The 70,098-nt window shown below is 41.6% G+C and overlaps 2 protein-coding genes and 1 non-coding gene across 6 annotated transcripts; all 3 read left to right on the top strand.

Moving 5' to 3' along the window:
• Positions 1-24,598: 24,598 nt before the first annotated feature.
• LOC131226210 (WAT1-related protein At1g44800-like) lies at positions 24,599-35,804 on the top strand. Of its 4 annotated transcripts, none has more exons than XM_058221981.1 (7): positions 24,605-24,858; positions 26,462-26,524; positions 28,312-28,428; positions 29,647-29,875; positions 30,671-30,829; positions 32,281-32,432; positions 35,216-35,803. In XM_058221981.1, the coding sequence occupies exons 1-7, from the start codon at positions 24,656-24,658 to the stop codon at positions 35,316-35,318; spliced, it is 1,026 nt and encodes a 341-aa protein (XP_058077964.1). In that variant the 5' UTR covers positions 24,605-24,655; the 3' UTR covers positions 35,319-35,803. The 4 variants fall into 4 exon arrangements, with proteins under 4 accessions (XP_058077966.1, XP_058077964.1, XP_058077965.1 ...); XM_058221980.1 differs by having other exon boundaries at positions 24,606-24,858; positions 35,208-35,800; XM_058221983.1 differs by lacking the exon at positions 30,671-30,829 and having other exon boundaries at positions 24,599-24,858; positions 35,208-35,804.
• A 9,742-nt stretch (positions 35,805-45,546) lies between these two features.
• Positions 45,547-45,653, top strand: LOC131226573 (small nucleolar RNA R71). Its single transcript, XR_009161946.1, has one exon. It is a non-coding gene; the product is annotated as a small nucleolar RNA R71 (small nucleolar RNA).
• An 8,566-nt stretch (positions 45,654-54,219) lies between these two features.
• LOC131225017 (uncharacterized) lies at positions 54,220-56,139 on the top strand. Its single transcript, XM_058220446.1, has 2 exons — positions 54,220-54,338; positions 55,080-56,139. Exons 1-2 carry the CDS (start codon positions 54,220-54,222, stop codon positions 56,137-56,139), a joined length of 1,179 nt encoding a protein of 392 aa, XP_058076429.1.
• The last annotated feature ends 13,959 nt before the right edge of the window (positions 56,140-70,098 follow it).

Below are 70,098 nucleotides of genomic sequence, written 5' to 3'. Positions count from 1 at the left end.
TGATGGCAATGGATGTCCCTCTCAAGGAACCAGCTATCCATCTTAAAATAACAACGGCCAGGATTCCAGGAGACAAAAGGGGCGGTGACTTCAATGGAGCTTGAGAGAGCTTGGTATTCGTCGCAGTATTGTTGTGTATGGCTCTTCGCCAATCCTACATGCTTGTTTTGCACAGCCCCATGCAAGCCCCACATGTGCCAAAACTGCACACGTGGGAAAAATCTGGAGCAGTTGATCAGGTGGGCCCGCTGCCTAGATGCCCTCATCTGAAAATTCGGAATTGGTTTACCAAACAAAATGAATACTGGGAGTAAGTTTGTAGGCCTGACAGGCTGAGTAGTCTACTCGCTACTGAAGTGACGTCACCAAGCTATGTAGGCCTCACTATGATGTATGTATTATATCCACACCGTCCATCCATTTGGAGACATCATTTTAGGTCATTATACAAAGAAGGAGAAAGATCCAAATATGTAGTGGACCCCACCACAGAAAACAGTGGGGAGAGTGATGGCCACCGTTGAAACCTTCCTAAGGCATACCATGATGTTTATTTGAAATCCAAACTGTTCACAAGTTAATAAAGACATTAAAGAAGGGGGAAAATAAATATCGTCTTGATCGAAAACTTTTGTGGCCTTTAGAAGTTTTTAATGGTGGCCGTCACCCTCCTACTGTTTTCTTTGGTGGGATCCACTGGAGCTTTATATTTGACTCATTCTTTGGATTTTGCCCTAAAATGATATCTCCAAATGGATGGACGGCGTGGATACAAAACATATATCATTATGTGGGACCACGGAACTTGGTGACGTCACTTCAGTAGGGAGTCTCGCTACTCAACCTGTCAGTAGCTAATCCGCGTCCGCTGAGATGTGCCTGCGCATTGGTATTTACGGAACTTAGAATAATGGCAAGCGAGGAAAAAAAAAAAAAAAAAAGGCGTTTTCTGTGGAAAACTCTTGGGTATGTCGCGTAGGTACCAAACTGGGGTAACCTACTCCAACGTTGGGATACCATTTAACCTGCATGAAATCCACACCGTCTATCAGGTACAACAGAACTTTTTTTTTATCCTTAATATAAAATATCAGGTGAGTCATCATTCCTCTAGTTTAAAATTACATTAAAAAAATAAATAAAACCTTTAAATCATATTGTTTGGACGAGATGAGTTTTAGAATACTGCGACTTTTGAGTAATCCTTTCATCCTGACAGACACATCAGATGAATGGATTGGATGTTATATAAACACCACGGTAGGCCCAACACAATGCTAATGGTGGACGCCCCACCCAAACATTTTCCTAGTGTGTCGCCTATCCGAGTTTTGAATGGTCTTGATCTGTTGGTTCCAAGGTGAACATGAGACAGTGTATCTGATGGACGGGCTGGATTTCAAGAAAGTTTCACCACGTGGCTATACCTGCTCGAGTTACTAGGGCGGCTCTTTTCTATACGTCCATTGCAAATGGATAACAAAACTAAAAAACAAAAAACAAAAATAAATAAATAATGAAGAAACCAATCCAATTCTACACTGTATATTCTAGTCGTACGTTTGCACAAGTGCGACCCATGGATCAGTGATCCCAACCATTGGATCGTTGGGCACCACCGCAGATAGATATCCCTGAAAAATCTACCAGTTTAATTGGAGGATCTTAGCCACCAATTTCCAACTGTACTCCGGGCTGTTGGTGTGAATAACAGATTCATGTCGCATTCATCTTTTAACCGTATAATTGCAAGCCACAGACTGGATGGTTATGATCGTTTGTTTCTTCGACAGACAATGGAAGTAGAGTCCCATTGGTCTGGGCTGTATATTATGCACGTTTTCTAGTAGAGGATCCTATTTTGACTTTTTAAAATAAGTTAAAATATATAAGCATTTTTCACAAACATATATATATATATATATATATATATATATATATTCGGCTTTTTGTCGTGCATGTACACAAGGAACGTTTGTCGAAGAGCTCGGTTCTTGTTGTCGTTGATTGTGCGTTTTTTTGTGTAGGGTGCATTGAATGTGTGCACATGATAATGGTCCGGTTCTTGTCTTTCACCGTGGAATGGTGAAGTATTTTTTTCATCATTTCATAGCATGGTTTTAGGACTCGTTTTAGTCATCACACTCCAAATTCAGATTCACAGCTTCTGTATATGGTTTCTTGAATCCGGCACTTGGTAACCTTATACTAAATTCAGCACACCACGGTAAAGATTTTGAGCGATTTTTTTTTAATTAATATCTATGCATAGGGGTTTGCTATCACTATATCAAGCAAAGACGGTTTACACTATGTATAGAGTTTTTACAATATAAGACTTTCTGAAACATACATACAGCATATTCATCGCGCTACATCTCAAAAGAGACAAACGCATCCATAAAGGAAGATCACCGAGCTACTCTTATCCTAAAAAGAATATAGAAAAAGAATGGCATGTGTATAGAAAAAGAATGAGCGGCTTTGAGTATGTGCAGTGTACAAGCATGCAACAACTACGGAAACATCAGTGTACACAACTAAGGCATGATGAGCGATACAATACCACCAAAAGATGCAATGTAGGTGATGCGATGCAAGAAGATGCCAAGTGTATGCAAGCATGCAAATCATTCACTCTAAATCCACACCTCAGGACATTTCCCAACTGTAAATCATCCGATCATGATATCCAGAGCAAACTGGATCAAAACCCGTAAGATAGAGGCCTCACATACCCACATCATTGGTGGGGGCCTATAGCCATGCCAAAACCCACTTAGCACACCGGTAACAGGCCCATTCAGGGACTAGTCAAACCCAACCACATTCGCTTCACATCTTTAGTTAGGCTTGGTCGAACCTCTTCTCACATAATCAAGCCAACAGGAGTCAGGCCTACATTGTCTTCAACATCAGGTGACCCATGACATCCACCCAATCCTGACGATGAGGCTCGATAGTACCACTCAAGATTCATGAGATTTCACCCAAGAGTCTGAGGCCCGTGTAAAGAAACTTAAAGTTTCGATGTCCATAATACTAACCATGATGTTGTTGTACTGGTTAAATCAATAAACTGCCTTGTTTTTGTGGCATTCAATCAATCATACAATGATGCTATAAGAAATGTCATGATATCCATAAGCACTTTATGCAACATAATTGCACACAAAGCAATGCTATGCACCTAAGACATGTATTGACGCAGGGAAAGACGTGATCAGGTCGAGCACCGTCTTCCTCCAGAGGATAACTATTCCGAATCCACGGAACTTCTCTGAACTGCTCACAGAGACTTCTCGAGTCCACGAGGAAAGAAAGCAGGAAATAGAAATAAATTCTAATAAATTCGAATTTGATTAATGAATGAATAAAAACGAGTTCACAACCCTTTTAATAGGGGTACCAAGCAATGAGAAAGAAATCAGAATCAGACTACAACTAAAACTCCTAGAATTCGCGACTTACTATAAATAGTAAACTTACTATTTATAGACGGTCGTGATGTCTACTAGTGCGCAAGGTTTTCGGCCAAAAATAGTAAGTGTCCTATTGGCTTCACCAAACCGTTCTCCTAATTATTCTAAGCTCTTTTCACGTTGGGCGCAACTCCTAAAGCCCGACGGATGAAGATCGTTATAATCAAACTAAAACTTACTATTCATAGTAAAAACGAAATTAAAACAGGGAAACGGCCGACGATCCAGGAGTTTTTCGCAATTTCGGGCTGCGCAACCTGGCATAGTAGGGTTGGTTGACTAAAATAGCTCATTCTACCGCAAAATCATATATAACTCATTCCGGATTGCGAGATACGCCCGATCTAAGGTCCGACGGCCCGGATCACTTCTGTCATCGATTGGGCCTTTTCTGATCCATCTTGGCCATGAAACTGTCTACGACCCACTCTACATCATGTATCCATTCGAGGTAGCCCTAATGACAATTGGGCTCCTCTTATAACCACATCCAACCTCAATCCATGGTCAATTATCATGCACCAGATATATGACAACATCCATACAACATGCATCAAGCACCAATGTCAACGGTCTCTCGGACCAGATCAGATACACACATACTCCATCATAAGCATCACGCCCCAACATCCCACATACTCCATCACGAGCATCACACCCCCAACATCTTTCACCACATGCATATGATCTCCATATGATCACACTATGCACATTATACACTCATCATTCATGATGCATGTATACGAATGTGTGCGTGCAAGTACAACATGTGTGCAACATCCCAAGGTTAGGCAAAAGTAACTACGAACTAAGCAAGACGGTGGTCTGGTGCACACTCTCTACACATGGCCATATGGCTATGTGACACCCCCTCACATCACAAGGCATACTAACTACAAATAACACAACTAGCATCAATCCATCATTCAGCACTGGTCATAAGGCCAGAATCACATGCAGTCTCACCACGAAAAGCGTATATCAATCACGTGTAAGGGGGTACCAATATACTCATAACATGTATCAAACCCCACATGTAAATGGGCCTTAACTACTCAAGAGCTGGGCTGCAATACCAACATATTCAATTGTACATAAGGGTTAAATGGTCCATCTCATAAATCCATAATAAGTTTGTGTATAAGTGTCATGCCATCACACGGTGGTAGGTGCGCTTGCTATTATTCAAGGTAGCATATATGGTGGTCCAATTAATCACAACCCAACATGTGCACATAAGTAGCATTTCCATACAATCCGATTATCACATCCACTAGGACTGTTCACGAGTTGAGCTAGCTCGAAAAAATCGCTCGACTCGGCTCGAGTCAGCTCGGATTGACTCGGCTTGAAGGGCCAATTCAGGCTGATTCAAGGTAATTATTTGAAGCTCGAGTTGAGTTCAAGCCGAGTTCGACAAGGGGGCATTTCCACTCAACTCGACTCGAAGCTCAAACTCGAGCTCGACTCAGCTCGATTAATAAATATATTAAAGTTGTGGGGAATGCGGAGAAAGTTAAAGTGGGATCTCTTTGCTTTCACTCAAGCAGCGAAGAGTTTGATGTTGGTGTTGATGATCTCTTGAATCCAAAATGGTCTATTACATGGAGCACTCACATGAATAGACATATCCTTCCTAAATATGTTGTGAGCTACAAGTCCTCAGATCATCTGCAAGGTAACGAAAACTGCGATTTTATCTGAACAGCAACAATACGGTGGGTCCCACTTTTTGTGGTCTCAGGTCTGTTCAAAATCCTATCCAATAAAAAGTATGGCCTTGATGATGGGTAATTCAGAACATACAATTGAGGATGCTTTTGGCCCCATGGTTCTTCTATCATAGGGTCCGCACAAATGATTTTTCTGGACTGCTAGAAGATGAACTACAACCTATTTTGGTTGCCGGGTCAAACCAAAAATGAATTTTGCTTGGTGGAGCGTCATGTAAAATGCCTCTTTAAAAAAAAAAAATTTATTTAGCTTCTCTTCTAAATCAATAGAGGAGGATTAAGAACAGAATCCATTACTTTCTCATCCAACAAGCTCGAGCTCGACTCGAACCACTAGCTCGACTCGAACTCGACTCGACAACTTTGATAAACAAGCCAGGCTTCAATGTTGAGCTCGAGGCCGAGCTCGATCTCAAGCTCGAACTCGAACTCGAACTCGAGAACATCATGGACAAGTCAAGCTAAGCTTGGCCCACCTCGACTCGGCTCGGCTCGATGCCCACCCCTAACATCCACACATATATGTCATCGTCACCATGCATCACCACGCACATCCAATCACTTATGTCCTATCATCACATACATAGCATGAACATAATCCAACATATTCATCAAATTCATATACTATTCAAAGCAGAGTAAGGGCCTATTTGTTAACTCTGAAGTCTAAAGCCTAAATCTGAAATTTGAATCTAAAGTCCAAACCTGAAGTCAGAAAATTAAGTATTGAGTATAGAATAATCTGTTTGTTAACGAATGTCCGAAATGTCTGAAATTTGTTAATTTGACACATTTACCCCGGTCTCCACAGAAAACAATCGTGATTGAATCCCTACCATTAAAAACTTCATGAATTCCACCAAAATTTTATTTGTCATCCAACCTATTGATAAGGTCAAAGAGACCTAAATGAAGAGACCACACAAATATCATCTTAATCCAAAGCATTTGTGGCCCACAAGATATTTTTAATTGTCATTTATCATAGTTTCGTGTACTATGGCCCATCCGACATTTGGATCTGCTTCATTTTTTGGATCATGCCTAAGAATGAGCTTTCGATATGAATGGACAGCATGAATGTAGTCAAAAATATTAGGGTGAGCCCCACAGTCAGGCATCCCACTCACTTAAGTGGATCCCCATTGCGTACTGATGATGTTAGTAGCCCCTAGCCATTGGATGTTGTTGTGTGGCCCACATCATAATGTATGTGTTTTATTCACGCCGTCCATCCATTCATCCATATCGTTTTAGGGAATGATCCCAAAAATGAGAAAGGTCCAAATCTCATGTGGAGTGGTGATTGAACGCCCACCATTAAAAGCTTCTTAGAGACCTCAAAAGTTTTGGATGAAGTTCATATTTGAGTTTTCCCTTCATCCAGGTTTGTGTGACCTAATGAATACATTGGATGGTAAATAAACATTATAGTGAGCCCTAAAAAGTTTTTAATGATGGGTGTTCAATCACTATTATTTTCTTGTGGTGTGGTCCACTTTAGATTTGGGTATGTCTCAATTTTGGGCTCATGCCATAAAATGATTTGGAAAATTAAAAGGAAAGCGTGGATACAACACTTACATCATGGTGGGACCAATAGCCTGCCCCCGCAGCGTCAGTAGCCAATCCGCATGGGGAGCCAATGAGGTGACCTTTGGTGTGTGTTGACGTCAACAATTAAGTTTAGTGGGCCTCGCCATGATGTATGTGTTATATCCAAACTGTCCGTCCATTTGGTGAGAACATTTTAAGGCCAGAGCCCAAAAATGAGACGGATCCAAAGCTCAAGTGGACCACACCTAAGAAAGCAGTGGGGACTGAACATCTATCATTGAAACCTTCTTGGGGTCACAGGAGTTTTGGACCAATATGATATTTGGTTTTTCCCTTCACCCAGGCCTGTATGACCTTGTGAACAGTTTGGATGGAATATAAACATCATGATAGACCCTATGAATGTTTTAACGGTGGGAATCATTTTCCCCACTGTTTTTTGTGGCATGGTCCACATGAGCTTTTAATATGACTCATTGTTAGGCTCTAATCTCTCCAAATAGACAAACGGTGTGGATATAACACATACATCATGGTGAGCCTCACAAAACTTGGTGACATCAGCCCAAAATGGAAGTTGGCTTGTGGCACACCACACAATCTGACGCTAATATCCTGCCAAAAGCCTTTCACCTGAAGTTCCTGCGCTGGGAACCCAGGTGGGGCCCACTGTGATGTTTGTAAGAAATCTTCTCTGTCTGTCCATTTTGTGAGTTTATTTTGGGACATGAGGCCAAAAAATGAACCATATCAAATGCTCAAGTGAGCCGAAAATGTGATAGTGGAATGTCCACAGTTGAAATATTCATGGGGCCGCAAAAGTTTTGAATCATGCTAACATTTTTGTTTTCAGTTCATCCCAGTAGAAATGGCGTTATTAACGGCATGGATGGCATGTAAATATCACTGTAGAACCCAAGGAGGTTCCAATGGTAGTAATTTCTCTAACCACATTTTTCCTTTAGTACGGCCCACTTGAGTCTTGGATTCTGATCACGTCCGGTCTCATTTCCTTAAATTAGCTCACAAAATGGATGGGCAGAGTGAATTCCTGAAAAACATCACGGTGGGCCCCACCTAATTTCCAGCGCAAGAACTTCCTGCCAAAGGCTTTCGTCCCACACAATCCGGCCATGTGGGGTCTACCGTTATGTATATGTTTTATCCACACCATCCATCCATTTTTCCATATCTTTCTAGGGAATAATACCTAAAGACAGGAAAATCTAAAGCTCATGTAAGCAACATTATAGGAAAGAGTGGAAATTGGGTGCCTACCATTTAAGACTTCTTAGGGATATAGAAGGCTCTGATCAAGCTCATTTTTGTGTTTTCTCTCCATCCAGGTCTGTGTTACCTTATGAAGTGATTTTATAGATGGCAAATAACCTCATCGGTGGACCTTAGGAGGGTTTCAACAGTAGTGCGTTTCCCACTACTTTATGTGGTGTGGTTGACTTGAACTTTGGATGTGCATAATGTTTTTGATCATGCTTTTGAATGATACAAAAAAGGTGATGGATGGTGTGGATGTAACACATAAATCATAGTGGGCCCAGAAAAGTGTCATATGTTAAAAGTTGGGTTGTTCATTACGTACACAAGAAAATATTTATTTGCACGCGACAATATTGGATTAAAATAATATATTTGCTGCTTTCTGTATTCACCATTAAGTGAGACGAAATCGGATTGCGTACTGAGTTACTCACTATGCTCTTATCGTACTGAGTAAACTCAGTTGGGTCCACCTCGAATTCATGTGGTTTATCCACACCATCCATTCGTTTTTTCAGATTATTTTATGGGTTCAAACCAAAAATTGATGTATATACAAAACACAAGTGGACCATACCACTGGAAAAAGTGGGAGTATTGATTTCAACTGTTGAAAACTTTCTAAGGCCCCCAGTGATGTTTATTTGTCATCCAACCTGTTTATAATATCAGAAAGACATGGATGAAGGGAAAACACAAATATCAGCTTGATCTAGAACTTCTGTTGTCCCCAAGAATATTTCAACGGCAGATGTTCAATTCACACTGTTTCCGATGGTGTGGTTCATTTGAGGTTTGGATATACTCCATTTTTGTGCTAAAGCCCTAAAATTATGTGTTAAAATAGATGGACGGAATGGATATAATGCATGAGTGACACCGGGGCTCACTGAGTTTACTCAGTACGCTTACGGTACTGAGTTACTCAGTACGCAATCCGCTTCCGGGTAGCCAGCTTGATCACCACAATCTATCCATTCAAAGGCTCAATCACAATCAATCCATAGGCCCAAATATGGCCTGACACACACATCGCGTGGAGTCATAAACACTTGTCAAAGAGACCCATTCATTGGCCCAATAAGACTACCACTAATGGGCCCACAAGGCATCCCTTATAGGTGGGCTTCAAAACTAGTGGGCCCACCATACATCAATGGAGCCCACAAATTGGCCCAATATCAGTTTCAAGGTGGCCCTACATTGAGCCCAACACACATCTCAAGATGGGCTAAACATAGCCCAATGGGCCCGACCTTACAATGAGTCAATAGAGCGGAGAAATCAGGTAGAGGTACAAGAAAATAGATACATCGATATAAGGTGGGGTCCAGGGGTTTAAAAGGTGGGCGTTCAATTAACATTGTTTCATATGATGTGGTCCGCTTGAGATTTATATCTGATTCATTTGTGGGTTGAACCCAAGTAAGTGGGGCTCAGTGGCATGTGGGGGGTCCACCCCAGCAACAAATGGCTAGTGTGGACATGGAATATATATGTACATCTCAAGGTGAGCCAGGGAAGTTTTTAATGGTGAATGTTCAATCTGCACTGTCGCCTATAGTGCGGTTTATAAGAGATTTGGATCTGTTCCATTTTCGACTCTGACTAGTGGGTGGGTCCCACTGATGTGGTGGGGACCCACCCTCCTGATGAGCTGAATGGATGGACCACCCTCCATTGACTGTGATCAGTAGGGTCCCCCAGCTACTGTTGACCGAAAGCCCTCTTTTTCTATTTATTAATTTTTTTGCTGTAGGTTAGATGGCAAGTAAATATTACGGTGGGCCCTACAATTTCAGCAGTGGGCATCCACTCAACAGTCTTCTGCTGTGGCCCACCCACATCTTGGATCAACCTGATTTTTGGGCTCAATCCCTAAAATGATTTGGAAAATTGGTTAGATGGCTTGGATAAAATATATGCATAATGGTGGGGTCCACCTGTTAGATGGTAGCGTGGATGAAACCCCAAAAAACATCAAGGTGGGTCTCCAGCATGTCATGTGTTGGTGACCCCACCTCTTCCTTTTTTATTTTATTTTATATAATTTTTTTAAGAAAGCCAGGTGTGTGACTCCATCAACAGATTGTATGGAAATAAAAATAAGCCCTGGGATTTTCAACGGTAGACATTAGATCCCATTGTTTCAGGCCTGGATCGGGCTGATTTTCAAGGCCATGCCCTAATATGATCTAAACATCACGGTGGATCAATGGTGGATCCCACAAGTTCTAGACCAAGCTGATGTTTGTGGCCCTTCATCCATGTCTTTGTGACCTTACCAAGGGGTTGGATGGCTGTACACATCACAGTGGGTCCCACCAATCTTTTAGATCAAGCTAATATTTGTATTTTCTCTATCATCCACTGTTGAGGGTCAAATATTGCATATTAGACCCCAGTTATTGCTTGGATTTACGAACATGATACCGTTTAATGGCCCGCTTTAATCATGTTTGTGATGCAGAGTGTATTTACGAGCATGGACTGAAAAGGAAGCTTAAAGCATGGATTTAACGCTCTGATGGCACTAAAGGCAAGGGACGGACCCCAGGGGAGCAAGATCAACGGATTTACATGCCAGAGATCCGAGAAAATCGAGAAACTGAAGCTCAAGTGGCTCGAAATTGGTCCAGAATGCAAGATCACAGGGTTCCCACCATCCATTTAGCTCGAAACTTTATATCTGACCTGAGGAACCCAAATTAACCGTACACGTCGAATTTCAGTCATTGGATCCTTGTGAAAGTGGCCCAACGGACAGATCAGCCCATAAAACTCTGATTTAGGGCCCACCTGATATCTGGATATGCCTCAATCTTGGGCTCAACTCATTAAATGAGCTGACAAAACAAATGGATGGATCGGATCTTACATATACATCATAGTGGACCCCATCTGTTCTTTGCAAGTGCACGGTGCTGTGCACTCCCGCGCCGCACCAAAACATCAAGGCAGCTTTGACTGCCTTGACTCGATCCGTCTCATGCAAGGAGACGGCGTCTTCACCGCTGGACGATGATTGTGGGCCCCACCTATCATCCATTCGGATGATCTGGACCGTCTATTGGAGTTCCACGGGCCCTCTAACCAAATCCTAGTTCACGAAATTTTAAGAGACAACTCGTATCGAATTTCAGCCATCCAAACGGGGGATGGACGGTGGTAGAAGGCTCTGATCAAGCTCATTTTCATGTTTTCTCTCCATCCAGGTCTGTGTGACCTTATGAAGTGATTTTATAGATGGCAAATAACCTCATCGGTGGACCTTAGGAGGGTTTCAACAGTAGTGCGTTTCCCATTACCTTATGTAGTGTGGTTGACTTGAACTTTGGATGTGCATAGTTTTTTAGATCATGCTTTTGAATGATACAAAAAAAGTGGTGGATGGTGTGAATGTAACACATAAATCATGGTGGGCCCAAAAAAGTGTTATATGTTGAAAGTTGGGTTGTTTTATTACGTAAATAAGAAAATATTTATTTGCACGGGACAATATTGGATTAAAAAATATATATTTGCTGCTTTCTGTATTCACCATTAAGTGAGACGAAATCGGATTGCGTACTGAGTTACTCACTATGCTCTTATCGTACTGAGTAAACTCAGTTGGGCCCACCTCGAATTCATGTGATTTATCCATGCCGTCCATTCGTTTTTCCAGATTATTTTATGGGTTCAAACCAAAATTGATGCATATACAAACCACAAGTGGACCATACCACTGGAAAAAGTAGAAGTATTGATTTCAACCGTTGAAAACTTTCTAAGGCCCCCAGTGATGTTTATTTGTCATCCAACCTGTTTATAATATCAGAAAGACATGGATGAAGGGAAAACATAAATATCAGCTTGATCTAGAACTTCTGTTGTCCCCAAGAATATTTCAACGGCAGATATTTAATTCACACTCTTTCCGGTGGTGTGGTCCATTTGAGGTTTGGATATACTCCATTTTTGTGCTAAAGCCCTAAAATTATGTGTTAAAAGAGATGGACGGAGTGGATATAATGCATGAATGACACTGGGGCCCACGGAGTTTACTCAGTACGCTTACCGTACTGAGTAACTCAGTACGCAATCCGCTTCCGGGTAGGCCGCTTAATCACCACAATCTGTCCATTCAAAGGCTCAATCACACTCAATCCATAGGCCCAAATATGGCCTGACACACACATCGCGTGGAGTCATGAACACTTGTCAAAGAGGCCCATTTATTCGCCCCATGAGACTACCACTAATGGGCCCACAAGCATCCCCTGGAAGTGGGCTTTAAAACTAGTGGGCCCAGTACTCTAAAGCCATTATGAACACATCGAAGGAGCCCACAAGTTGGCCCAATAACATTGAGCCCAACACACATCTCAAGATGGGCTAAACATAGCCCAATTGGGCCCGACCTTACAATGATTCAATAGAGCGGAGAAATCAGGTAGAGGTACAAGAAAATACATACATCGATCTAAGGTGGGGACGTGGGGTCCAGGGGTTTAACAGGTGGGCGTTCAATTAACATTGTTTCATATGATGCAGTCCGCTTGAGATTTATATCTGATTCATTTGTGGGTTGAACCCAAGGAAGTGGGGCCCACTGGTGTGTGGGGGGTCCACTCCAGCAACAGATGGCCAGTGTGGACATAGAATATATATGTACATCTCAAGGTGAGCCAGGGAAGTTTTTAATGGTGAATGTTCAATCTGCACTGTCGTCTACAGTGCGGTTTATAAGAGATTTGGATCTGTTCCATTTTCAACTCTGACTAGTGGGTGGGTCCCACTGATGTGGTGGGGACCACCCTCCTGATGAGCTGAATGGATGGACCACCCTCCATTGACTGTGATCAGTAGCGTCCCCCAGCTACTGTTGACCGAAAGCCCTCTTTTTCTATTTATTAATTTTTTTGCTGTAGGTTAGATGGCAAGTAAATATTAAGGTGGGCCCTATAATTTCAGCAGTGGGCATCCACTCAACAGTCTTCTGCTGTGGCCCACCTACATCTTGGATCAACCTGATTTTTGGGCTCAATCCCTAAAATGATTTGGAAAATTGGTTAGATGGCTTGGATAAAATAGATGCATAATGGTGGGGTCCACCTGTTAGATGGTAGCGTGGATGAAACCCCAAAAAAACATCAAGGTGGGTCTCCGGCATGTCATGTGTTGGTGACCCCACCTCTTCCTTTTTTATTTTATTTTATATAATTTTTTTAAGAAAGCCAGGTGTGTGACTCCATCAACAGATTGTATGGAAATAAAAATAAGCCCTGGGATTTTCAACGGTAGTAGACATTAGATCCCATTGTTTCAGGCCTGGATCGGGCTGATTTTCAAGGCCATGCCCTAATATGATCTAAACATCACGGTGGATCAATGGTGGATCCCACAAGTTCTAGACCAAGCTGATGTTTGTGGCCCTTCATCCATGTCTTTGTGACCTTACCAAGGGGTTGGATGGCTGTACATATCACAGTGGGTCCCACCGATCTTTTGGATCAAGCTAATATTTGTATTTTCTCTATCATCCACACCATTAGATGGTCCGAACAGTCCCTGATCTCCATTTAGGTTCCACCATCAGTGGATCTCCGTCATGAGGAAGAGTGATCAAAATGAAACAAAGGAAGGAAGTAAGTGATGGGAGTGCACTCACTTTGATCAACGGTTGAGATTAAAGGGTGGCCCACCAAGATTACTCCAACAAGCTCTCTCTCTCTCCCCCTCTCTTCTCTCTTCTATAAATGGTACACGTCGAATTTCAGTCATTGGATCCTTGTGGAAGTGGCCCAACGGACAGATCAGCCCATAAAACTCTGATTTAGGGCCCACCTGATATCTGGATATGCCTCAATCTTGGGCTCAACTCATTAAATGAGCTGACAAAACAAATGGATGGATCGGATCTTACATATACATCATAGTGGACCCCATCTGTTCTTTGCAAGTGCACGGTGCTGTGCACTCTCGCGCCGCACCAAAACATCAAGGCAGCTTTGACTGCCTTGACTCGATCTGTCTCATGCAAGGAGACGGCGTCTTCACCGCTGGACGATGATTGTGGGCCCCACCTATCATCCATTCGGATGATCTGGACCGTCTATTGGAGTTCCACGGGCCCTCTAACCAAATCCTAGTTCACGAAATTTTAAGAGACAACTCGTATCGAATTTCAGCCATCCAAACGGGGGATGGACGGTGGTATGAAAAACTCTGTGGGCCACATTGAATCCGATCCAAAACGGACCACGTCCGACTGGTTTTTCGACGTGAATCAAATGGTCCGAGTGGATTTCCATGAAGACACCGACAATGGGTCCACCGAACACCTCAGCGCAGCCCCTGCGTAGGTTTTACGCACGTCCGTGAAATCCGGCCGTTGTGGGCCATTGTGCGTCCATAGTGGTGGTCGGATGCATGATCCAGACCGTCCAATATATTGAAAATGTAGCCCTAACCCTGTTTATGACGTCGTTTTTGAGATATTTGGAAGAATAGCCGAGCAAACTCGATCCAAACGCAAGTCCTATTTTGCGTTTTCTTTTGCTGCGCACGCTGCTGCACCGCCTGTTGCTGCGTAAGAAGCTTTCTAGGAGCTTCTGCACCGACTCCAACAGCCACAGCATTACCCCTAATGCTTATATAAAAGAGAAGGATCCAAGAGGAAAGGGAGGGAGAAATCGAAGCTTGGCTTGGGCTGGACGTGGAGCATAGAGACAGAAAGTAGAGTTGTTTTATTTATTTATTTTTCTTTTTGTTTTTGTTATTTTTGAAATTAGCCTAATCATATGGCTAGGCTAAACCTCTTAGCTAGGGCTAAGAGGTGAAGCTTGTAGCGAGATGGGAGACTCCATTTTATGCTGGTAATTTAATTTAAATTTATAAACTGACTTTGATTTTAGTTTGATAATTAAGGGAATGCTTTTAGTTTTTAATGATCTGTTGTGACTGAAATTACAATGGGTCTGCAATGGTTTTGAGTATTTCTTTTTCCTTTTGATGTTTATAACGTCAGGAAGCCCTGTTGTTCCCCAGCGTCTCATGGGCATGGTCGGATGACGGTACCCTTCCTAACCTTCATGCATTGTTGATTGGTTGGTAATTAGTTTAATTCTATTGTTTGCTTTGTTTCCTGGGCATGGTTTGGTAATGGAATCCATTCTAATTCATAAGCCCTGGGATTCATCTCATGAAAACGGTAGATCAAGTACAGTTAGATTCCCATTGTTTCATGGTTCTTGATCGGGCATAAGATCTCGATCTCTAAGTGGATCCATGAATCCCTAAGTTTCTTATCTTTGATTTCTCTTAAGTTTTACATCACGGTGGATTTCACCATGGTGGATCCTCACAAGTTCTAGATCAAGCTTAAATGTCCGTTGTAGTCTGTTCTAATTCTACCTAGTTTCAGACAACGTACAGGTTTCGGTCCCTTGGGATTCGACCTCGGTCTCATTGAGTTTATTACTACATCACAACCCTATACTTGGGGAGTGAACATCCACACCATTAGATGGTCTGAACAGTCCCTGATCTCCATTTGGGGTCCACCATCAGTGGATCTCCGTCATGAGGAAGAGTGATCAAAATGAGACAAAGGAAGGAAGGAAGTGATGGGAGTGGACTCACTTTGATCAACGATTGAGATTAAAGGGTGGCCCACCAAGATTACTCCAACAAGCTCTCTCTCTCTCTCTCTCCCCCCCTCTCTTCTCTCTTCTATAAATGGTGAAAATAAATTAAAAAAATGGCTAAGAGGGGATTTGTAAATAAATGATAATGGTTAGTTGTAGGAAGTTAACTATAGTTGGGTGGTTAGGGTTAAGTTAGTATTAGATAGCTAATTAGTTAGGGGACTTAAAGCATGATTAGAGGGTAGTATGCATGGGGTATAGGTTACGTAAGTCACGGATATGAGAAGGAGAGCGTGACGCATAGATAGGTGAGGGGGAGGTTGACTTTTATTGTCACACACATGAGAGGGGTGGTATGGGGTGGTGATATCATAAGGTATGGATATAGATTTCCCACACATGTGAGATTTGGTGCATGTGTGAGTGGTGTTTGTGGCATACATGTGTGGATACGGAATGCGCAAAGCCATGCACACATGAAAGACGTCGAATTTTTCACAATGTAGCAGGCCAACTAGGCATCATAAGGATATGCTGGTGTGTAACACCTTAGAATTTCAGATCTCGAGTGTTACGTAGAAACGAATGAACAGAGTAGATTTTACGTAACATTGTTGTGGGCCCTACATGCATGTGTAGTATGTACATTCACCTACGGCACATTGAATCATAGACTTTGGTCAAATCGGGTTTGGCCCGATAAAACTAAATGAAGAAGTAGAGGTGGGCACTAGATGACTCGATCCGGCTAACTCAATTTGTCCGACTCATTCTGATCCGTCTCAACTCAAACCGAATGGGTGAGTCGGTTTGAACCGAGTAGGCTTAGCCCGATCCGAACTCAAACCGAGTCGAGTTCAAGTTACCTAGTAACTCGACCCAAAACTTAATCCGGTTAGACCCGACTTGATCCGAAACTTAACTCTCTAACCCTACCCACCACACCTTATTCGGACCTGATCCCAAAATCTCTCTCTCCCTCCCTCATCCTCCTCATCATCCAAGTCTGGCCTCTCCCTCCCTCATTCATCTTCCTCATCTTCTAAGCCTGGCAACCACCCACCACCATCACCCTCCTCCTCTTCATCCTCCTCTCTCTCCTCTCCACTCTCTCGGCCTCTCCCTCCCTCATCTCTCAATCCGACTCGGTGCCAACTCGACCCGACTTAGTACTTCTGACCGGATCGAACTCAGTCCGGATTAGTCTAGGCCTGACCAGACTCGAATAGAGTCAGGCATGCTAGCCTTGGTATCGAGTCGGATCAAGTTCGAGTCAGGCCTATTTCAAAACCGGATCGAGTCGAGTCAGCCCTAACTCAGTCTGACTCGACTTGATGCCCAGCTCTATGAGGAACGTTTCTTCCTCCTTTCTCTGGCAAGCATCAGTTAAAACGGACATCGTCCTTCTGCAAGGACTGTTACCCACCATGAGCATCCAAAGGGAAATATTTTGGAGGGTGATCATTGCCTTGTACACTACTTACAATAATGTGTCCCACTTTAAACGTGGACGTGGCTTATTTTTACGCCAGGGGCCTAAAGTGGGGTCAGCCGGGTGGTACGGTGGTTTGGCATAAACACAATGGTAAATGGGGAGGACACTCTAGCCAGCAATCCTTTTACTTAAAGTAACTTTTCCCTTGTAAGACTTTAAAATTGAGCAGGCTGGGCCAAGCCAACCGGCTCTTGGACATCTTAGTCAAAGCTGAGCCAGATTTAGAAATGGGCGTTAGATTTAAGCCTAAGCCCACCCATGAGGCAGGTTAGGCCGAAAAGCCCGACGAGCCAACCCAACCCTTTGACACCCCTAATTTCGATGGTAAGCATTATTAGCGCCCTGCTTTCTGTGGTGTGGTCCACTTGAGTTTTAGATCCGTCTCATTGTTGGGCTCATAACCTAAAATGATATGACAAAATGGATGGACAGTGTAGATTAAATTCATGCATCATGGTCGCCCCTCAGAGCCACAACCTTTCCCAAGCTCCAGATAAATATAAAAAATCATAAGTGCTGCAGTATTTTTATTTTTTTTTTATTTTTTGAAGATAATTGAAGATTTTATTCATACGTATAAAGCATATAATATTCGGATGCACGTCAAAAAAAAAAAAAAAAAGGATAATGACTTCAGCAATGATTCCAGTTGCGTCGCAACAGGCGCTGTGGGGCCGCCCTGATGTATGTATTTTATATCCTGTCTCCATCTGTTTTGTGAGCTCATTTTAGGATATGAACTAAAAAAAGACACGGATCTGCAATTCAAGTGGACCACACCACAATATACGGCGGTGATTGAAGGCCCGCCAAAAAACTTCGATATTGCACGAGTCCACTATGCTAGTGGACTGACTTATATATGCATGCGTGTTGGTGCATCAAAGCTCTAATTAAGGTATTTATAGAACTTATAGTGTGATCCAACCAATGTTGCACCATTGGAGTTACGTGTGCCAAATGAACAATATCTTAGCGCCTACGTATCAACCATCATTCCAGAGTATCAAAAACTTTTTATGATCCTATGATTCTGTCTTTCCTTTTCCTTCCACATTCTCAATCAATGTCTACGTTGCAAAATGCTGTCCATTCTCTGAAGCATCTTTTATAAGTGGGTACATAGAATATCAGGGATTTGTTCCCCAGATGCCTACCACACAGCCTACAGGATTATTGATCACTAAATTTCTAATAGACACTCAAAAGGAAATTGAATGACCTTATCCTAAACTCCCGATATACTGTAAAAATGGAAATTGAAAACCTTGTGTATATCTTTAAACATTGATAGTTCCATCATGGGTGCCCTTACAATGTGCATGGTGCACTGCATGTACACTAATAGTCAATCTGTGTGCTTGGGACTGTCCATGGGTACCTGCACCCCCAGGTACCCGGTGAACCTGACCCTATTTTGACAGGACCCAGTTAAAAATTGAGTCTAGCTAGGTCTTAGTCATGTCCACCAACTTTGGACCCGATTAAAATTTGATTGGGTTCAATTAGTTTTAATAATACTAATCTTTGGCTTGAAATTTGGTCATGCATACGTGTGTATAATGTTGGGCATGCCAAAGCTTTTTACAGCTTAATTGGAACTAAAAGCCTTAACTCTGAGTGTTGAGATAGACTGAGCGATTGAGCATTTGCCTATGACCGAGAACTAAAGTAGTTTGGCTGTCTATTTAACCACCCGTATGCGCATTCAAGTGATTTGTGAATGGAAAGATTCGTCCTCCTAATAACTTCTTTGTACTTTTTGAATTGAGAGGTCTTTTTCTCGTAGTGATACCAGAGATGATGCAATATGTCTTTTTCTCGTAGTGATACCAGAGATGACGCAATATGTACAACACGTAAGTAAATAAATTCGATTATATTAATAACATAAAAAAGAACTTACAAAGATGATGTTTTTGCGATCCATTGTATACAAGCTAGATGGTGAGGCCCTAGATCCAAGTCTTCCTTGGTCCAGCGACTGAGGCAAAAATGAAGGAAATTACGCTATTGGGAAGAGAAAAAGTAAAAGGTATTCCTTGCGATTCAATGCTCAGCGTAGATGGAAGGGAATTACATTACTCCTAGTCCAAGTCAGTACAACATAGCAGCATAGACGGACAAAATTATGTTACTCCTAATCTAAGACCGGTCCAACGTAACAGCGTAGATGGATTGTCTGATGCTAAGATGGAACAAAAGATAAAATTGATATGCAATACTTTATTATAGATTTGAGTTGATGTGTTAGGTTGGCGACAGTCCGAAGCTCTTCGATCTTCCTCACACACACACACACACACACACACACACACACACACACACACACACACACGATTCGGTTCGATTCTGGGGTGAAATCGGAATCGAACCATTCCTTATGGTTCTAGGATTTTCAGAACCGGAACCAAACCATTAGCACCCTATAACCGAACCGGAACCGGACCATGAAAACCGGTTTAGTTCCGGTTCTGGGCTTTTTATAATTCAACCCAATTTCATGTTCTATTTTATAATTTAGCCCATGTCCATTGATGTTGTGATCCATTTGATGAATGGTTTAGATATTGTATATGGCGTGAAAAAATACATTTATGAAAACAATCAAAGGGTACATTGTAAACCATAAGTCATGAGTCAAATATACATCTAAAATATATTGTAAACCCACGGCTCCAAGTTCGGTTCTACGGTTTGGTTCCAAGTTCTGCTCCACGGTTCGGTTCAATTCTACATACTCCCAAACCGAAACTGAACCGAACTAAATGGTTCTTTAATTTTTGGAACCGGAACCGGTGCACTCTAGAACCGAACCGTTTGGTCAGTTCCAGTCCGATTCCACGATTCTACCGGTTCAATGTGCACCCCTAATATATATATATATATATATATATATATATATATATATCTTCGCAGCCACTTCTCATGTCTGCTAATGTGGAGACGACCGTCTGAACCCATAGATAGTTGTGGCCTATCAAACGATGATGTATATACTAGTTGTTTGTCATGAGTTAGCCATTAGTTGCGCGCATGTCGTACTCCCACCATATGGACAAGAGTCTTTCATGAATTGCCACATATGGTGATAACTATCTGCTTCTTGGCACGAATGTGAATTATGCATCATGATATTAGGCCATTTTAGCACAATCACTACTCCATGCCCTATATATCTTCAACTGTAGGAACCATGCAACCCACTTTGGTGGATCGGTCAAACCTATCATTGGTCATGACCATGTGTAGTAACCCAAAAATTCACATACATAAGTGCGTACAGGAGTGTATGTGTGTGTGTGTATACAGAGTAATGCTCCCACACAACTAGCTGGACATTGCATTTTTGTCCAACTAGCTATGCATTTAATAAGAAAATTTCCCCTTCTAAATAATACATATGCTTACATTAAGTGATTTTAGAATGCTTGTCATAGTTACGTAAAGTGACACACGTGTCAAAGATCTAGGCCATTCATCAGTTAAGACTCATTAAAGGGAAATTATGTGCCAAGAACTAAGAAACTACACTTGTAAGTACGAGTGAAAGTATGTATGCATGTTCAATATGGATAGTTGGACTGTTTTATTAACAGCCAACACTTTTGGTAAGTATTTGACATTATTGATCATATGATCATCAAATTCTTTTTTGCCTGTGGCATGTTGACGTGTAATCTATCTAATGCATGGATCTGTTCTTGAGTTGGATGGTCCAAATATATAATAGCATACAGCCATTCTATATTTACTCTCCCTTCACACGTCTCTTCTTCCCAAATATTGGTATAAAGTTTGCATGACCCTCCTAAGGGTAACAGGGCATTGCTTTCGCATACCTAGAAGGAAAGAATTCATGTGGAGTAGATCCATCCCGTTCATCATGTGGCCCACCTCATGTTTGGACAAGGCCTTAAAACTAAGGTAGATTCAACACTCGATTGGGCTACACCATGGTAAATAGTTAGGATAGAAATTCACACCATTAAAATCAACCAAATTGTGTTCACCCTACTAGCCTTTATATCGGGAACGCTCACCTCCGAACCAGTTCGTATGTACTACATACGAACTTTTTTGAGAACCCATCATACGTGATGTGGATCCAAAATCTGAACCGTTCATGTGAAGAAGCACCTCGTGAAACCCCCCGGGACCAAGTTTTACTTTGATCTAAAACTTTGATGGGCCATGAAAAATGAAAACAGTTTCCTCCCTTGATTTGCATTTCTCTTTTCTATGGCCCACCAGAATTTTAGAACAGGGTGAAAATTTGTCACAGGGGTTTTAATGGAATTCCTCATCACATGGACCGTTCAGATTAGACACCCATGATACGTGTGCAAAGGTGAGGAGACTCCTTTATCTATATATATATATATATATATATATATATATATATATATATATATATATATATATATATATATATATATATATACTATATTATCTATATAGTATATATATATATATATATGGAAAAGGTTCTATGTGGTCGAGCTCATGGGAACTTCTCATGAGGTTGAGTTGTGTGGGCCCCACTTTGATGTATGTCGAATATCAACACCGTGCATTTGATGGGTCCCCTTTAAATTATGGGATATCCCAAAAATCAGCCGTATACGGAACTCAAGTAGACCATACCATCTAAAATCATGTGAAGACATGCCTAAAACATATAAAAGCACTTGGTGGGCCCCACCAAAAATTTGGATGCATCTAAAACTCTTAGATCGACCCCTCATCAAAGTGGGACACATATAATGGATGGGCTGGATTACTGAAACACATCTCGATGGGCCCAATAAATGATTATGAATGTTTTAATGGAGGGTAGCCCCTCTCAACTTCTGTATGTGGTGTGGCCCACAAAAGTCACGTATTGACTTGATTTTTCATACCTAGGCCCAAAATAGAATGGTGCATCTGACTGATGGCGTAGATTTTTGACACGCATTACGGTGAGGCCCACAAAGCTCAACCTCATGGGAAGTTTCATGAACTCGACAGCATAAAACGGGGTAACAAAAAGTAATGCTTGTAATGGACCAACCTATTAGACGGGTTGGATGTCATATTTACAAAAAGGTTGGATGATACGTGCTGGTTAGACATTAAATGGTACTCCAACTTGGACTTTTTTTTGAAAAAAAGAAATTCATCAGACACTGTATCTTGATTTTTTATGGGACTCACCTTGATGTGTATGTGTGATCCACTCCAACCATTAGATGTGTAATCTTATATTGGGTATAGAACCTAAAAAATCATGCCCACCCGTGATTCAGGTGGACCACACCGAGGAAATAGTTGGAATAGAGACGTCCACCCTTGATTTTTTTACAGGGCCCGCCATAGAGATTATATCAAATCCACTCCAATCATTAGATGCACACTAAAACTTAGGCCTAAGGCCCAAAATTCAAGTCCATCTATCTTTCAAGTAGGCCACACAACTGTAAATAGTTTGGAGGGTGAGCTTTTCTTTATCAACTATTTCCAGCTACGTGGTCCACCTGAAACAAGGATGGACATGCTTTTTGAACCTTAGGTGTAAGGTGAGGTCACGCACCTGATGTTGTTCTGGGTAAATTTAAAATTAACACCATGGTGGGCTGACCCCAACGGACCACTCTTTTCTAAAGTTAGTTTAAATCACTACTCTACTAGCATTATGAGGACTAATTACCAAAATAACGCCACTTCTCTTCTCTGCCAAGCATTATGAGCATCAATTATCATCTTAAATTACGCCAAGCGGTAGTGTGTTGGGAACAGGTACCACACCGACTCCTACATCTGATTTTCTATGGGCCCACTCTGACATGTATGTGAGATCCACTCCGACCGTTGTATGTATGATCCAGTTAGGGCCCTTTTGGCTGGGCGGATTGAAAGGGATTAGAAGTTAAATCCCGAGATTGGCCGAGTGTACCAAACAAATTGGGTGATCTTATCCCGGGATATAGCAATCCCATGGATCTTAAGACAATTCACTGACAACACCATCATTACCTTTAAATCCCATCCAATCATTTGCCTAGGCCATGTTTGGTACGAGGGATTGAAAGGGATGGGAAGGTTTAATCCTGGGATTGGCCCGGCGTAACAGACTCGATATAGTAATCCCATGGATCTTAAGACAACCCACGGACAACACCATCATTACCTTGAAATTCATGCCATCCACCTTAATACCATTCAATCCCTTCCAATCCACCCGGCCAAACGGGCCCTTATAGACAAAGAGCTAACCCGTGATTCAAATGGGCCACACCAATGTAGGAGAGGGAGACATCCACCCTCGATTTTTACAGGACTTATCATGACGAAAACCGCGAAATCCATTCCATCCGTTAGATGTCACACCAAAACTAAAACTGGGTTACAAAAATCAGGTCCTACATGATTCATGCGAGCCACACCAAAGGAAATAGTTTAGTAGGTGAACCTTTTCACGTACCATGTTTCCAATCGTGTGGCTGACCTGAAATAAGGATGGGGATGATATTTGAGACCTTGTAGATCAAGGTCACCCTCGAATCCGTTTACAGTTCTGCCCTTTTTTTTCTAACTAAAAGTACTTTCACCTGCCTGTATTCAACTTGGATTGGACTCACGGGACACGTGGTAAAATCAAGTATCGTGTAAGACGTGGGTCCTTCATCAGGTAGGCAGACAGTGACCAGACCCTGCCGCAAGAATCTGACCTGACTATTCCTCAGGTAGACCACGCACTTGCAAGAATAAAATGGGTGGTCAATCTACGGTCCATATTCAACCAACACTTATGCCCTATCGGATGAATGAATTAGCCTAGCTTTTAGACCCTGCCATGAACGCAGGATGCCACACTTGACGAACGGCACGATCTTCTTCACGTGTGACATGTTGGCACACGTTTGCTTGTGAACCTTCTAATCCATCCAACACAAGAATAAACTTGAGAAACTTTATGATGCTCCAGCATACTTGCAGAAATTGATGACCCCAGTGAGAACGAGACAGATGGCCAATCCTCACCACGTGATGAATCGTCATACAATGGACATTCAAAAGCAAAACTGCTCAACGGTTCAGATTTCCAGTGCCTAGATAGGAATATAACAACCGTCGAACCAACATGACTTCTATGCTGTGGTCCATCCATAGTGGGACCCACAAATTTTTGTAGTAGAAGATCAAGATTCATGCATTCCATATGGCACAGTGGAGGCAGTTGAGCCTATAATCCACCATCCTCTTTTAGAGTATATTATTCAATTCCTCTTCCCTTTTTCTTTTCGTCTCTCTCTCTCTCTCTGTAGTCTTAGTCCATGAACTTGACAAGTTGTTGGAATTTGGGGTAGAGGACAAGATACCTGCAACATGGAGGAAGGAGGAATCAGACCCAAATCATGTTAAGGTGTATATAAGCAGTTGGTATAGTGTTTGTGTTGTATTCATGCATGCTGAGGTTATACATACATATATACAATGGGTTGTAGGGGTGGAAAAGGGGCTATGTATAGGAGATTCAAGCCACACCTTCTGATGGTTTTGGGTCAATTTGGGTACACGTTCCTTTACTTCATCACAGAAGCTTCTTTCAAACATGGAATGAATCCTTTCGTTTATGTCACCTATAGACACTTTGTAGGTGGTGTGGTCATGTTTCCTTTTGCCTATTTCCTTGAGAAGTAAGTATCTCTCTCTCTCTCTCTCTCTCTCTCTCTGGCCCATGTGCCATCATAGCACATGTGTACGATCTCAGCCACTCATCAGGTGGGTGCCCACCATTAATATGAGCTGCCTGAAAGTCAAGAAGATCCAGTCATCAGGTGGGCCACATGGGTACATTGAATATGGATCCTCCTCGCACCCATATCGCCCAACAGCCCAGCTGATGAATGGCCCAGATATTGCACATGCGTGAATAAGACAGGGTGCTGGGAAGGACTCGGAATGTATGGGGTGGCCATATTCCGGTGATCGGAAACTCATTCTGATGGGCTTCGTTGGCACTGAGAAAACTATGTGGGGGCCACCATGATGTATATGTCTTATCCGAGCCGTCCATCCGTTTTACCAGCTTATTTTAGAGCATGACCCCAAAATTTAATCATATCGAAATCTCAAGTGGACCACACCACAAGGAGCCGTCCATCCGTTTTACCAGCTTATTTTAGAGCATGACCCCAAAATTTAATCATATCGAAATCTACACCACAGGAAACAGTGTGAATTGAATGCCTACCGTTTCTTGGGAGCCACAGAAGTTTTGGATCAAGCTTATATTTGTGTTTTCCCTTCATCCATGTCTGTGTGATCTTATAAACATGTTGGATAACAAATAAACATCACTGTGGGCACTAGGAAGGTTTCAACCGTGGAAGCAGTATCCCGACTGTTTTCTGTGGTGTGGTCCACTTGAGCTTTGGATATGGTTCAATTGTGGTTTCATGCTCTAAAATGAGCTGGAAAAGTGAATGGACGGCCTGGATAAGAAATTAATACCCACGGTGGGCCCATAGAGCTCAGTGGGCAGTCGGCTTCCCAGAAAATCAATGCTAATCCCCTGGAAAAAGCATTCATATATTTAATGATGGCCACTGGCCCACTGCTGCGGTAAGCACCCTTGCTACACAATCATAGGACGCAGATTGCGTACTCATGCTGTACGTCAGTAGCGAAGTGGCTACTGGACGGCTCTATGTGGACCCCACAATGATATATATGTTTTATCCACGCCGTTCATCCATTTTAGGTCATTATTTTATGTCATGTGCCCAAAAATGAGGTATATCCAGGTATAATATGGACCACACAACATGAAAATAATAGTGATTGAATGCTTATCATTGAAAACTTCCTAGGACCTACTGTAATATTTATTTGCCATCCAACCTGTTGATTAGGTGACAAAGAACCGGATGAAGGGAAAAAACAAATATCAGCTTGATCCAAAACTTTTGTGGCCCTCAGCAAGTTTTTAATGGTGGTCGTTCAATCACCACTGTTTCATGTAGTGTGGTCCACCTGATATTTTGATCTGCCTCATTTTTTTGGCTTATGCCTTAAAATGATCCGTAAAAATGAATGTACGGGGTGGATAAAACGCATACATCATAGTGGGGCCCACACAGCACCGTCCAGTAGCGAGTCGACAGCAAAAGTAGGAAAACCGCGTCCACAATCATATCCATCCAATGGTTGGAATCCAAATGGACGGTTGAAAATAAAGAGAGAACTTTTGTTAAGCTACAACACGTTAACCACTGGTTTTACATGCTTTTGTTGCAGAAAAATAAGGCCAAAGCTCACACTCGCATTGTTTCTGGAGATATTTGTGCTCTCTCTTCTTGGGTGAGTATCCATATTCCAATCTACATTAATTGACAACTAATAGCCGTCAGATAACGATCAGACGGCTGTCATTAATATCCAAAACAAGCACGTGTGCCTCATCCAATGTATAAACGGCCCAAGAATCAGGTTAGTGTAACAAGCATGGGCCTTACGTTAAACATTCATAATCCAGCCCCATAAAACATTCGTAATCATTTTTTGGGCCCACCAAGATATACTTCACAAATCCAGCCTATCCATTATGTGTGTCCCATGTGGATGAGGGATCAGACCAAGTTCAGGAGCATCCAAATTTCGGGTGAGCCCCACTATGTGCTTTAATATATTTTAGGCATGTCTTCCCATGATTTTAGATAGTGTGGCCCACCTAAGAGTTCTGTATACAGCTGATTTTTGGGATATCCCATAAGGAGACCCATCAAGAGCTCGACGGGGCGCGCGCGCGCGCGCACACACACACACACACACACACACATATATATATATATATATATATATATATATATATATATATATATATATATATATATATATATATATATATATATATATAAAGAGCAATGCTCACACACAACTAGTTGGACTGTCCAAGTAGTTGTCTGAATTAATGCTAATTAATGCAAAAGATGTTTAAAGACGAAAAGGAGTTACTGGCTTGGGATGGATCGACCACGGTGTTTACGTAAAATCTACCTCATCCGTTAACTAAGTTACCCAATGCTACACCCAGGGTTCTGAAATAAGCCCCAACAGTGGTTCAGATAGGCCACATAATGGACTTGAATCATTTATAAGAAATGCTCACACACAATTAGTTGGGTAGTACATTTTCGTCCAACTAGCTATGCATTTATTGAAAAGTTTTTCTTAATTAATGTAAGTAAATGCTTCCGTTACAAGCTAATTTCATTTTAGCATGGAAAAATGCCATGGCTTGGGTGGGCCCATCATGGTGTTAATCTAAAATCAACCCCGACCATCATGTATGTCACTCCATGTTAGATCACGGTCTCAAAATTTATCCCCATCCGAAGTTCAAGAGAACCCCATGATTGGAATCAATGTACATGGAAAGGTTCACCCTCCAACCAGTTTCGCTTAGTGTGGCTCACATGAATCATGTATGATCCTAATTTCTGGGACTACGCTTATTTTTGGTGTGACGTCTAATGGTTGGGATAGATTTCTCAGTTTCATTATGATGGGCCTTATAAAAATCAAGGGTGGATGTCTCTCTCCTAGTTATTCTCATTGGTGTGGCCTATCTGAATCAGGTATATTAGCCTGATTTATTGGCACTATGCCTATTACTTGATTATACATCTAATGGTCGGAGTGCATCTCACATACATATCAGGTTAGGCCTATAAAATAAAAAAAGAGGTCAAGTCCATGTAGTTGTTTCCAACACACCACTATTAGGCGTAATTTAAGGCAGTGGTTAATGCTCGTAATGCTAGCGGTCGCGGATTAGCTAATGAAGTAATGTCACCATGTTTTGTGGGCCATCCTGATGTATGTGTTGTGTCTACACCGTTCATCCATTTGGAGAGATCATTTTAAGGCATGAGTCAAAGAATCATGTAGATCCAAAGCTCAAGTGAATCCACCACATAAAACAGTGGGAACAATGACAACCACGGTTGAGCATTACTATATATATATATATATAGTCCACTAGATAAATGACATTGGAAATGAACACTACAAGCGATTGTAACATATGATTTGCATTGGATGGAAAAAGGAATAAATAACACATTAGTTGGGAATTTTGATTACAGGGTCAGCCTTACGTTAAACATGTACTTTTCGAGCTTGAGATACACATCTCCAACGTTCGTGGCATCGATGGTCAACACGATCTCGTCCTTGACTTTTATGATCGCAGTCCTTCTCAGGTGGGGATCACCTTCATCTTGACCATTCATTTCATATTTTACTTTCAGGCGTTAGAAAAATTAATTGGGGTCCACCACATGAATCCTACTTCACTTTATATTATATATAATATAATATATTGATTATGATAAATGAGTTTATTACAAAATTTTGTGTACATATGTACATATCTGGGCCCACATGATGAATGCATAAAATCCAAGGCATCCATCACTTGCTACTTGAAGGGCTATAACATTAGTCTGATCTGTGAATTGAATCAGTTGGGAGGGAATATCCACCCTTGATTTGTGTTGTGGTCCACTTGAGTGTTGGATTAGGCCTATTATTGCATATTAGGGTAATATGATGTGATGTATCTTACAGACAGGTGAGATGGCCGTCGTACATCATGTGGGCCTCACATCTGCCCTGCACAACCGAAAGCGTACAGTGGTAATAGTACCACACGAGCACACACATGTGTTTGTACATATACATATATGTAAGGGAAGTTCTCACACAATTAATTAAAAAAAAAAAAAAATTAAAAGTGCAACTAACTGCTTGTGGAGCCCACATAGTGTATGCATGACATTCAATCCGTTCAACAAGGTTGCCCATTCAGGAAATTTGATTTCGTAGTAAAAATAATTATGCAAATCTAATCATCAGGTGGGCCACACAATAGAAACAATGGTCAATCACCCAAAAACCTTGAAATTCACAGTGGCCCATTGGACGGTTGGATCAGAATAGTTTTGTGTATTCCCTTTTCATCATGGAAAACCATGTTATAATGGTTGGTTGCCTTATATACACCATGGTAGGCCCCACCTTCTAACTAGTTGCATTTAAGATAGCAATGGCCCAGCCCTACCTTGTAAGCGAGTCTTGGGCCTCTAAAATTGGACCAGGGGCTAGGTTTGGGCTGATGATGAATGGCCCAGTCTAACCATAAACTGGGCCAGAGCTGTAAAACAAAATAAACAATTTAATGACCTTTGTAGGGACTTCAATTTCATTATACATGTGTAGTTTAAAGACACTCGATCTAAACTGTCTATCTAGCTAGCAGCCTCATTGTAGATGGAGGATGCTGAAAGAAAAGAAGAAGAAATGTTAGATTAGACTACTTTAAGATCTAAAGAAATGGGCCATCCTGAATTTATTTTAACACATTGGTGTGAACAAGTTCAAATTAGTTTTAATGAATTTTATTATGTAAATTGATTTAGATTGGAGGGTCTGGATGGGAGCATACGTGGGATTGCAAAGATTGGTGGGACCCTGGTTTCACTGACTGGTGTGATGGTCATGACACTGTATAAAGGACCTGTTTTGAGGAATTTAGGAGGTGCTCTTATTCACTTCCAAGGAAGTACTACCATCCATGAAAATTGGATCAAGGGATCCATTCTTACAGTCTCAAGCTGCATTACATGGGCTTTATGGTATATAATGCAGGTGGACTCTCTCTCTCTCTCTCTCTCTCTCTCTCTCTCTCTCTCAAATAGACTACAAATTCAAACTAAGACATATCATCTGGCCCAGCCAACTTTGACGCCCATTATAAGGGATTAGAGCTTTCTAAGGGCCGATTTGCGTTCTGCATTTGGATGCACTTTCACAAACCTCATCTCATTTCCAAAACAAACAAAATATGCATAGATGAACTACCTCCACGAAAATCAATCAAACTGATTTAGGTGGAATCATAAAATAAATAAATAAATAAAAGAAGCAGGCATGAAAACCCCTTTTTGTGAAAGAACCCCTTTGTGAAAGTGGGTCCGAAGATGCCTTAATTCTGCTTATTGGCTAATTATAAGCAGATTGGATCAGGTCAGGTGCCCTAACTGGCCTAGTTTTGTCTAAACATAATCAACCCATGACCTATTAAGTGTGGCTCAATCATCTAAGAAATGAGTCCATAAGCTGGCCTGTAGGCCGTCCAGACCCATTGTTGTGGCTACAACCCAGGCCTAGCCATTTTAAAATCAGGCATCACACCAGATCCTCCTCCAGATTGATGGGCCTACCCGATTTTCAATGGGCCTGGGCTCAACATTATTGGGCCAATATTACAGTACTGAGCCTGACCTATTTTGGTCCAGCTTAATCAACGATGGCCCCACCATTTGGACGGTCCAGATGTATGATTATTGGGTGCATTTTATATATCCTGATTAAGATATTACTGAACTTTAACAAGCATTTACAATGGTGAAGATGTGATTTGTGCTATCCATGGTAGTGTAGGCAATCACATTGAAGAAATATCCGGCCCAGCTTTCACTAACAACGTGGATGAGCTTTGTTGGTGGGGCCCAATCAGCTGTTTTCACCGCATGCGTGGTACACAAACCCAAGGCGTGGACCGTTGGATTCAACATCGACCTCTGGAGTATCATATATGGTGTAAGTAAATGTTATGAAAAAAGAGAGTAGTGCACCAACATGGGTACACGTGAGTCCACTTTACAAGGAACTCCTGCTTGCAGATGCGAAATCCAAGCCATTCATATGGTGGACCCACAGAGTAGATGTCATGTTATCTTTCTCCCTCTTCTCAATTTATAGAAATTAAAAAAGTATATGGTAGTCTCAAGAACCACCAAACATGGTACACTACTCCAACACCAGCCAACAGGGACATTTTGTGGATGGTGAAGGTCATCCAACAACTACACATTTCGGCCTATTGCCCAATCCATGTGGTGACCCACCAAAGCAACGGTCCCGATCAGCATACCTGTTTGCAATCGGGTATGTTGTGCTTGAGCTTGAGTTTGGCCCGTTATAGAACAAGAGATGCCCACCTAACGAGTATATAACCTATGGTTCAAAAATTCAAAACTCGGACTCACTTAAAGGTTCACTGAGCTGAGTTGACTGGAAGACTCGATTGAGTCTTTATATAACTATATTTGAAACTTAAAAATTAAATTAGATATATTTGTAACATTAAATATTGATATTTTTATTTATAAGTAAATATATAATGTCACAAAAGATAACATGATTGTGTGAGTGAGTCGCTTTGAGTGAACTGAGTCACCGTATGCCTATAACCATAGTTTGAAGACCTGAAAACTTGACTTGACTCGATGTTCAGCCAGGTCAAGTCAGCGCAAAGGCTTGACCCGACTGAACTCAACTCAATATTTTTTTTATTGTAAATTAAAAATATATTAGAAATGCTAATAAATATTTAAAAAGTTAAATTTAAAAATAACCCAAACTGACACCAACAGGCATACTGACTCGATGAGTCTCTTGGGCGTTTGGATCTTAAGTTACTTATGTCTCAAGTAGCTGATCTTGATTTCTATTTATTAAACTGAAGTGGTTAAGTAATTTTAAATAATAATAAAAAAGCTACTTATTATTGATTATAAACGAAACTTATTTATTTCAAATAAGTTACTTATCTATCACTGCAAGTAGAATAATAAAAAAAAAAAAAAACTTATTTGGTGGTATCCAAATGGGCCCTTGGAAACTAAGCCGAGTCAGGCCCATTACTGAGTTTCCTGGCAACTTGGCTCGAAGTCTCACTGAGTCGATCGAGTTGATGCAGCCAAGTTTTGAGTCTAATCGAACTACGGTACAAACTGGGTTTATATGACAACTAGACCTGGAACATAGCGAGTCATATTGACTCAGCTGAGTACCTGAGTCCAGTCATTGAGTTTTGGACCTATTCATCTATCTAATTCTTTAGCCACAGAACATCTACTTGGTGGGCACACATCAGGAGTACTTAGTGCACTTAGCAAGGATTACAGGGTCTTAAGATAATCTACAATCTTCAAACATGGATGATTAATCCCAAAAGAATTTTAAATTTCAAGGGTCTGTATTTGCAGGGAGTGGTAGTTTCGGGCTTAATAGTCTTCATACAACTATGGTGCACGGAAGAAAAAGGACCCGTTTTTGTAACCATGTTCAACCCTCTTGCAACCATACTCGTCGCAGTACTAGCTTACTTTGTTCTTGGTGAAAAACTCCACACAGGAAGGTAAGCTCTTCTAGCTGTTTTACCATTAAATAGTTGGGGCCCACCTTATAGTGATCCAGATGTTACCATCTTGGGTGGCCCACCATGGATGGGCATTAACCAAAAATCTCCTCCGTTGGACGTCGTAACCATCTAATTGGTGGACCATTTCTCCCTGCATATGGATAGTCTGCTATATTTTCTTTTTAACCCATTTATTTCTAGGCCAGTCATCGGATGGATAAGATTATCCAATGGGGGGGAGTGTTTTTACAACATCACCCACCAGTTAAGAGGTGTCGATAACAGTAAGATGGGCCCTTCCTATTTACAATTCTGATAAATAGGCCCTTGTTACTATCATCAGGACACACTTATTTTTATCAGGCCACACTGCCTACACCTGTTATAATATATATAAATATAAATATATATAAATATATATATATATATATATATATATATATATATATATATATATATATATATATCAGGACACACTTATTTTGTATTATGCATATGTATATTATATTACTATATTATATATATATATATATATATATATATATATATATATATATATATATATATATATGATATATATATAAATATAAATATATATATCATACTACATTATTGTCAAAAAGGGGAAAGGTGTATTTAAATACATGTGCTTATGGCTCATCTGGAAGCAACGAATGTTGAAAGAAGTATTTAAATGTATATACTTATAGTTCATTTGGAAGCAATAAAAGTTTAGTCTTAGATATAAGGCATATTGGTATAAGTGGCGTGGCTTGGTCATATTATTTTGAACTTGTTATTCTTTTTCCTTTCTTTTTTCTTTTCTTTTTTATATTTTATTTTGAGAGACTTGTTATTTTTATTATATTTTTTCAAAACTGAAAGTAATAATGAATTATTTAACACATGTGACACGTGTGGACATTGAATACTTAGCACATGTGGTCATATGTTGTGCTTGAAAATATATGGAGTGCATAAAGGGTGCTTGAATATTTATAGTGGCTACAGCTGTATACGAACCGAGTTAGCTCGATTAACTCTCTCGACTCGACTCAAAAAACCTCGATATGACTCAATTTGAAACTAAATTTATGCTGAGTCGAGCTAATTTTTGGAGCTTGAAAATATTTCTAGCTGAGTTTGAGCTTGTCAGAACTTGAATTGACTCGGATCAAATCTTAACTTAAATCAAACTCAGATCGAATCAATTTGGTGACTCAATTGTTTTGATATTGATGTTGCTCACCAAGTGTTTGATGAAATGACTCAATGAAGTGTTGTTTTGGGTGTATACACTCTCCGCAAGATTGGCTAGTGGCGAGGAAGATATGGATACAAAACAAATCACTACAAAAAAATAAATAAATTTTACATGATAAAACCACCCTTATTTCTTGATTTAGATGTTGCCTACCGAGTGTCTAATGAAATACCTGTAAACTGTTGTTATTTTGCATACCGTAAAAACTTGAAGGTGCACTCCATGTGTTTGAGAAAATGTCGCACAGGCTCTAACTCGGCTTGAACTATCCTGAACTGCTAACGAAGTGAGTCGAGCTGGCCCGTTAGGCTCGAGGACCAAGTCGAGCCGAGCCGAGTTCGAGCTAGTGTCAACTATTAGCCGAGCCAAAGTCAACTACTGGCCGAGCGGAGTTGAGTCGTGCCAAGCAAGACTTGTGTACAGCTCTAATAGTGGCGCACATGTGAAATTCTTGGCTATGTCCACAAAACTTGACATGTGACAAATGCGGCATATGAAAAACACAAAAAGTTGAATGTAGCATATATTGCATAACTTGAAAATGAACATAAATGCTTGTGGCACATTAACACGTGTGGCATGTGGCACATGCGTGCCACAAGCGTATGGCCTACCATGTACCATAACATAGATTAGCTAGTCTCTTCTGTTTTCCAGATCCAAGAAAACCGTCCAAAGATCACATAATATGGAGAACTTGTCCCTGTTTTTATAGGGTTCCGTGCAGGCATGTTTTATGTAGGGATGGCAATGGGTTGGGTTTAGACCATATTACTGTCAAACCAAAACCGGCCTATTTAGAAAACCAGCTAAGAATTTTTGCCCAAACCCGGCTCACATTGCATTTCCCTCCAACTTAAACAGACCCACTTAAAAATTCATTGAGATCTACCCAAACCAACCCAACCCATTTTTATATAAATAGGTCAGGCTCGACTAATTGAACCCAATCCACCACAACCCAAGTCAAGTTTAAGAATGGAATATGACAATAACATTATAATAATTAGCTTTTTTTTTTCTTTTTTTTTTTGTTGGGTTAGCTTGTTAGTACACACCCATGTCAGTACACACACTCCATGTTAGCCACCCCCACTAGGGATCGATACCAAGACCTCAAGTGTTGAAACGAGGTATCTCCACTCAGTCTGCCAGTTGACTATAATAATTAGCTCAAACAGTGGATATGTACATACGTAAAACATTCATCTATTCTTTTCTTCTTGATTTTGTGTTGGGTTTTGGATCCGATCGGGTCAGGTCTAGTAGGGTTCAACCCAAGCCCAACTAGTTTACTTAAAGATACCACAGTTCTAGCTTGAACCTGACCCACCACCCATTGACCCTCAAAAGTGGGTTGGGCTAGTCAACCTATCGCCACGCTTGATTGCAAATAAACCATGGACAAGAGACTTATACTTGACTAAATAGTTAGAACTTTTGCCGGACTATACAGCACATTACTTGTTGTTTAACCTATTCTAACATATTTTATTTAATCTGTTTAGCATAATAGGAGGTGTTATTGTCATCATTGGACTCTACTTGCTGCTGTGGGGCAAAGAAGGAGATCATGCGGACAAGATAAAGTCTCAAGACCTCTCCTCCTTGTCTCGTGAAGAACCAAAGGAAGGAACCCAAGATAAAAGCATTCACTTGGGTGGAGGAGATAACTTGAAGAGATCCCTAGAGGTTTAAATGCTTATATTGTAAGGGAAAAGGATTAAAATGCACATGATAATTGGTCAGCAAATGGCACCATAACTTATCATAGGACATCAGTGCCATGCTAGTAGTGGGCCTTATCATGAAAATCTCTCATATCCAAAAATTAATTATAATCCACACATCAAATGGGCCACACTTGAATGTTGAATCCGGTTGCTAGTTTCCATTTATTCTAATGGTGTGGCCCACTTGATGATGGGACTGGCTTGTTTTTATCCTTGCTGATCTTCATGGTGGTGGTTACAGTTAAGATGGTAGAAATGTCCTACACAAGTACAAAGTTGGAGGGAAAAAGATGCCTTCATGAGAAATTATGTAGATGATCGATTTCCATTCGGCAATGCGAAAGAAAAAGAAAAAGAAAAAGAAAAAGAAAACGGGTGTGTCACAAAACAGCTATGTATCAAAAAGTAGGGTTTTGCTTTCTATCATGGATGAACTTTGATAATACATGGGTATGATATCTGAATTTATCATTGTTGTGTCCTCTCACAAATAATTTTCATGTAATTCAGTTTCTTAAAATAATATGATAAATCATAGTTCTAAAATTCGGTGAATGGACTTGAAACTTAGCCAAGTTAACTCAACTCTGAGATTTCGAGCTGATTCACCCCAAATTTGATGGGTCCGATTATCAAGCTGAAATGTTAACGGCCTGTTTTGATGCACTTGCAAGGGGGTTTTCATGCCTACTTTTTCAATCAACTTAATGAAAAGCCTTGACAAAAGCTGATTTGATTGGTCATCATCAAATCAGCTTTTTAGTGCTTGGCAGGGCTCTCAAAGGTGTATCCAAATACATAATGTAAACTAGAGTTTAGCTATAAAAAAAAAAACAATTAAAATATCCAACACTTAGTTTAAGTTTGCATCCAAAAGGGTACTAAGATTTTCTAAAGAAGAAAACGCATTTGTTCTCAGCCAATCTTGCACAAAGATGTAGGCTACAATACCATATAATCCCTATCATTCCAGGCATATATAATATGTTTTGAAAATCAAAATGAATGAATAATTTTAAACATCCAATTACAGGCCACTAAACGAACATCAACTAATGCTCAGATCCCAACCATCCAATTGGTGGATTTCAAATGGAGCATCACAAATAAACTTACTCCAGTTTGAGTTCAACTGACAAAATCTGATCAGGATCATACAATCAGCGTGAACAAAATGGGCCATTGATTTTGATCCCGATTCTCATTAATATATGCCATGTGGACAATCCTGGTTGTGGAACCTTTGGTTGAGGGAAATGATAACACAACGCCCTCTCCACTTTACATACATATTAATTTTAGCTGTTCATTAAGATGGGCCCATGGCTCTTACTGCTCTACTAGTGTCCTTCAAGTTGATGGGCCCAAAATAATAAAAATGTTCTGTCCACATTCAAGGGATTTATAATTTTTAAACCTTGTGGCATGAGAAAGAGGGAAATAGAGTTTTCCATCTCTCTCTCTCTCTCTCTCTCTCTCTCTCTCTCTCTCTCTCTCTCTCTCTCTCTCTCTCTCTCATTCATGGAAATCCTATACAATGAAAAATGCACATTATCAACTCCATCCATTAGGAAAGCTTTCTCCTATTCACCATTGACATATAAATCAAATTGATCCCAATACCAGGGGGGCCACGCCACAGGTAATGATGTAATTAAGCATACCGGTAGCATTTAAGTTCGCGCCGCATTGCCTGCCTTAGTTTCAGGCTCCTGATGAGGCTTATTTGATAAACAGGTTGGAAATAATTTAAACATTATGGCAGGGCCCATGCACAAACCTATGGTTGGCATCCACTCTCCCAAGGGCCTAACGTCAAGGGTCACAGCTAATGGAAGGAGAAGATCTCACACGTGGAATAGGTAAAATATGGTTAGCTCTCAGTATTTCTCGTGCTACACCTGCAGGTATGTACAATAATAAGTATGTGTTCACTCCCCAAGTATAGGGTTGTGATGTAGTAATAAACTCGGTAAGACTGAGGTCGAATCCCAAAAAGACTGACACCTGTACGTTATCTGAAACCAAGTAGAACTAGAACTAAACTAAGATGTGATCTAAACCAAATAAAATTTAGGGAATAATTGTGGAATAATTATCTAAAACTTAAGTAATTCAGAGGAAGGGAACTAGGGATTCAGAGGATCCACTTGTAGGGATCAGGGAGATCTTCTGCCTGCATCAAAGATTATGGAATTTAAGTTGAACTTACTTGATCTGGTTTTCAAGAGATGAAAGGTATATGAATTAGAATGGAGTCCATCATCTAACCATGCCCAGGCGACAAAGCAAACAACAGGATTAAACTAATTACCAACCAATCAACAGTGCATGAAAGTTAGGAAAGGTACCATCATCCAACCATGCCCAGGAAACAATGGTGAACAACAGGGCCTCCTAACGTCATAAACATCAAAAGGGAAAAAGAAATATTCAAAACCATTGCAAACCCATTGTAATTTCAGTCACAACAGACCATTAAAGACTAAGAAAATATTCCTTTAATAATCAACTTAAAATCAAATTCAGTTCAAAAATTTAAATTAAACGCATGAAATAGTATCTCCCATCTCGCTACAGGCTTCACCTCTTAGCCCTAGCTAAGAGGTTTAGCCACACATGAATGGGCTAAATTCAAAATCAACAACAGAAGAAGGAGAAAGGAAAAAGGAAAAAAAACCAGGTCCAAGTCCAGCCCAAGCCTCGCTCCACCTCCAGCCACGTCCAGCAGCCAACCTCTGTTAATCCTCCTTAGTCCTTTCTCATCTCCCAAACTGAGCCTCCCTTTCTCTCCCACGGCCCTCGTTTTTATAGTTTGCTAGGAGTGGAGGAGAGCCTTCGCAGCAACAGGCGGTGAGGAGCTTCCGCAGCAGAGAAATGGCGTGCGCCACAAAAAGTGAAAATGCCCTGCATTTGAACTCCGTTTGCTCGACTGACTGTCCAGTTCTTTTGAAACTGACATCATGGTTAGGGTTAGGACCACCCTTTCAAGAGGTTGAATGGTATGGATCATCGATCCGATCACGGACGGTGGCCCGCAACCGCCCGCAATTTCTGGTTTTTCCGGACGCGGAAAAACAGGGCCTGCGCAAGGATGGGTCGCTGTTGAAGTTGGTGGGGCCCACTTCGATTTTATTTTGAGAAATCCATTCCGTCCACCGGATTCTGCTCGAAATTTCGGTCAGAAATGACTAGTTTTTGTGGAGTTGTAGTGCTATCCACTGTATAGAATCAACTAGCCATTAATCTTGCGTTTTTTACGATCCACGTGCGTACACGTGTATGGGCTGAAAAGGAGGACTAAGACAGGGTTTACCCCATCTATGGAGTGAATGGACAGCTCTGATCATGCAATGGGGCGAAGAATGGGCCCCACTACTCCAAGCCGACGAAACAGCGTGCGGACGCTGTTTCCTTTGTGAAGAAGGTCGGGTCAACCGGCTTGACCCGAGGAGTTTTCGTCCAGTGCGCAGTGGGTGCACTTGCACCTTACGTACATTCAATGTACATGTGGGATCCATAGTGATGTATCTGAAAGATCTGCGCCGTCCATCTGTTTTGTAGCATCATTTAAGTCGATGATTCCAAAATTAAAGCATATCCAGAGATCAAGTGGGCCCCACTTAAGGAATTAAGGGGCTGATCTGCTCATTGGGCCACTTCTACAGGGATTCGATGGTTCAAATTTGATGTGTACGCTTAATTTATGGTCCTGAGGATATGTATAAAGTTTTGAGCTGAACGGATGGTGGAAACCCTGTGATCTTGCATTCTGGACTAATTTCGGGCCACTTGAGATTCAATTTCTCGACTTTCTCGTATTTTCGGAATATATATCCATTGATCTTACTCCCTTGGGGTCTGTCCCTTACCTTGGCATCATCGGAGCGTTAATTCCATGCTTGTAGTACCATTTTCCAGTGCAGGCTCCTAAAGTCACCTTGCAGCAAAAACACAATTAAATCAGACTGCTAGACAATACAATGTTTGTAAATCCTGGCAATAACCGGGGTCTAATATGAAGTATTTGACCCTCAACACAACCCCCAACCAGCATCTTGCTAGTCCCGAGCAAGGTATGTGAAAAATAAGTTGAAAATTATAAGACAATTTGTATGAACTCGAGTAATTTTTGGGAACAACCCAGAGACTAGAATTCTAAGATTCATGAATGTTGGGCAGTACTTTCTCTTGGAATCAAGCGCACGGTACACTTCATAATCAAGCTCAAATATTAATCCATTAATTAGAACGATTCTAAATATTGAATTTCATGGGTGTATCGTGTAATCTCGGCTTATCATTAAGGTTCACTTCTTAATTTCATGATATTATCGGTAAACACTAAGATAATTCATAATAACTAAAACTTTCCTCACGGATCATCTTTTCATTAATCGACCTTTGATATATATTTTTTTCATTAAAATACCGCCAAGAGGAGGAATCAAATCTTCACCTATAGGGAGCAAACCTATGATGAAGATCATTGCCCACCCCTTTCTGTCGGCTACTTTGGGAAATCAAATCTTTACCTATAGGGAGCAAACTCATGGTGAAGATTATTCACCCAATCCTTTCAATTTTCTCAGGCCGGTTCTTTCATGCTTAGTGAGTACCAAGTAAATCCTTCAATATCAAACTGAAACCTTAATGAAAAGCGAGATGTGACATGTGAGATCATAACTCAATCAATGTTTACAACTTCTAATTCTGGATTAACAATTCAAACTTAATTATGCAATTCAATAGATACTGAATCCAAGTGTCTTAAATTTCTAACATCATGTATCTTGAATATTCCAAGTGCCCTAGATGGCTGTCAAAATCCCTTCGAATTTACAAGGAGGTCCAGAATAATTAAAAATTTTCACAATTTTTGTTCAAGACCAAGAAAATGCTGATTAGGTCACCTAATCTTCCACCCCTAACTTAAAATCTACATTGTCCTCAATGTAAAAGATATGAGCATGCATTGCACTTGGGACAAGGAAAAGTAAATGTGAATTAATGGGAAGATAGTACCTGGATGATGAATCGAGAGACACTTTCCAAGAGATCGCAGCATAGGCGTCAGTCAGCACGAGAGAGAAGGCAACACAAAAATAAAAAAATAAAATCCTACCTATACCACTTTCATAGGTGCTCTCGATTGCATTTAGCGTATGCAACAAGCCTTTAAACCCCTAGGTTGCCCCTAGTGGACGAGTTGTAGTCTCATGAGGGTTTGCAGTAATGTTACCCACAAACATTAAACTAACTAATGATAAAGACGAAATGAAATGAAGAGCTGGGTTGCCTCCCAGGAGCGCTAAGTTTACCGTCTTCAGCCAGACAAATAAAGCAACAACTCTACTCTTATGAAAGCGATAAACCTACCTATACCTCCATCAGACTAGGAGATCAATCCTGGTAAACAGGATCAGTCAGAGGTATGGACATGTCCTCTGAATCAAATTTCTCGACAAATGGTTTCAATCGATGTCCATTGACTTTAAACTCCTTGCCATTGTCGGGATCTCTAATTTCAACGGCCCCATGAGGAAAAACAGTAACAACAATGTAAGGGCCAGTCCTACGAGATCGAAGCTTACCCGAAAAAAGATGTAATCGAGAATTATACAAAAGGACCTTCTGACCAGGCGTGAATAATTTTCGCAAAATGTGTTGGTCATGAAATGCTTTCATCTTGTCCTTGTAAATTCTCGAATTATCGTACGCATCATTCTGGATTTCCTCCAGTTCATTTAATTGAAGTTTGCGTAGCGAGCCAGCGTTGTCCAGATTGAAATTAAGATTTTTGATCGCCCAGTACGCTTTATGTTCCAGCTCCATAGGCAAGTGACAAGCCTTCCCATAGACAAGTCTAAAGGGAGACATTCCAATAGGGGTTTTAAAGGCAGTACGGTATGCCCATAAGACATCGGTCAATCGGATTGACCAATCCTTACGATTAGGGTTAACCGTTTTCTCCAAAATGTATTTAATTTCCCTATTAGAAATCTCGGCTTGCCCACTTGTCTGTGGGTGGTACGGGGTGCTCACCTTATGAGAGATACCGTATTTCTTCATTAAGCTCTCAAATGGTTTATTACAAAAGTGTGAGCCCCCATCACTAATGATGGCTCGAGGCGTTCCGAATCGAGAAAGGATGTTTTCTTTTAGGAATTTAATGACCGTGCGATGGTCATTAGTTCGACATGGAATTGCTTCGACCCATTTAGTGACATAATCCACAGCGAGTAAAATATACAGATTTTCAAATGATTGGGGGAATGGTCCCATGAAATCGATGCCCCAGCAATCAAATGCTTCAATGATAAGGATGGGATTCAAAGGCATCATATTTTGACGGGACAATGCTCCCAATTTCTGACAACGCTCACAAGCTTTGCAAAACTCATGAGTGTCCCTAAACATAGTGGGCCAGTAAAAGCCACACTGCAGAATCTTGGTCGTGGTCTTTTTAGCAGAAAAGTGACCACCACAAGCCTGTGAGTGACAGAAGGAGATGACACTCTGATGCTCATCGTCTGGTATACTTCTCCTTAGGATTTGGTATGTGCAATATTTAAATAAATAAGGATCATCCCAGAAAAAGTTGCGCACCTCGGTGAAGAATTTCTTCTTATCTTGCGCAGTCCATTGTGTCGGTATGACACCTGTAGCAAGATAATTAGCAATATCAGCAAACCAAGGTGAATGGGAGACTCTGAACAGTTGTTCATCAGGGAACATGTCGTTGATATGAGTCGTCTCAAGGGAATCAGAGGTATGAAGGCGAGAAAGGTGATCGGCCACTACGTTCTCTACTCCCTTTTTATCTTTAATTTCCAAATCAAATTCTTGGAGTAGAAGGATCCATCGTATCAGGCGGGGCTTAGAATCATTCTTAGAAAGAAGATACTTCAGTGCCGCATGATCTGTATAGATAATGATCTTGGATCCGATCAGGTAGGACCTAAATTTGTCCAAGGCGAACACTACGGCTAAGAGTTCTTTTTCCATAGTTGAGTAGTTCACTTGGGCCGGATTTAAAGTCCTACTCGCGTAATGAATTACGTAGGGCCTCTTATCTTTCTCTGGCCTAGGACCGCCCCAAGAGCATAATCAGAAGCGTTGCACATAAGCTCAAAAGGAAGGCTCCAGTCAGGTGGCTGCATGATAGGTGTAGTGGTTAACGTGCCCTTAAGCTTGGTGAAAGCTTCCTGGCATTGCTCAGTCCACTCGTACGGAGCATCCTTTTGAAGAAGGTTACATAAAGAACGAGAGAGGAGACTAAAGTCCTTTATGAATAGCCTGTAAAATCCTGCGTGTCCTAAGAAGGATCGCACGTCTTTAATGTTCTTGGGTGGATGTAGGTTAGAGATAAGATCAATTTTTGTCTTATCTACCTCGATTCCCTTGGACGAGATGATATGCCCAAGGACAATTCCCTTCTGAACCATGAAATGACACTTCTCCCAATTAAGTACCAAGTTCTTTTCTTCACATCTTTTCAGCACACATTTAAGACTTTCCAAGCACTTGCTGAAAGATGGACCGTAAATAGAGAAATCGTCCATGAAGACCTAGATATTGCCCCACCATATCAGAAAAGATACTAAGCATACATCGCTGAAAGGTGGCAGGGGCATTACATAGTCCGAATGGCATCCTTCGATAGGCAAAGGTGCCGTAGGGACATGTGAATGTGGTCTTTTCCTGGTCTTCAGGGGCTATCTCTATCTGGTTGTAGCCCGAATACCCGTCAAGGAAACTGTAATAGGAATGACCAGCTAACCTTTCTAGGATCTGATCAATGAATGGTAAAGGAAAGTGGTCTTTTCTCGTGACGGTATTCAACTTCCTGTAGTCAATGCACATTCTCCAACCAGTAGTGACTCTAGTTGGCACGAGTTCATTATTGGCATTGGCTACGATGGTGATTCCGGACTTCTTAGGGACCACTTGAGTTGGACTCACCCATTGACTATCGGATACAGGGTATATGATGCCCACGTCCAATAGTTTAAGAACCTCGGCCTTAACCACTTCCTTCATGTTTGGATTTAGTCTACATTGTGGTTGCCGATTGGTTTTTGGATTATCCTCAAGATATATAAGGTGAGTACAAATCGAGGGATCGATTCCCTTGAGGTCCGCTATCGTCCATCCCAGGGCTCCTTTATGCTCAATGAGAGTAGATATGAGCATACTCTCCTGTTCTTTCTCCGGGTGGGCAGAGATCACCACCAAGTATGTCTCATCTTGACCTAAATAGGCATATTTCAAATCAGAGGGCAAAGGTTTTAGGTCAAGCTTCGGCAGCTTGAGGTTAGACGGTAGAGGCACTACATCGGTTTGTGGCAATTCTTCAAATTGTGGCCTCCACCGGTTAACTTCAAGTACCGGTACAGTATCAAGCAAGGCGCACGTCTCCCTAATCATGTCATCATTAAAATCATGGGAGTGGGCCAGGCACGTCTCTAGATGGTCGGAGGATAATGTTAGAGGTGTCGTATCTTCCACGAAAGAGTCAATCATGTTAATGTCGTGGAAATCGTCATCCTCCTCTAAGTTTCTGCCGTTATTGAAAAAGATGTTTGATTCCAATGTCATATTCCCAAAAGACATAGTTATGACACAATTCCTGCAATTGATAATTACATTTGAAGTGGCAAGGAATGGGCGGCCAAGAATGACGGGAATCTGAGTGCTTATGTTATTGATGGGTTCGGTGTCCAAGATGATAAAATCTACAGGGTAGTAAAATCTATCAACTTGGACCAACACATCCTCAATTATCTCTCTTGGTACACGAACAGAGCGATCAGCAAGTTGTAGTATGGTTAGGGTGAGTTTTAATTCACCCAAACCTAACTGTTTGTATACCGAGTAGGGAATCAGATTGACGCTCGCTCCTAAGTCAAGAAGTGCGTGATCAATTCGATGGTTCCCGATTACACATGATATGGTTGGGCTATCGGGATCTTTGAATTTCTGTGGCACGTCTTGCTTTAGGATAGCACTCACTTTCTCAGTCAAGAAAATTTTCTTTTGAATACTTTGTCGTCGTTTGGTCGTGCATAAGTCTTTCAGGAATTTGGCATATAAAGGTATCTGTTTAACGACATCAAGTAGAGGAATATTGACTTTCACTTGTTTCAACACCTCTAGGATATCCTGAGAGTTAGAGAGAGGTTTTGGTGAAACCAACCGTTGAGGGAACGGAGCAACTGGCTTCTCTAGAAGTTCCGGTTCTAATTTTTGTAGGGCATCATTGGATCCATCATTGTTGTCCTCTTCTGGTTCTTGAGGTTTTTCGGGCCTAACCGAAAGAGTTTTATCAATGATCTTTTCACTCCTAAGAGTGGTGATGGATTTAGCATGCCCCATCTAATTTGAAGAGCTGAGATCATTAATCTCGTACTGTGGTTTAGGATTGGGGAGAGGTTGTGCAGGAAGTATCCCATTTTCTATAACCGTCATACGAGAATTTATCTTTTGCATAAAATCTGTAATTCCCCTCATTGCCTGAGCCAGCTCTTGTATGGAATTTTGAACCGGTTCCTCTTGAGGTTTCACTTGATTTGGATTTTGATTGAAGAAACCTTGAGGGGTAGCCGTTTATCCATTCCTCCAACTAAAGTTTGGATGATTTTTCCAACCAGGATTGTATGTATTGGCATTAGGTCCAGTAAAAGGTCTTTGATAGTTGTTTACGGCATTAGCTTGTTCATTCAACACTCCTCGAAAGGCGGGTATTGTAGGACAATTTTCAGTTGTATGAATGTTACAATCACAGATGCCGCAAACAATTTCATTAACCTTATCCTTCTTTCCTTCCATGGCCTCAACTTTCCTTATGAGCGTAGTCACTTTACACTTGAGATCATCCTCTTCTTTCAAGAGATATAAGCCACCTTTCTCCTTTAATTGAGTCGGCCTAGACGTGGTGTTCAACTTTGGGTAATAGTCCCATGATTGTGTTTTTTCAGCAAGACTATCGAGGTAATCCCATACCTCGTCAACATCTTTATTAATGAACTCTCCATTACACATTGTCTCGACCATTTGGCACATGGAAGATGTCAGTCCATCATAGAAAAAATTTGTAATGTGCCACTTTTCAAATCCGTGTTGTGGGCATGAACTGACCAAATCTTTGAACCTTTCCCAACATTGGAAGAATGTTTCATCTTCCTTTTGGGCAAAGTTCATGATTGCTTTTCTGAGGGTAATCGTTTTATGATATGGAAAGAATTTTTTTATGAATTCCCTCTGCATGTCGTTCCATGTGCCAATGGATCTAGGACGCAGTAAATGTAACCACGTCTTAGCTTTCTCTTTTAAGGAAAAAGGAAAGAGTTTCAGCCTAATTGTATCCTCAGATACATTATGAAAACATAATGTAACTATAATTTCATCGAACTCTTTCAAATGTAAATATGGACTCTCTGATTCAAGTTCATGGAATTTGGGAAGGAGTTGGATAACTCCTGGCTTGATGTCCATTTGTCCTGTGTTTTTAGGAAAAATCATGCATGAGGGCATACTCATTCCCGCCGGTTGTAGATAATCTCGTAAAGTACGAGGCGGGGGTGCCTGATGCACCTCGTTCTCATCTTGGGTATCCTCCACCCTGGGTGGAAGTAGAGGAGGTTGGTCTTCAGCCATAACTTCAATTAACTCAGGGGATTTCGAGCGGTGTCTAGTCCTGCGATGGATAGTCAACCCCTCAACCAATCCTCCTTCAATCAAGACACGTCGAGTGCCGTCACGGGCCCACTTGGGCATGAAACACTCGCAGCCCTTAATTTAAATTTGAAACCTAATCCTAAGAAAGAAAATCTAAAAAGAAAGAGAGGGTTAGAAAGGAGTTACCAAATTGGAGGCCCTAAGTTGAAGACCTGCAAAATAAAACAAAATAAGTTAGATTCTAAAAAGGAGAAGAACAATCCTTTAAAAGAAAGATAGCAGTGAACTGATTTCTAAAAAAAGGAATTCCTAAAAGAAAGTGAAAATTTCTAAAATAAATTAGGAAAGTCCTAAACTAGAAAGTAAATTACTAAAAGAGAACTGAAAAATAGAAAGTAGGGAAGGAGCTTACCAAATTAGAAATTTCTATCTTAAAGGCCTACAATATAGGAAGGTTAGTTTCTAAACAAAAATTCTACAAGTAGAAAATTTCTAAAAGTAAATTAGAAAACAAAGTTAGATTCTAAAAGAGTTAAAATTAGAAAGTAAAAAAACAAAAGAGGAAAGTTTCTAAAAATAAACTACTTCCTAAAAATAGAAAAATACGAGGATTAAAAATTTTCAAAATTTAAACCCTAATTCTAAAAAGTAGAAAAAGTAGAGAGAGTAGGAAGGAATTACCAATTTAGACACTTATGTCAGGATCCTATAAAACAGGAAAACAAGTTAGTTCTAGAAATCAAATAAAAGTCTACAACTAAAGTTAGTCAAATTCTAATCTTAAATTAATTCTAAACCTAATTAATTTCAGAAAATCGCAACCGTTAGTCCCCGGCAACGGTGCCAAAAACTTATTCACTCCCCAAGTATAGGGTTGTGATGTAGTAATAAACTCGGTAAGACCGAGGTCGAATCCCAAAGGACTGACACATGTACGTTATCTGAAACCAAGTAGAACTAGAACTAAACTAAGATGTGATCTAAACTAAATACAATTTAGGGAATAATTGTGAAATAATTATCTAAAACTTAAGTAATTCAGAGGAAGGGAACTAGGGATTCAGAGGATCCACTTGTAGGGATCAGGGAGATCTTCTACCTGCATCAAGGATTATGGAATTTAAGTTGAACTTACTTCATCTGGTTTTCAAGAGATGAAAGGTATATGAATTAGAATGGATTCCATCATCTAACCATGCCCAGGCGACAAAACAAACAACAGGATTAAACTAATTACCAACTAATCAACAGTGCATGAAAGTTAGGAAGGGTACCATCATCCAACCATGCCCAGGAGACGATGGTGAACAACAGGGCCTCCTAACGTCATAAACATCAAAAGGGAAAAAGAAATATTCAAAGTCATTGCAAACCCATTGTAATTTCAGTCACAACAAACCATTAAAGACTAAGAAAATATTCCTTTAATAATCAACTTAAAATCAAATTTAGTTCAGAAATTTAAATTAAACACATGAAATAGTATCTCCCATCTCGCTACAGGCTTCACCTCTTAGCCCTAGCTAAGAGGTTTAGCCACACATGAATGGGCTAAATTCAAAATCAACAACAGAAGAAGGAGAAAGGAAAAAGGAAAAAAATCAGGTCCAGGTCCAGCCCAAGCCTCGCTCCACCTCCAGCCACGTCCAGCAGCCAACCTCCGTTAATCCTCCTCAGTCCTTTCTCATCTCCCAAACCGAGCCTCCCTTTCTCTCCCACGGCCCTCGTTTTTATAGTTTGTTGGGAGTGGAGGAGAGCCTTCGCAGCAACAGGCAGTGAGGAGCTTCCGCAGCAGAGAAACGGCGTGCGCCATAAAAAGTGAAAACGCCCTGCTTTTGAACTCCGTTTGCTCGACTGACTGTCCAGTTCTTTCGAAACTGATATCATGGTTAGGGTTAGGACCACCCTTTCAAGAGGTTGAATGGTATGGATCATCGATCCGATCACGGACGGTGGCCCGCAACTGCCCGCAATTTTCAGTTTTTCCGGACGCGGAAAAACAGGGCCTGCGCAAGGATGGGTCGCTGTTGAAGTTGGTGGGACCCACTTCGATTTTATTTTGAGAAATCCATTCCGTCCACCGAATTTTGCTCGAAATTTTGGTCAGAAATGACTAGTTTTTGTGGAGTTGTAGTGTTGTCCACTGTATAGAATCAACTAGCCATTAATCTTGCGTTTTTTACGATCCACGTGTGTACACGTGTATGGGCTGAAAAGGAAAACTAAGACAGGGTTTTACCCCATCTATGGAGTGAATGGACAGCTCTGATCATGCAATGGGGCGAAGAATGGGCCCCACTACTCCAAGCCGACGAAACAGCGTGCGGACGCTGTTTCCTTTGTGAAGAAGGTCGGGTCAACCGGCTTGACCCGAGGAGTTTTCGTCCAGTGCGCAGTGGGTGCACTTGCACCTTACGTACATTCAATGTACATGTGGGATCCATAGTGATGTATCTGAAAGATCTGCGCCGTCCATCTGTTTTGTAGCATCATTTAAGTCGATGATTCCAAAATTAAAGCATATCCAGAGATCAAGTGAGCCCCACTTAAGGAATTAAGGGGCTGATGTGCTCATTGGGCCACTTCTACAAGGATTCGATGGTTCAAATTTGATGTGTACGCTTAATTTATGGTCCTGAGGATATGTATAAAGTTTTGAGCTGAACGGATGGTGGAAACCCTGTGATCTTGCATTCTGGACTAATTTCGGACCACTTGAGATTCAATTTCTCGACTTTCTCATATTTTCAGCATGTATATCTATTGATCTTACTCCCCTGGGGTCTGTCCCTTACCTTGGCATCATCAGAACATTAATTCCATGCTTGTAGTACCATTTTCCAGTGCAGGCTCCTAAAGTCACCTTGCAGCAAAAACACAATTAAATAGACTGCTAGACAGTACAATGTTTGTAAATCCAGGCAATAACCGGGGTCTAATATGAAGTATTTGACCCTCAATAGTATGTACCAGAACAACTGTTGTAGAAGACTTCAGTACTCTGGTAGAGCGTGTTGGCTAATACACATGCACTTACAAAAATTGGGTGGTATAAACTATCCACATTGTTTTACATGTTCACATTTGTCATGGACCAAAATTTTAATTTTATTTCATTGTGTGAGTATCGGATTCATGGACATTTATTAGAGAGTTCAAAATTCAATGGTCTTATTAATGATATAATTAATATGTGGGTCTATCTTAAGCATATGTAAAACTGGGTTAGAGGAGAGGATTTTTCATATCACCACAAGGAAAAATTCTTTTAGCCTAAGTTGAAAATTATGGTTAAAAAGTTAATAACCGGGGCTAAAGATTTTAATTTCATTTTGCCATGGTTACGCAAGCTGGTGGGACAAACACCGTGGTTAAGGACTTTAGCCTTAGTTTTGGCAACTCGCATTAAAAAGCTTTTTAAGCATTGGTTCTTCCACTCAAGTTAAAGAACTTTTTATCTTTTATTGTTCAACCAAGGCTAAAAGAACATTTTTAACTTCGGTTGCCTTGAATTGATGCTAAATTAAGTTTTTAAAGTCGGTTGGTCCAGTCAAGACTAAATCTAAATTTTAGCCTTGATTGGTGTTCAAGGACCACCGTTTGTAGTGGTGTGGTCCACCTAGGATATATATCTACTTCATTTTTTTATCCATACTATAAAATAACCTGAAAAAGTGACAATGACAATGGCTTTAAACAAATAATGATTTAATTTTATTAATTTAAAATAATAAAAGTTAACTTTTAAACTCAATTTTTTAATTACAGTGGCTAAAATTTTACTTTTAGCCTTGGTTCCTTAGTAATCGAGGCTAAGCTAAAATTTGACTAATAACTTCAGTTTCTTAATGATTGTTGTAAAAGCTAACTTTTAACCTCAATTCCTAAGCAACCACGGTTAAGAGTTGATTTTTTAGCCATTGTTCCTTAGCAATCATAATTTAAAATAGACTTTTAACCATAATTATTTAGCAACCGTAGCTAAAATATAGCTTTTAAGCCCGGCTCCTAAGTAATTATGGGTAAAAGCTAACCTTTAGCCTTAGTTCCTTAACAACTAAGACTAAAAGTCTTTTTAGCCTTGGTTGCTAAGAAACAGAGGCTAAAAGTTTAACTTTAGCTATGAATCCTTAGCAATCAAGGCTAAGAGCCGACTTTTTAACCATAGTTCCTTAACAAACATGGTTAAAAATAAACTTTTAGCCATTGTTACTTGACAACCATAGCTAAAAGCTGGCCTTTGACCTTGATTCTTGACCAACCTTGGGTAAAAGCTTACCTTTAGCCTTGGTTCCTTAGCAGCCAAAGCTAAAAGTTAGCTTTTAACCTTGGTTGCAAACTAAGGTTAAAAGTTGACCTTTAGCCATGATTTCTTAATAACTAAGCTTAAAAGTTGACCTATAAATAAATTATATGTTAGAGAGTGTAGAGAGAGTGGCATTGGACATTCTAACTCCTTTAGCGACAGGGAGAACAAGAGAGAGAAGGGGAAAAAAGGAAATGTAGAAAAAATCCTCTCATCCAAATCCATGTGTAGATTCTGCCTTATGTGGTCCTTATATATTACCCTAATCTCACTCTAGGGTTCTCATGTTTCATTCTCTCTTCAGCTGTAATAAATTTGGAAGAGAACCCTCTTAATTAAATGTGCAACATGGTATTCAATTTCTAGTGACTACAATTTATAAGTAATCATATTCCTTATTTTCATTTTTTTCATCATATTAATCTATTGATATTTAGATGAGAATCCATAGAACTAAATTAATAATAAATCAGGACTTTCCAAAACTTTAAAATTGTTGGATTTTGAAAAACTCTGACGAAAGCATATGTCAAGATCCATACCGGTGCCTCTTCACACCCTCCATGGTACCTGGCGATTGATATGAACCATTCATCATCAACAATGAAGTGCAATATACCAAAAATGAGTGAACTGAACAAATGTAATCCTTTCAATCAGTGAAACAATAATTTTTGAAAGTGTATGCAATATTTACATCCACACGACTTGATGAATGATCCTAGTCTCCAGCACGCCTTCCGTCAGATCGAGACAGGCACTGATGGGTCTTGAGTGGCATTTTATTAAAAACCAATGATGGATCAATGATATTTCTTCTAGCATCTCCCACCTTAAAGGTCAATCTACTCATTGGGTGGGACCCAAATACATTGAACAGATAACCAATGCCCACCTTGAGGTCATCAAGGGGTCCCACTAGTACAACCAGGCTAATGAACCCTCTCATACCAAGTTCAGTGTCGGAGCTGTATGGTGCCCATCATGATGTATGTATTTTATCCACATTGTCAATCCATTTTTCCAGCTCATCTTAGGGCATCATATCAAAAACGAGGAAGATTCAAATCTCAAGTGGGCCACACCACAAGAAACTATGAGGATTGAGTGCCTATCATTGAAAAACTCTTCTTGGCCACAAAAGTTTCGGATAAGTTGATTTTTTATGTTTTCCCATCATCCAATACCATATGACTTTATAAACAAGTTGGATGACAAGTAAACACTGCAGTGGAACCTAAGGAAGTTTCAATGGTGGGCATTTGATTCCCACCGCTTTCTTGTGTTATGGTCCAATTGGGCTTTATATTTATCTCATTTTTGGGCTCATATCTTAAAATGAGCAACATTAATGAAAGTGAATAAAATAAATAATATGTTATGGTGGGCCCAAAGATCTTTTTATAAAATGACGCCTACCTTGATCTGTGAATGAAGGGTCACCACCGAATTGGAGTCGGCCCGAAGGTGCTGCAAGTGCCAAAGTATGGTAGTACAAGTGGTAGGATGATGTTCATCGGTCCATATACAGGATTCTAGCATGGATGGTTAATGTCTCAAAAATCTCACTGGCCAGATAATCCTAGTCATTTGATTTCTGACCATTGAAAGTGACATTTTAAAAGCCATTTAACACCCAAATATAAGTGAGACCAACGGCGAAGAAGTAATGGATATGATTGTCCGTGGTTTTATTTTTAAAACTCAAGCCATCGTGGCAGTATGTTAGCTGGACCAGATCAGCACATTATCCTGCCACGTGTCCGGTTGAGAAAGGGAGCTGATTAGGTGTTACTTGGGTGTTACCCTTACCATGGGCCCCACCTTTGATGTGTTGTATATCCATGCCGTCCATTCATTTCTCCGGCCTATTTTAGATACGGTTTGAAAATTTAAGTAGATCCAAATCTCAGGTGGACCACGTCATGGGTAACAGTGGTGTTTAAGTGCCTCAGCATTAAAAATTCAAAGGGTCCATTGTAAAGGTTTCTCAATTGCTATTTCCATCCCAACTGTCAAGATGATTTGGACTGAGGAAAAATACAAACATCAGCTATTCAAAACTTTTATGGCTAACAAAACCTTTTCTGTAGTCATTGGTCACTGTTTCTAACAGTATGGTCTACCTAAATATCGTCCTGATGATGAAATGGAAAAACAGATAGAAGATGTGTGTGTGTGTGTGTGTATATATATATATATATATATATATATATATATATATATAGGGAAAAGGTACTATGTGCTCGACCTCACGAGTCCGTCCCATGAGGTCAAGTTGTGTGGGCCCCACCGTGATGCGTTTCGAACATCTACCCCATCAGTCAGATGCACCATTCCATCGTGGGCCTAGGTCTCAAAAATCAAGTCAATCCGTGACTTGTGTGGGCCACACCACATACAGAAGTGGAGAGGGGCCGTGCACCATTAAAACATTCATAACCACTTTTTGGGCCCACCGAGATGTGCTTTGCAAATCCAGCCCATCCATTATGTGTGTCCCACTTGGATGAGGGTTCAGACCAAGTTTCAAACGCATGCAAATTTCAGGTGGGCCCCACCAAGTGCTTTTATATGTTTTAACGGTGTCTTCACATGATTTTAGATGGTATGGCCCACCTGAGTTCCGAATACGGCTGGTTTTTGGGATATCTCATAATTAAAAGGGGACCCATCAAATGCACGGTGTTGATGGTCGACACGCATCACGGTGGGGCCCACACAGCTCAACCTCACAGGAGCTTAACATGAGGTCGAGCGCATAGTACCTTTTCCCATATATATATATATATATATATATATATATATTGGGAAGATCTGAGTCCCTTCAATTCCGAGGTCCGACGCCATCTTAATCTGATCGGATACGTAAGAACTTATCTGGAATGGTAAAAACAACTGAAGGGAAGGAAGATTCTTGGCTCAGCCACAGTCGCGCTCCTGCTCTGAGGCAGTCGGTTCGGAGTAATATAAGGTCGGGGCAGTCAGTGTGAAGCTCAGACTGAAGCCTACTTACAAGATTTTGGGTTGCCCCACTACTGCTCGACAAAAGACGAATCGTTCAACCACCCACATCTGCGTGTCGCCCGTTACGGGGAAACTTAACTAAACTATTTAAGCCCGAAAGCTCAAAGGTGAAAGCTCAAAGGTATACGACAGACAAGTAGGACCGAGCCCACCATGAGTCCAGACCGGAGCTCGTATCGGACTCTGGACGCAGTCCTCGCTTAATAACTCAATGGAAAAAGTCCATGTGTATACTAGTCCAGGTCTGAAGCTCGGAGTAAAGGCCTCTTTAGTCTGAGATCTCAAGCTAAGGTCAAGGCCAAATGTGAACATTCCATGCGCTAAACTAAGAAACTGCCTTAAGCGGATACTACCGAATATCTCGCCCACAGATACGCCCCTCTGAAGCACGATATGCTACACAATCCCTGGATTACAAACAATATCTCCACGATCATAGTATCCCACTAATTGAGTGAATCGTGCCGAGATTAACGGACCCAGACCGTCCGATAGGCAGGTATAAATACAAGGGGATCTCATTGCTACAGGTACGCAACATCTCGCCCCCTCTCTCTACATTCAACTTAGACCCAGATTCCTTTGACCTGACTTAGGCATTGGAGGATCCCCCGGTTCAGCCAAGGTCTCGTTTACTCACCACTTGTGAAGGACCAAGGTTCATCAGAGGTTCATCACATTAAGTGGAGGGTGGTCTAAATTTTGACCTCAACATTTTTTGGCGTCGTCTATGGGAAACTAATACGAAAGGTTAGATTCATGTCTTTAAGTGTAATGGCGAGAGGAAAGAATAAATTGCCAGCTGTGGAACCGGAGCAAAATGACCAGACCCAGTCTTCTTCACTGCTTCATGCCGAGTCAGCCCCAGGGCTTCCCAGCGTTCTTGCAATCGGGCAAGCAAGTATCGAGCTATGCAAAGCGAGATACAAGCTTTGCGCGATGAAATTAATCAGATGAAGCAGCAACAGGAACCACAGCCACATCCTATTCAGGAAACGATTGGTCCAGTAGTAGAAGCTCATTCCACGCCGAGGAGTATAAGACCCGAGGGGTCCCAACATTAATCTGCTCGGGCACCAGCTTCAGTTTAGAACCCTCCTCCGACTCAAAATCGAATTCCAGCCCAGAATACAACAACTCAGGTTCCAACGAATACCTCGGTCACCTCAGCCCTGACACCAACGGATCTCCATCATGAGTTGGAAAAGAGGAGGGGAAGGAAAACTCTCGAAGTAGAAGACACCCAAGAGATAGTGACTGAGAATAAAGATCCATAGGAAACACGGTTTGCGGAACTCAACAACAAGATTCTGACGCTAGAAAAGAATCAGCAGCCATCATCAGTTCCCACCACTATTCAAGTGATGATGGAAGAGACCGAGCCTCCCTTCACCTCTACGATCATGAGCGAGATGATGCCACAGAGGTTCCAGATACCTCCCGTCATCCAATACTCTGGGTCTGGTGACCCATCCGAGCATATGGAGGCTTATCGCAGCGACAGACGCGATGATGTGCAAGGGGTTTTCAACCACACTCATGGGATCCGCTCGGAGTTGGTACCACCAGTTTAAACCCAATTCCGTTGATTCCTTTGCAGAACTCAACTGATTATTCCTTACCCAATTCATAAGCGATGAGAAGAGTAGAAAACCGAATACTCATCTGTTCACCATCAAGCAAGAGCTTAAGGAGTCATTGAAGGATTACATCGCTTGTTTCAATGAAGAAGCATTACAAGTAAAAGATTATGACAACAAGATGACACTCTCTACAGTGTTCAGCGGTCTAAAAGAGGGGAAGTTCACCTTCTCCATTGGGAAGAATCCACCGAAGACGTTAGCTGAGCTCATCACCAGGGCTCAAAAGTATGCTAACGCCGAGGAATTCTCCAACGCCCACAAAAATATTCAAGTAATAGAGCCGACTGGCAAAGGGAAGAGACCAAGGAATGAAGAACCTCAGCCATCCAGCAAAGGACTAGATGACCACGCTCCCCACAATCATCGTCTACGTAGAAAACCAGAGGGTAAATTTCATTCCTACACCCCCCTCAACACATCTACCGAGCAAATCCTACTAGACATCAGAAGGCAAAAGCTTATGAATTGGCCTGTTTGCATGAAGGCCGACCCAGATCATCGCGACAAACACAAGTATTGTCATTTCCATCAAGATCACGGCCATAACACAGCCGCTTGCCTAGATCTCAAATATGAGATTGAGATCCTTATTCGTAAGGGTCATCTGCGCCGGTATACCAAGGAAGAAAAAACAACTCGGAAAGAAGAGCAAGAGCAGCCAAATAATACCGCAGAAGAGCCGGCCGAAATCCGCACCATCTTCGGTGGCTCATCCGGTGGAGGAGACTCAAACAGGGCTCGAAAAGCCCACTCTCGGAAGTCTGATCTGGAACACTACATCCACATAACCAAGCGACCGAGCAAGGAACTCTGGGTCAGCCCGTGCAGCCTGACCTTCACGGAAGACGATGCGCGCGGAATCCAGCATCCGCACGACGACGCCCTAGTAGTTTCTATGACCATAGCTAATCACAAGGTGTACTGCATCCTAGTCGACACCGGAAGCTCAGCAGATGTGATCTACTCCGAGGCTTTCAAAAGAATGAGAATTCTAAGGTCATGCCTCAGACCTATGAAGACCCCTTACATGGCTTTGCCGGAGAAAGGGTGATCTCCGAGGGAGCCATCTCCCTCCCTATGACCACGAGAGAAGGACAACATCAAGTCACCCTCATGGTAGACTTCCTCGTTGTCAATGTGCCACCAGTGCACAACGTCATTCTGGGTAGACCTTCTCTCAATGCAATGAGGGCAGTCGTCTCCACCTATCATCTGATGATAAAATTTCCCGCCTAGGGTGGAATAGGCCACCTCCGAGGCGATCAACGCAAGGCTCGGAGATGTTACGTGATAGTAGTGAAGAAAGGATCTGTGAAGCAAGCGCTCACCGTCAACGTCCTAGATCCCAGAGAACCTACAAAGGACTCATCTGTGGAAGACCTGGATAAAGTACCGCTCGACGAGGCAGACCCGAGCAAAACTGTTCAGCTCGGGACGTCATTAAATTCTGAGTAGTGATCCGAAATGTTGACTTTCCTGTGACAGCATAGGGATGTCTTCGCATGGTCACATGGAGACATGCCCGGTATCTCTCCCGACATCATGGTTCACAGGCTGAATGTGGACCTGGATCACAAACCAGTGAAATAGAAGAGAATGTCGTTCAACGCCGAACGGTATGAAGCCATAGCCAATGAAGTCTCTGTATTGCTCAGTGCAGGCTTCATAGAGGAGGTACATTATCCCGATTGGATCACAAACGTGGTCCTTGTTGAGAAAGTCAATGGAAAATGGCGGGTCTGTGTAGATTACTCGGATCTGAACAGGTCCTGTCCGAAGGATAGCTTCCCATTGCCTCGGATCAATCAGCTGGTGGACAGCACAGCAGGGCACGAACTACTCTCCTTCCTGGACGCTTATTCCAGGTATAACCAAATCACGATGCATCCCCCAGACTGGCAGAAGACTACCTTCGTCACTGACAAGGGACTCTACTGTTACCAAGTCATGCCGTTTGGCCTGAAGAATATAGGGGCCACATATCAAAGGCTGGTAAATCAGATGTTCGCCAAGCAGATTAGGCATACTATGAAGGTTTATGTCGACAACATGCTTATTAAGATTATTAAGGCATCCGATCACTTAGCAGATCTCGAAGGAACCTTCGCCATCCTCCGAGAGTGTCAAATGAAGCTGAATCCCGCGAAGTGCGCCTTCAGAGTTAGCTCAGGTAAATATCTCGGGTTTCAAGTTAGCCAAAGGGGCATTGAAGCAAATCCCGACAAAATCAAAGCACTCTTCGATATGAGCTTGCCTCGGACTATCAAGGAGATAGAATGCCTCACCAGACGAGTAGCAGCGCTCGGACGATTCATATCCAGAGTCACGGACAAATGCCTTCCCTTCTTTCAGCAATTGAAGGGTCGTAATAAGGCAGAATGAACATCAGAATGCGAACAGGCTCTTCAGCTGCTGAAACAGTATTTAGGTTCGTCGCCCCTACTGTCTAAACCCGAAGAAGGCGAGCCCCTGTTCTTGTATCTTGCGGTCTCGGCCTCAGCTGTCAGCTCGGCCCTGATTAGAGAAGTAGGGGGCAAGCAGCATTCCATATACTATGTGAGTAAGGCCATGGTACCCGCCGAGACGAGATATTCAGCTCTGGAGAAGTTAGCGATCTATCTCGTTATCTCAGCTCAGAGGTTACGTCCGTACTTCCAGGCTCATTCCATCGTCGTCTTGACTAACTCTCCCCTTAAACAAGTCCTCCAGAGGCCCGAAGTGTTAGGTCAGCTAACCAAATGGGCCATTGAACTCGAGGAGTTCGACATCCATTTTCGACTAAGGACAGGCATTAAGGGCCATGCTGTGGCCGACTTCAATACAGAATTCACCACCCCAAACGAAGAAGGGATCAGTGCCGAAGTCGAGACGACTCCTTCGGCTATTCCTCCAAGTGATCAAGAGGCGATATCGAAACCAAGATGGATTCTCTATGTAGATGGGCCGTCCAATGCCAAGCATGCTGGAGTAGGAATTGTCCTGGTCATGCCTGATTCTACACCCATCCAATATGCAATCAGACTCGGTTTCAAGGCCTCTAACAATGAGGCGAAGTACGAAGCTCTGTTGGTCGGACTCCGACTGACGGCTAGTCTGGAGGTCCAGTCTCTCCAGGTATGATGTGATTCTCAGCTATTAGTAAATCATATCTCCACCGAATACGAGGCCAAAGAGACTAGGATGGTTGCTTACCTGGACGTAACAAGGAAACTGATAGAAAGATTTTGGAGCTGCACTATCTGTCAGATTCCTAGAGCAGAAAATTCCTGGGCATAGCCTCGACCACGGAAGGGAAGATCCCGTAAATCATTTCCGTGTAGTTCATAGAACATCAGAGCATTGACCAAATGGAGAAGAAAACGGTCAATCCAGTAGATAATACTCTGAGCTGGATGGACCCGATTTATAGCTACCTCACAACCGGTGAGGTCCCCTTAGATAGGTTGGAAGCTAGGTGCCTGAGAGTCAGAGCGGCACGGTACGTAATTCTGGACGGGATCCTGTACATGAAAGGGCATTCACAACCCTATCTCAGATGTCTCCGACACGATGAGGCAGATTATATGATTCGGAAGATTCACGAAGGTATCTGCAAAAATCATTCTAGCGGTCGAGCCCTGGCTATGAAAATACTCTGCCAAGGATACTTTTGGCCGACCATTAGGGAGGACTCGAAGAACTATGTTTAAAGGTGCGATAAATGTCAACGGTACGCGGTTGTGCCGAGGCAACCTTTAGAAGAAAAGACTCCCATGAGCGATCCATGGCCGTTCGCTCAATGGGGGATCGACATCATCGGACCTCTACCCACAGGGAAAGGGCAAGTTAAGTTCGTCATTATAGCAGTTGACTACTTCACCAAGTGGGCCGAAGCTGAGCCCGTTACAAAAATCACAGAACAAAAGGTGGGCTATTTTGTCTGGAAAAATATCATCTATCGGTTTGAAATTTCACGCACCATCGTGTCTAATAATGGCAGGCAGTTTGATAACGACAAGTTCCGATGTATGTGTCAAGGGCTCGACATCACGAACGCGTATTATTTGCCTCGACGCCCTCAATTCAATGAACAGGTGGAGGCAGTTAAAAAGGTCATCAAGCACCATCTCAAAACAAAATTAGAGAAAGCGAAAGGTAACTGGGCCGAGGAGTTCCCATTCATCCTCTGGGCTTACAGGACCACAGCTCAGTCATCCACTGGGGAGACCCCATTTTCGCTTTCCTCCGGTTCGGAAGCAATGGTTTCAGTTGAAATTGGCCTTCCTACAACTTGGGTCAAAAATTATCAGGAAAACCAAAACGCCAAGCAGATTGTAGCCAACCTAGATCACTTGAAGAAGACCGAGACATCTCAAGACTCTGAGTCGCTACTTGACATCAACAGGTGGCACGATTCTATAATTCTAAAGTCAAGACCAGGCGGTTCCATCTAGGGGATCTAGTCCTTCGCTAAGTCTTTCATAACACCACAAAGTCGGGGGCTAGGACACTCGGGCCTAATTGGGAAGGGTCGTACCGTGTGGTCCGATCAACCAAACCTGGCTCCTATCGCTTAGAAGATCTCGAGGGTCGTCAGCTCCCTCACCCCTGAAACGCCGAGCACCTAAAAGTCTACTACCCATGATGTAATGGCCATTGAGGACCCCCAATAAATGTACGCCTCCGAGCGACTAGCCTTTAAGGCTCCCAATAAAATTCACATTTCTTTGTATCTACATGAGTGGATTATCTACTAACAAAAAGTTGCCTCTCATAAGCAGGGGCCAACCTAACGAATTGATCCCTTAAAGAATGTATTAGTATGTTATCCCACGAAAGTTCTCCAGGGCATCCCCTCATGTTCGGGGGAAAAGCCCATAGACGACCCGACTCCCCGACAGAGAAGTCAATTCATCATCTGACCAACGGGTTTATTAAAAGTTACTCACCAATCGTGGGAGGAACCGATCCCCTAGGGGTCCGGTCCTAACAATTGCAAACCATAGAGTTCTACGAAATGGCATTGAAATGAGTTGACCCGTCAAGGGGTCGGCTCGGCAATGCCCCAAAATGAACTAACCTGTCAATGAATCGGTTCGGCAATCAACAATCAACAATCACCATCCAAAAATCAACTACGGATTAACATATAAAAATCATCATCCACATGCCCTCTCCAGAGGGTCAAAAAATATCATCCATCAGATCATTCATCAAAAGACAAGTTCAGAAAAATCATAAAAAGAGAAATGTTGGAGACTATTCAGTCGGAGGAGGAGGAGGAGCTTGGGAGGCAAGAGCCTGATCCAGGCAAGCGTCTCCAAAGGGTTTCTCCCCTGCGTCTTCAGGCAGTAGAGGCTCAAGGTTGAGGTCCGGATACAGATCCTGGACCGCATCAATGCAAGCATCGAAGCCACAGTTGTAAAACTTAGTAGCTTTAGCGGCCCTCTCCTCTGAAGCCTTGAAGGCATCTACTGCGGCAGCCACCATCGAAGCCAGGGAGGCCTCGTCTTTAGCTCGTTGAGCCTCCTTCGCTTAGGAGACTACTTTGTGCAGCTCTTCCATCACCTTAGCTTTGGTCTGCTCCAACGCATTCACCAATCGGGCGTTCTCTTTGGCGAGTGAGTCTACATGGGTTCTGGCCCGAGATAGCTTGGCTGTAGCAGTACCACATCTGGCTTCAAGATCACTCACGACCCCCTTCAGCTGGAGCTCACGGGCCTTTCCGTCGTCGAGCTGCCAACGCAGTTCCGCCTGCTCCATCCGGAGGAAGGTGGCCTCGTCTCGCAGGGTCCCGACCTTACCCCTAAGGGTTTCCACCTCGGCGTCTTTCTTTGCAAGTTCCCTCAATCTCTCCCGAGTCAGAAGGAGCTCGGGACGAACTGAACAAAACAAAAGAATGAGCATTCAATCGCAGTAAAAAACTAAAGGCAAGAAAAATCAATAGAAGTACCCGGTAAAGGACGAAGCTATGTCATTGACGAAAGACTCGTCCGACTTGGTAAGAAGGCTGGCTATCTCCTCCTCCGGGGTGTGTTTGGCAACCCAGCGAACCAAGCAGGACATGTGGTAGCTCGGCTGAAACCTCTCCCTGCTCATTCCACCTGAGCTGACCCAGTCGCTTCCCTGGCCCCAGTCATGCTGCCTACTGAGGCCTGAGCTTCAGCCCTAAGATCGTTCCCGACTTCGGGAGATAAAAACTTGTTCACTCCCCAAGTATAGGGTTGTGATGTAGTAATAAACTCAGTGAGACCGAGGTCGAATCCCAAGGGACTAAAACTTGTACGCAATCTAAAACTCACTAGAACTGAACTAAATTAAGATGAAATCTAACCCGATAGTAATTAAAGGAATAATGGTGAAATATTAATCTAAAATTTAAGGAATTCGGAGGAAGGAAACTAGGGATTCAGAGGATCCACTTGTAGAGATCAGGGAGATCTACGGTTGATTCATGAACTCAACTGGACTTCGAGTCCCATCTCCATCTAATTGGAAGATATAACCTGCAAATCAAATCTGAACGTCTTTTGATCTAGTTTTACAGAGATAAGATTGAAGTAAATTGGAATGGATTCCATCACAAAACCATGCCCATGAGACAAAGCAAACAACAGAATTAAACCAATTTACAGTTAATCTGAGTGATGTATGAATAGTGGGAAGGGTGCCGTCATCTAACCATGCCCAGGAGACGATGGTGAACAACAGGACTTCCTAACTTCATAATCACAATAATAGAATGGGAAACTTAAAGCCATCGCAGATCTATTGTAATTTCAGTCACAACAAACCATTAAAAATTAGAAATATTCCTATTATTCAAAACTAGAATCAACATAGTTCATGGCATGAATCAAAGTCGTAGAATCAGTCCCATCACACTATAAGCTTCACCTCTTAGCCCTAGCTAAGAGGTTTAGCCCGTCATGGATGGACTAGATCTCTCCATAATTATGAAAAAACAAACAAAATAAACCTAAAGAAACCAAACAACTCTCTCTTTCGTCAACTGATGTTCCAAAACTTGGATGCTTGAATCCCACGGCTCCTCTCTCTTTTATAGAAACTGAAGTCGGTGGAGAGGTGAAGTCGGTGAAGGAGTCGTGCGTACGTTTACGTAGCGAAAGATTCCTCGACGTAAATCTTGTTACATAGCCCAGCAAATGAGCAGAACACAGCCCACTTTCCTCTCTTCTTTCTAAAAAATCAACTTCCCTTGGGGCGTTTTTGGACGAGATACACGATGGACGGTTTGGATTATTCATTTGATTGAAGACAGTGGCCCACAGAATTCTGGAACATCCAGAACTCGCGGACGTGTGAAAACAAGGCCCTCGAACTGACGTTGGACGTTGGTGGGGCCCACTTCCTGGTGTTTCTCAACAAATCCAGTCCATTAATTGGATTTCTCACGGAAAATCGGTTGGGAATGGTGAAATTGGAGTGATTTCGGCGTGGCCTACAAGTTCTTCCACTCAATCATCCATCTTGCATTTGAACAGTTGGGAACCAATCCTTGCTTGTCTTTTGCAATTCCGTCACCTAGGTCTTGGTGATATGGGCCGTAGAATTCTGATGGACGGTCCGAATCAGATCATTGCAGCACGGTCGTGGGCCACAAGGATCACGCGCAACCTCTGTTCGCAGGCGAAAAATACGGCAGTTGCCGGTTTTGAAATAAGCTCGGTCAATACGCAGTTTGACTGCATTATTGGTCTAGTGCAACGCAAGTGGACGTGCACTGTGTGCACGCCAATCACATAAGGTGAGTCCCTTGATGTTTTTATAAAATCCACACCGACCATCTGCTTATCCATCTCATTTTAAGTGTCTCAAACTTGAAGCAGATCCAAAGATCAGGTGGGCCTCAAATTGCTGATGTGTGGGCTGATAGGTCCATTGGGTCACTTCCATAAGGATCCAACGGTTGAAATTTGACATGTACGGTTCATTTATGGTCCTCATGCCCCGTATAGAGTTTCGAGCCAAACGAATGGTAGGAACCTTGTGATCTTGCATTCTGGCTGACTTTCAGGCCACTTAGGCTTCAATTTCTTGATTTTCTCAGATCTCTGGCATGTAATTTCTTCGATCTCGGTCCCCTGGAGTCCGTCCCTTGCCTTGGTGATTTCTAAGCGTAAAATTCATGTTTTTAGCATCCTTTTGCAATCCAAGCTCCTAAATTCACCTTGCAGCAAAAACACGATTAAATTAGGGCGTTAAATGGTACCATGTTCATAAATCCAGGCAATAACTGGGGTTCTAATATGCAATATTTGACCCTCAACACAACCCCCAACCAGCATTTTGCTGGTCCTGAGCAAAGTATGCGAAAAATAATTTCAAAAATACGAGAAAATTCCTATAAACTCGAGTGAATGATGAAAAAGAGTCGAGATGCGAACATGCAAAGATTCATGAATGTTGGTCATTCCTTTCTCCTGAACTCAAGCGCATGATAGATTCCATAATCAGGCTTAGAGTATTAATCCATTAATTAGAAAAGTTCTAAACATTGAGTTATATGGGTGTATAGTCTAATCTCGGCTTATCATCATTAAAATTTACTTATCTATTTCAGGATATCATTGGTAACCAATAAGAGAATTCATATAACCAAAACTTGCCTCACAGATCATCTTTTCATTCTTCCGGCTTTTAATGTTTCCATTAAAAGTAATGCCAATGTAGGGAATCAAATCCTCACCTATAGGGAGCAAACCTATGGTGAAGACCGTACACCTAACCTGTCCCAAATATCAATCTTGGGGACTTGAATCTGCACCTATAGGGAGCAAACCCATGGTGAAGACCATTCGCCCAATCCTTTTTTGATGACAACTGTTTTTTAACTGAGTATATTTATTTTTTTCAATTGATCATAACGGCCAACTTTTCCAGGCTGGTTCCTTACATGCTTAGTGATTACCAAGTTAACCCTTCAATATCAAATTGAAACCTTAATGTGAAAGCGAGATGTGACATGTGAAATCATGAATCAATCAATGTTTACAACTTCTAATTCTGGATTAACACTTCAAACTTAACTGTGAAATCTAATAGATAATTGAATCCAAGAGTCATAAATCCAACATTACGTATCTTATAATTCTAAATCCAAAATGGTTGTCAAAATCACTTTGAATTCATAAGAAAGTCCAGAAAAATTTAAAAATTTTCATAATTTTTGCTCAAGACTAAGAAAATACTAATTAGGTTACCTAATCTCCCACCCCCAATCTAAAATCTACATTGTCCTCAATGTAAAAGATATATGCATGCAATGCACACAGGACAACGAAAGTAAAAGAGGAGTGATGGAAAGATACTACCTAGACGAAATAATTAAGAGGCTTTTCCATAAAGATCTCAGCATGAAAGCAAGTTGGCGCAAGAGAGAAACCAACAAAAGCAAACTAACCTCATGGCATAAAACCGACTAACCTAGAACAGCATGAAGCAAACTACCCTAGTCATATGAAAGCAGTAAATTCTAATCCTCAATTGTGAAAGCACGGAAAATCTACTCAATCATGCATCTAGGTTCTTCCGTCGGCCAGCATCTTGGTAAATTTCTCAGAAGGTTTTTCAACAAGATCATCCAAAAGCCCGTTTTGCAGTAGGCTTGGATGTCCTGGAACGTGAATGTCTAGAGAAATTGAGGGACCTCAGCATAAAGTTTTCTTTTAATCGTCTGAAGTGTCCAAAGTATATACGATTCACCTATGGCAGAAAAAATTTCGAAGTTAGTACACCATGATGAGTCAGATACTACAAGTAGATGAAATTCAGAAAAATTTGTGGTACGTGGTGTAGTCTCAACATACGCTGAAGTTTCACTCTTTAGTTCAATTTTCAACTCCTCCTCCTTTAATAGTAAACATTCAGGATCTGTGGGAGGAGGTACTTCAGAATAAGGGCTCTCTCGGTCCATGACAACTATCGATGTACTGTCTTGCAAGGCATCCACTATTTCTTATACCATGGGATCATTTGAATTTACAGAGTGTGCCAAGCAATCATCCAAAGAGTCGAAACATTCAGTTGAAAGGAGTTCATTCATCCTATCGAGATCTGTAATGATATGTCCAATAACCCTTTTATCTTCTTCGAGAGTAGAAATGAGCATACTCTCTTGTTTGTTCTCAAGGTGGGATGAAATCACCACTGAGTTTGTCTCTTCTTAACCTAAATAGGCATATTCCAAATCAGAGGGTAAAGGTTTTAGGTCAAACTTCGGTGCTTTGAGGTTAGACGGTAGAGGCATTGCATCAGTTTGGGGTAACTCTTCAAATTGTGTCCTCCACTGGTTAACGTCAAGTACCGGCGCAGTATCAAGTAAGGCACACGTCTCCCTAATCATGTCATCATTAACATTATGGGAGTGGGCCAGACACGTCTCTATAGGGTTAGAGGATAAAGTCAAAGGTGTCATATCGTTCATGAAAGTGTCGATCATGTTAATATCGTGAAAATCGTCCTCATCCTCTAACCGTCTGCCAGTATTGAAAAATATGTTTGACTCCAATGTCATATTCCCGAAAGACATAGTCATGACACCATTCCTACAATTGATAATTGCGTTTGAAGTGGCAAGGAATGGGCGGCCAGGAATGACGGGAATTTGAGTGCTCATGTTACTGATGGTTCGGTATCCAGGATGATAAAATCTACAGGGTAGTAAAATCTATCGACTTGGACCAACACATCCTCAATTACCCCTCTTGGTATACGAACAGAGCGATCAACAAGTTGTAGAGTGGTTGGAGTGGGTTTTAATTCACCCAAACCTAACTGTTTGTATACCTCGTATGGAATCAGATTGACGCTCGCTCCTAAGTCAAGAAGTGTGTGCTCAATTCGATAGTCCCCGATTACACATGATATGGTTGGGCTGTCAGGATCTTTGAATTTCTGCGGCACATCTTTCTTTAGAATGACACTCACTTTCTCAGTCAAGAAGATTTTCTTTTGAATATTATGCCGTCTTTTGGTCGTACATAAGTCCTTCAGGAATTTGGCATATAAAGGTATTTGTTTTACGGCATCCAGTAGAGGGATGTTGACCTTCACCTGTTTCAACACCTCTAGAATATCCTGAGAGTTAGAGAGAGATTTTGGTGCAACCAACCGTTGGGAAAATGGAGCAACAGACTTTCTTTGAGGTACCAATTCTACCTCTGGTGGGACATGACTAGATCCATCTTCTTTGTCCACTTTCGGGTCTTTAGGCTTTTCAACCCTAATCGGAATGGTTTTGTCAATAATCTTCCCACTCCTAAGAGTGGTGATGGATTTAGCTTGTTCCATCTGGTTTGAAGAGCTAGGGTCACTTATTTCATATTGCAGCTTGGGATTGGTGAGAGGTTGAGCAGGAAGCATCCCCTTTCCTCCACTTGTTAATTGTGACTCTATCCTTTGAATAGACGACGCAAGCGTTCCTAATACTGTATGGATATCATGGAATGCTTGTGTCGAATTCTGATTAAGTAGCTCTTGTTCTCGAATATGTTTTTGAACCAGATCCTCTTGAGACTTCTCTTGATTTCGAGTTTGATTGAAGAAACCTTGAGGAGTAACCGTTTGTCCATTCCTCCAACTGAAGTTTGGATGATTTCTCCAACCGGGATTGTATGTATTAGAGGTATGTCCATTGAAAGGTCTTTGATAATAATTTACGGCATTGGATTGCTGAGTCAGTACTTCTTGAAAGGTAGATATGGTTGGACACTTTTTAGTTGTGTGACTGTAACAACCACAAATACCACAAACTACTTCCTTACCCTTATCCTTCCTTGATTCCATGGCCTCGAATTTCTTTATGAGATTAGCCACTTTAACGTTGATATCATCGTCCTCTTTCAGCAGGTATACTCCGCCCCCTTCCTTTAATTGAGTGGGCTTAGAAGTGGTACTCGATTTTGGGTATGTGTCCCATGATTGTGCATTTTCAGCAAGTCTATCCAAGTAATCCCACGCATCATCGATATTTTTATTTATAAATTCCCCATTGCACATCGTCTCAACCAATTGGCGCATGGAGGATGTCAGCCCATCATAAAAAAAAGTACGCAATGCGCCACGTTTCAAAACCGTGTTGTGGGCAAGAGCTGACAAGATCCTTGAACCGCTCCCAACACTGGAAGAATGTTTCATCCTCCCTTTGGGCGAAGTTCATGATTGATTTTCTAAGGGTGTTCGTTTTATGATATGGAAAAAATTTCTTTATGAACTCCCTTTGTATATCATTCCATGTGCCAATAGATCTAGGACGTAGTGAATGTAACCACGTCTTAGCTTTCTCTTTCAAGGAAAAGGGAAAGAGTTTCAACCTGACTGTGTCCTCAGACACGTTTGGAAAATATAAAGTGGTTATAATCTCATCAAACTCTTTCAGGTGTAGATATGGTTCTTCAGATTCAAGCCCATGAAATTTAGGAAACAGTTGGATCACCCCTAGCTTGATATTCATATGTCCCGTATTCTCAGGAAAAACCATACATGAGGGCGTGCTCACCCCCGCCAGTTGTAAATAATCGCATAACATACGAGGCAGGGGTGCTTGAGGTACCTCATTCTCATCATGGACTTTCTCATTCTCAGGTAGAGGTAGTGTTTGAGGTTTATTTGCAGCCATAACCTCAATTTAGATTGTAAACGTAGACCTAAAAGAGAAATGAAATAAAAATCTAGAAAGAAAGAGAAGATTTGGAAAGAAGTTACCAGATTTGGTGTTCCTAAGTTAAAACCTGCAAAATGAAACAAGAAAGTCAGTTTCCTTAAAAGAGAAATTCTAAAACTGAAAAAACAAATCAATCTAATTTCTAAAAAGGGAGAAATTCCTAAAAAGAAAGTTTCTAAAAACAATTTAGGAAAGTCCTAACTAGAAAGTCAATTAAGAAAAGAGATAAGGAAAAAAAATAGAAATTAGAAATTAGAAAGAGCTTACCGAATTAGAAGTTTCTATCTCAGTGTTCACTCCCCAAGTATAGGGTTGTGATGTAGTAATAAACTCGGTGAGACCGAGGTCGAATCACAAGGGACTGATACTTATACGTTACCTGAAACTAGGTAGAAATAGAACTAGCTTAAGATGAAATTTAAATCGAATGGAATTTAGGGAATAATTATGAAATAATTATGTAAAACTTAAGAAAAATCAGAGATAAGAAACTAGGGATTCAGAGGATCCACTTGTAGAGATCAGGGAGATCTTATGCCTGCATCAAGAATCGTGAAAATTAAACTGAACTTACTTGATCTAGTTCTCACGAGATGAAAGGTATATGAATTAGAATGGATTCCATCACCAAACCATGCCCAGGAGACAAAGCAAACAACAGAATTAAACTAATTACCAACCAATCAACAATGCATGAAGGTTAAGAAGGGTATAGTCATCCAACCATGCCCAGGAGACAATGGTGAACAACAGGGCTTCTTGACATCATAATCATCAAAGGAAAGGAACATGCTCAAAGTTCTCGCAGACCCATTGTAATTTCAGTCATAACAGACCATTAAAAACTAAAAACATTCCCTTAATTAAATCAAAATCAACATCAGTTCAAACATGAATCAAAGCCGTAGAAGTCTTCCCATCACACCACAAGCTTCACCTCTTAGCCCTAGCTAAGAGGTTCAGCCCAACATGATTGGACCAGATCTCAGAAAAGTCATAAAAAGACTGTAAATAAAACAAATAAACAATTCAACAAAACGACTCTCTCTCTCTCTTACTGACATTCCCAGCTACTCGCAGCCCCCAAACCTTCGATGCCTCCCCCCACGTTCTCTCTCTCTCTTTTATATTTGTAAGCAGGTCAGTCGACTGGCTCTGGCGGTGAAGAATGCGGAAGAGACTTTCTTTATGCAATTCGTTCGCAAAAATGCCAGACTACGCACCTCTGTTTAGCCAAACAGCAAGGATGGGTTGCGTTTGAAGTGAATCTGAGACTGAGGACCGCGTGGTCTAGCAATTCCGACTTCTTGGACGGGGTGAAAACCTTCATTACGAAAGTTTGGATGGTCCGGATCACGTCCATGATGTCCGGTTTTGATGCACAACACACCGACTCGCTCGGATTTCTCAGACGCTCAAACAGAGCCTGCGAAATCTTGGCTGGGATATTGGTGAGGTCCATGAACGGATTCTAATGAGAAATCCACGCCGTCCATTAGAATCACGACAAAATAAAATTCAGATGTAGATGGTTTTGGATCGATTTAGTTGTGGCCCATTGAATTGTAACCAAGCCGTCCATTAGATGCATTGGCGCTGTTTCCATTCATACTCGCGTATGGGTCTGAAAAACCACCTTTTGTACGGTCGGTTTAGCCTCTTAGAATGAATGGACGGTCCGGATCAGAAATATCTGTGATAATGGTGGCCCACCTGACTTCAACCGCAACTCCCTGTTGCGCTGGTAGAAAACAGAAATTTTCGTTTTAGGAAGGAAGTCAGATCAGTATCTACTAACCGACTTAGTTCGTTTGGCGCACGGCGAGTGCTCATGTGCACTATACGCATTCCACACTAGGTGGGGTCCACTGCAATGTTTCTGAGAAATCTAATCTGACCATCTGTTTTATCTCCTCATGTAATGGGTTGATACTAAATTTGAGGCATATCCAAAGACCATGTGGGCCCCACTTAAGGAATTAATGGGTTGATCTGTCCGTTGGGCCACTTCCAGAGGTATCCAATGGCTGGAATTTTATTTGTACAGTTAATTTATGGCCCCCAGGCCATGTATGATGTTTCGAGCCGAATGGATGGTTGGAACCATGTGATCTTGAATCTTGGACAACTTTTGGGCCTCTTTAACCTGAACAGCTTGATTTCCTTGGATCCCTGGCATGTAAATTCTTCAATCTTAATCCTCTGGAGTCCGTCCTTTGCTTTGGTGACTTTGGAGCGTTAATTCCATGCTTGTAGTATCCTTTTTTCAGTCCAAGCTCCTAATTACACCCTGCAACAAAAACACGATTAAAATATAACGTTAAGCATTAGCATGTACGTAAAATC

The sequence above is a fragment of the Magnolia sinica genome, chromosome 14, assembly GCF_029962835.1.
Source record: "Magnolia sinica isolate HGM2019 chromosome 14, MsV1, whole genome shotgun sequence".
Lineage (NCBI taxonomy): Eukaryota > Viridiplantae > Streptophyta > Magnoliopsida > Magnoliales > Magnoliaceae > Magnolia > Magnolia sinica.
The sequence above is the reverse complement of the archived record's forward strand: the minus strand, read 5'-3'. Positions and strand labels throughout refer to the sequence as shown.

Excerpts from the sequence above, each read along its gene's own strand:
- LOC131226210 (XM_058221980.1), top strand. The coding sequence starts at position 24,656 with ATGGGTTGTAGGGGTGGAAAAGGGGCTATGTATAGGAGATTCAAGCCA. Across the intron at positions 29,876-30,670 it reads CTTTATGGTATATAATGCAG|GCAATCACATTGAAGAAATA; the intron begins GTGGACTCTCTC and ends ATGGTAGTGTAG. Across the intron at positions 32,433-35,207 it reads GAAAAACTCCACACAGGAAG|CATAATAGGAGGTGTTATTG; the intron begins GTAAGCTCTTCT and ends TAATCTGTTTAG.
- LOC131225017 (XM_058220446.1), top strand. The coding sequence starts at position 54,220 with ATGGCGAGAGGAAAGAATAAATTGCCAGCTGTGGAACCGGAGCAAAAT. Across the intron at positions 54,339-55,079 it reads CCCAGCGTTCTTGCAATCGG|CGATGAGAAGAGTAGAAAAC; the intron begins GCAAGCAAGTAT and ends CCAATTCATAAG.